At 38.2% G+C, this 72,089-nt stretch overlaps 2 protein-coding genes across 2 annotated transcripts; both read right to left on the minus strand.

Moving 5' to 3' along the window:
- Window positions 1-15,458: 15,458 nt before the first annotated feature.
- LOC127095000 (uncharacterized) lies at window positions 15,459-15,977 on the minus strand. Its single transcript, XM_051033753.1, has one exon. The coding sequence runs from the start codon at window positions 15,975-15,977 to the stop codon at window positions 15,459-15,461; it is 519 nt and encodes a 172-aa protein (XP_050889710.1).
- An 11,556-nt stretch (window positions 15,978-27,533) lies between these two features.
- On the minus strand, window positions 27,534-40,623 carry LOC127091030 (protein CHROMATIN REMODELING 19). Its single transcript, XM_051029531.1, has 12 exons — window positions 39,912-40,623; window positions 39,699-39,816; window positions 39,281-39,321; window positions 38,943-39,193; window positions 38,681-38,861; window positions 35,538-35,723; window positions 34,987-35,160; window positions 34,719-34,877; window positions 31,700-31,777; window positions 31,462-31,598; window positions 28,184-28,402; window positions 27,534-28,015 (listed from the first exon to the last, which is right to left on the minus strand). Exons 1-12 carry the CDS (start codon window positions 40,434-40,436, stop codon window positions 27,853-27,855), a joined length of 2,232 nt encoding a protein of 743 aa, XP_050885488.1. The 5' UTR covers window positions 40,437-40,623; the 3' UTR covers window positions 27,534-27,852.
- Between the last annotated feature and the right edge of the window lie 31,466 nt (window positions 40,624-72,089).

Below are 72,089 nucleotides of genomic sequence, written 5' to 3' on the forward strand. Positions count from 1 at the left end.
TATCATGCATCATCCATCATCTGCCTACATGTTTGATGTTTCATCTGATTCAAACATTGCCTAGGCCTTTGATTTAAGTCTTTTGGTATTGACATAAGCACTGATCCATATGTCCTGATTCATTATGGATTAAACAGTAGTATGTGTTTCATGTGAATCATGCCTTGCTTACAATCCTGTGAAACCTTAATTCATGCCTCACAATTGACTTTGGTCAAATATTGACTTTTTGGTTAACCAGTTGACCAAAGTCAACCATTCCAATTATGGTCTTTCTAAACCTAACTTGTCTTGTTTACATGTCATTTCCATATCATTTTAGAAGTGTGATGAATGATATCTTAGCTCTTCTGGTAGGTGAGGATTGGATTGAACTGGTGGATGAGATTCGTCGGGAAATGACTATGTACCTCTCTGAGAATTTTAAGGAACTAGAGTTAGATAGATCTCTTTTGGATGGGGTGCATTTTTGGTATAGGTCCCAAGTTAATGTTAAGATATTATCTTCTTTTTCCTTTAATCAGAAATCGATATGGAGATCTCTTTGTGTGATGGGAATGAGAGCTCAGATTCTTATGGTATAAATTTTTATTTCCTAGGGAGATTCCGGTATCTTATGAGAGAGTATACGGGTATCTTATTTTCCCAGTTTCATAGTCAGTCTTCTCTTCCCCTATGTTTTTCCTCTTACTTTGTGACTGATTCAAAAAATGGATTCAATACAATAATGTTTGGTAATACACAAGGACAAAAACCATTTGTAATAAGAGAAAAGCAAGGGTAAATTTAAATTACATAGGGCTTCCCGACAACCACGGGGCCTCTGGTAAATTACTTCTTGGTAACATCTATCGGCAGCCGCAAAATCCCATGATGTTACCCACAGATAAACTATGAAGAATTTATGAGTAATTGTTAGTTTAACAAGTTTTTGGTGTTATGTTACCCACGACTAAGTCGTCGGTAACTTCACTAAGGTTTAAGCATTCGATAGGATTTGTGATTTTTTATATAATGTTACTAATGGTTAAGTTGTCAACAATCTGCAATATATAATTTTTTTAAAGAGATGTACCAATTAATTACTATAGACTTGATATATGATATTTTTCATATTTTGGATAAACTAATAGAAATGAGTTTTGAACACTCCTGGTGTATGAATGGTTATATAACTAATATAAATTGTTATATAAGTATGTTTATGATAAAAATAACTTCAGAGTTTTGATGATGAAGGCGTCGGTCACCCTTGATGGAAGCAAAACTATCAGATAATTCCCTTAAGTGTCTCTCTAAATCTTGTGTGTTTATTTGTCTTGTGACATTTCTCTCGTGCATCTTGAGCATCATCCTCTACAAATTTTTCTCTCTCTTCAATTGTTTCCAATTGTGTAACAATCTCAGCTGAAACTTGACTACTATATGGAGATACATGTCACGGTTGGGTTAAAGAGGGGACATATGGCATGTAATGCTTGAACATATCCCCGTGACTATAAAAAAAGTTCCTAGTTTTTCCCTTAATAGAATCAACCCAAAAATTTAGTCGAGTTGCGGAATCAACTTCCTTGGGGCCATTATCAAATCCCCCCTACTTGAGAGCATGTTTTAGCTTCTCTTGAAATGTTTCCTGCTCAAAAAAGTAGTGTAAAACTTATATACATTACAATATTTGCACATCAAAATAAAAATTAAGTTATCTAATTTCACTTACATGTGTCTTCTTTGATTTGTCGTCCACCCATGCAAAGTCCTTTTTGTATGAGTCCTTAAGAATGTTAACCAAAAGACTCTAAATACAATAGGGGTGAATTGTGATATTCAAAATTCATGACTAATTTATAAAAAACAAATCTTTTTAAAAAAATTATGTTATTGGTTAAGAATAAGATAGAAGAATGAAGAAGAGGAAGAGAGAAATACAACAGAAATAAAATAATTAACATAAATTAAATAGAGAAGAGTCTAGAGAGAGTGCACTAGAGATTTATATAGGTTTGACCTAACCATTTGGCCTACTCTTGTCCCAAATAGTTTTCTCTTAAGAGTTCCACTAAAATTACACTTGAGTTAGTCATGGGATTTGCTCACGAACCTTCATAACTTTTACATTGACTAATCTCAAGAACCAACACACATAGCTTTTAGACGGTCTTAACTCAGTAACCTTCATATATAGATTTTACACAGGTAAAGCTCAAGAGCCTACAAAGAGGCTTTTACATAGTTTAAGATCAAGAACCTATAAATAGTTTTTTATCAGGTTTAGCTTCCAACCTTTAAGTCTTTTATGATTTGCAATAGAATCACACTCTTGGATACATCAAATAAATCAAAACACTAATTACAAGACAACTTTCACAGGGGTTTTTCAGTCTTTTGTCACTATGGCAATTCTTGTGCAAATTCAATTTTAGGAAAAATATAGTAGAACAAGAAGAAGAAAAGAGATTTCCATTCAGAAATTCGGTGTGTAACAAAATAAGGAGAATCCTTCTTTATGTAACAAAAGTTTTTGCTCAAAAAGCAAATGATCCATGGGCCATTTTAATTATTTAATCGATTGACCCTAACTAGTAATTGATTAAAAGCTTTTAAAATATGGCAACCCTAATCCAACAAGGAAAACCTAAAATGGCTACATAGTTTAATCGCTTAAAAGTTTTTCTAATCAATTAAAAAGGAATTTACATTGCTCTAATTGATTTGACACTCACACTACTACAAAAAATATATATGACAACGGTTGTGAGAGACATATAATAACAGTTGTATGTTTGTTGTTAGGAAGGGTGTGATTGTAAGTGTGTTATTTACAACCATAGTTTATAGTCCTTTGTAGTAAACTGGAAAGTGTGTTAGCTATAAGCACAGTTATATTGTGAAATTGTTTATTTTTTAAAATATATGTTCTTATTTTACAAAACTCTCATTCTTTTAACCTGAATTTTTCTGAATCGTATCAGACCAGAAACATCAGCACGCCTATTTTATGAATCGTATCATACCCAAAATTGTATTACATCAAAGTCAAGATTGCATTAAGAACCAAAAATTGTATATTACATATCAAAACCAAAATGGTATAAAACTACATAAAATTTACACATCATTACATCAAATAATAGTATATTGGTGCCTTGGTGTCTTGACTTTAAACACCTATAATTTCGAATAATAATACTTGTTAGTTTATAACCTTAAAAAATATAACTTACAATAAATTACGAATAAAGAATAAAAAATAATTACTTATTAATTTTCTCATATGTCTTCTTCATGATCGTTACGAATAGCATGCACATCATCTCTTCAACTTCTTCATATGAAGTAGGCATTGGTGTTGCATAAGAAGGAGTGGAAGGAATATCAAATTTTTCATCACTATGAGGAATTTATTTTCCTTGGAGAATAATTGATCATCTCTTGGATAAGTCTGAAGGGTCTGTCACATGAAAAACTTGTTTTTTCTTGAGTAGCCATGATGAATGGTTCAATCATATAAGTTGTCTTGCCAAGGTCAACCTGTGTGAATCCTAACTCATCAATTTGTACACAAGTGTTATTCGGAACCGACTTGCATTTAAATAAAGACACTTTGAAAATAACATCAATCTCCAAAATCTCCTCAATAACACCATAGGATGATTTAGATGCCAATATAGGATTCTCATCTTTCGAACTAGAGAAATACATGGATTCGGCCTCAACCATAACCTCACTATTTTGCATTGTACTACAATCATATTTTACTTTTGTATAAAAGGAAAGATTACTAATGTTGTATATAGTCCAAGTCATCACACTAAATTTTGGCAAGTACCACAACCATTTAATTATCTCGGATGCACTATTATCATTAGAAATTCTTAAATTAAACCAACTTATGAATTTTTTATTATGCTCTGTCAATAACCACTTGTCACTATTAAGGGATATTTTTTCTTCATAGGTCTTTTGTGAGTAGTTATGTAAGGTTGAAGTTCGTCAAGATTATTCAATAAATAGAAATGTGCTTGAAGAAATACATATAGAGCCATTGAAATAACATTTAAACCTTGAGTAACTTTACCTCCATATTTGTCAATATGGTGAGACTTTGGAATTCCTTTCGAGATAATAATTGGACGACACCATTGCATTCTTTCGTGATAATATGGATCAAGATGCTCGGCAACCTGATAGCCCAACCAAAACCAAAGAGCAAGCTATACCCAACGTCGAAACTTCCATAGTCACATAAAATGATCAACCTGCCACTAAAGAACCAGAGCAAGCTCAAGATGATGTCCATGATTCAGTGTCGAACACATCTTTGAGCCAAGAGGAAATCCTTTCTCTCAAAAGAAAAAATCATATTGAAGCTTTCAAGAGACTCCAAAAGCTTCGCAAATTGTCAACAGGTTCTAGGTGAAGTCGTTCTTCTGACGTCTCATTAGCTGATATTAGAAATGACTTAATCAACCTCCTGATCCAACAATTGAAAGCCAATATCTTCAAGGTCGACCTTTTCAACACCATCAAAGGAGATGCTCGACTTAGGGTTGATATCCAACGCTTGGTAGATGAACTCAATAAACAACGGATGTGTGATACCTTGGTTCAATACAATGACAACAAGACCTCACTAGACAACCAAATTGCACAATGTTAAGCCAAGATTCTTGAGCTAAACAGTAAAATTGATAACCTGGAAAAAGAGAAAGTTGAGTTATCCTGGGAGAAATCACTCCCCTCCAGAGAAATGATCGATGAAGAGGCCACGAGAGGCATTGAACATGCTGAAGTCGCTTTTAACTTAGGGCTTGAAGTTAACTCCCTGGAAGAAATCCATGATCGACTGGTTACCAGACTCGACTTCTCCAAGACCAAACTTGAGGAATTTAGATCAAAATTTCTAGCTTAAATCCCATTTCTCATCTTTTTGGCATTTTAACATTTTGTAATGACAATGTCATTTTGGCACCTTTTAATACCATTTTAACGCTATTGCTTTCCTCCTACACATTATTCTTTAGCAATTTTAATTTCTTGTAGCATATGCTTATACCTCTTAAGGTATTTACTATTTACTCTTAAAATTCGTTTACCAACTGCTAATTCTTTGATTCCATAAGCATTATTCGAAAATGCTTGAATAACTTGAAATGGGCCTTCTTAATTAGGAGACCACTTGCCTAAAAATTTACCTCTCCGATCCATAGGCAATATAACCTTCCAAGTGTAATCTCCAACCGAAAACACTTTCAACTTTACTTTCTTATTATAAGTGTTGACCACTCGCTCCTTTTGTCTTATTGAAACATCTAATGTTGCCAACCTTTCTTCATCTAAATCGACCATTTCATCCAACATCATTCTCCAATAATGATCATATGGAATTTCTCCCTGCCTCTGAATTCGAACCGATTATAAATATATTTCGACCGGCAAGACAACTTTGTGTCCATAAGTCAATCTAAATGGAGTTGTATTTGTCACCTCTTTGGGAGAGGTTCGACATGCCCATAAGACTTGATCTAACATTTTATGCCAATTCTTTGGTTTCTCCCCAACATATTTCTTGATCAAACTAATGACAATCTTATTAGCTGCTTCGACTTGACCATTTTCTTAAGCATAATAAGGTGTTGAATTTAATAACTTAATCCCCATTTCAGAAGCAAATTCCTGCATCTTCCGGCCATTGAACACCGACCCTAGATCTGTCATCATGGTCTCAGGAATTCCAAACCTATAGATAATATTTCTTTGGATAAAGTCTGAAATTCTGGTATCAGATATGAGATGTCGAAGGTAATGTCACGACACTAATATCTGAACAATACAAATAGGATAAAAGATAAAGAACAGTAAAGCAAGAGACACAAGCAATTGTTAACCCAGTTCGGTGCAAACTCACCTACGTCTGGGGACTACCAAGCCAGGAAGGAAATCCACTAAATAGAATCAGTTCAAAGACTCTCAGTAAACAACTTCAAGTTACAGTCTTCTCACCTAATCTCTACCCGTGTGACTTCTACCTATGAACTCTTAGATATGAGATCCCACTCACTACCCCTCAATCACACCAGTGATATAAAACAAGAATTATAATGAAAAGAAGACACTCTTCAAAGATACACACTTGATCTTACTTAACAGCTTCAATCAAGTAGACACACACTCTTGCTTAAAAGCTTAGAATGACAAATTACAACTCAAAAATCAGACCAATTCAATCATCTATGGATGAATTGAATGGCTTACAAAACACACGACCACACAAGACTAAAACCCTTATTCTCTCTCAATATTTCGTTCGTTATTTATTGTCTTTCAAATCAGGTTTTCCATGTCCTTTTTATAGAAGCATTTGACTGGGCTTGGACATCATAAAACCCTAAAACTATTTTCCATTCAAATCTTCTCATGACAGCTGATTAGATCTCTTTGGAAAATAAGTAAATCTGGTTGTAATTAATTATTGAATGCGCGTGTAAATCATATCTTCAATCATACATAGATTTGCATTAAAAACGCAATCACATAATACATAACATTCAGACTGAATGTTCTGTATACAGATGTCATGACATCGGGTCTGACATCACAGTAAAATCCTGCATAATCACATTTTAAACATCCAGCAGGTACATGATATCTTATGTCAAGACAGCACATGTGACAACTTGTGAACACTCTAGGTTTTACCAAAATTGCTGCCAACATAAAAACCAACAAACTCCCCCTTTGGCAAATTTTGGCTAAAACATATATCAGTCCATTTGTTCACAAGAGTAAAAGCATATCAGGAGTTAAGCAGCAGCAGAAGTTATAAACACATAATTACTAGCTATAATAGCAACTAGTAATAAACACACATTTTAAGCATATATGTGTTTCTTCTCCCCCTAAGTCTGTTCAACACAGACATCTCCTTCAACAACAGTTGCACATGTAACATTCAGACCCTCCCTCTGACATCTCCTTCAATATCACCTGTACAACACAGAACATTATTCTGTTCAACATCAGTTGTCACCTATTTAGCCTAGCTAGCTACTTCAGCATATATTAACTGCAGCTCTCCACATCTCCACACATTAACTGCAGCTCTCCATATATTAACTTCTCCCCCTTTTTAGTCAAAATAGACCAAAGTGACCATTTAGACAAAATAAATGCCAACCAGTCCAGCAGAGAATGTCACAAAGGATGTTATAACATATAAAATGTTAAAATAAAATGTCAGGTGGTACAGAACCATAATTATAAACAGCTACATTAGCTGAGATAATCAGAAATGCAGAGAACTCATAAAGAGCCCAAAAATGGCATAAAAAAAAAAGACTGCCAAAAAAAATTACAAACATCAAAAAGAAAACATCAAAGCATCCAGAACACACATCATTATAATAGGGGGACCATCATCACCACAACTCAGTCTGAGGAGCTAGCATCTTCTTCACCTTCAGATCCAGAACTGCCACTAGATTTGTCTTGAGAATCAGACCTTTCACTTGAGGTGTGGGCATCTGTTTCCTTGGCTTCACCCACATTATCCATATCTTCTTGCTCCAAGCTACTAATTAGAACCTCTAAAGCCTTTTTCCTAGCCTTATCCACCCTAATCCCAGTTTCCAACTCCTTACAGGTTTCTTTCAATTCAGCAATCAGGCCACCTTGAGAGACTGGCTTCTTCATTGCAGATGTCATGACAATGTCATTGACATGATTGCCTTCAAATAACTTGTAATGAATTGACAATGGAGGCTTCCTTCTACTGGGGATATCACTTGTGCTTAAATACCAGGTTGCTGGCTTAGAATTATCCCACAAATAATTGAGGGAAAGGCAATTGGTAGCTTCACTGCATTTGTGGAAGCATGTCTAACAATTTGTTCAAACATGAACCTTCCATAATCAAAGTTTAGCTTGGTTCCAATAGCATATATTATCCTTCCAAGAACATTAGATATTGTTGAGATGTGGTTTGTTGGTACCCAGTTGGCTGACCCTATCTTATGCAAGATAGCATATTTTACAGTTAATTTGCCAGCAGAGAGATGCTTTTTGCTTGGCCATTCCTTGACTTGTCTAGCAGTGATTGTCCTACGGACTTCATTGTCTGTGGCCTCCAATTCAACAGCACCTTTTGTTCCTCTTCCTAGGAACTTATTGATCACAGTAGGGGAGAACCTTACACACCTTCCTCTAACAAACACTTTGCAAAACTCTTTGTTGTTCTTATCAGCAATATCCTCCGGGATGTTCACCACAAACTCCTTCACAAGACCTTCAAAACATTGGGGTAATGCACTAACTGTTTTCATTAAACCAGCATACTTGATCAACTCCATAACTTCCTTCACTTCCACAGCATCCTTTCCTAGTTCCCTTTCCACAACAACTCTCCTCTGTATTACAAATTTCCACTTGGCTGTACCATCTTCCAGATGGAAGGAAATGTTATCCAAATGCACAGCAGCAACCTTGGTACGGGATTTTCTAACAGTCTACTTTTTGACAGGAGAGATGTCTAGGACATCGTCTTCAACATCATCCTCTGAATCAGAACTTTCTCTAACCTTTCTCTTCTTGACCTCCACTTTACTCCATGACTTTGAAGGACCTACAGCAGTAGCCTTCTTACTAGTTCTGGTTGTCATCATCTCAGCCACCGACCTGCCTTTCCTGGTCTTCATTCTCTTTGCAACCCTTGGGTCCAAGTGATGAAGCAAGGTGTCATCTTCATCATCTGAGCTCTCTTCTTCCAAATCAATCACTTTCTCAGCAGAGTCATGCTTCTTAGACTGAGAAGCATCTACAGGTTTCTTGCTAGGCACGGGTTTCCCTAAAGAACACAGGCCTTCTACAGCAATATCTTTCTCTGACCTAGATGAATCATCATCTTTCTCATTTTGAAGTTCCACCTCAGGTGAGGGGTCCCTTCTAGACAGAGGAGTCGAAACTCCCTTGACTGAGTGTCCTTCATTTAGGATCCTTGTGACCAGATTCCTAATGACACAATCAGTATAATGCATGTCATCCTTAGGATGAGGGTTGTCAGAATTGTTACCTTGAGTGTTTTCTGTAGTGGAAGAAGGACCAGGGGCATCGCCTGGGATGACCGAAAGAGGAATAACTTCTAAAACGTCTTCATCCAGAAAATCCATGGAGGGTGTTCTTGCTTTGTGTGTAGGTTTAGAACTAGAAGATGAAGGATGTTGTGACATTTTGTTGAACTTATGAGAGAATTTGTGTTGCCCTGGCAGAGATGGTCGATAAGTTTGATGAAGATGGAAGTGGTTGTGTTGTGGTTGCGTGTGAAAATGGTATAGATGGTAGTTCCAATACTAGGTAATGATTTACCATAAATGGGGCACTTTCTTTTAAGTGGGCAGACAATATTTTTATTACCTTTTCCACTCCAAATTAATTGCTATAAATTCTCATGAATACAAATCCCTAATTTCCCTCTTAAACATTCAAATTTATTAGCATCCAAAGCCTTTGTAAATATGCCAGCTAATTGCATTTCAGTAGTAACATGCTCCAGGGCTATGATTTTCTCTTCCACTAGTTCTCTAATAAAGTGATGACGAATATCAATGTGCTTTGTCCTGCTATGCTGAATAGGATTCTAAGAAATATTTATAGCACTCAGGTTGTCACAGTACAATGTCATGACATCTTATGTGACATTGTATTCAGTCAACATTTGTTTCATCCAAACCAGTTGAGAACAACTACTCCCAGCTGCTATGTATTCAGCTTCAGCAGTGGATAGGGACACACAATTTTGTTTCTTGCTAAACCATGATATCAAGTTGTTCCCCAAAAAGAAACATCCTCCTGATGTACTTTTCCTATCATCAGCACTTCCAGCCCAATAAGCATCACAGTATCCAGTCAGCCTGGATCCAGAACCATGAGTATATAACATCCCATAGTCACTGGTGGCTGTGACATATCTCAGTATCCTCTTCACTTGGTTTATGTGACTGACTTTTGGTTCAGCTTGATATCTAGCACAAGCACCTACAGCAAAAGCAATATCAGGTCTACTTGTTGTGAGATATAGCAGACTTCTTATCATGCTTCTGTACAGACTTTGATCTACACTAACACCATTTTCATCTTTGGAGACTTTCAAATGTGTAGGAGCAAGTGTCCTTTTATGACTTGCATTTTCCATGCCAAACTTCTTAACAATGTTCTTGGCATATTTGCTTTGACATAGAAAGATAGAATCTTCCATCTGCTTGACTTGTAGCCCAAGAAAATAGGTCAGCTCTCCAACAAGGCTCATCTCAAACTCAGATTGCATTTGTCTAACAAAATGTTCGACCATCTGATCTGACATCCCACCAAACACTATATCATCCACATACATTTGAGCCACCATGAGTTTTCCTCCTTCATTCTTAACAAATAGGGTCTTGTCAATACCTCTCTTCCTATATCCATTGTTAGTGAGGAACACTGTGAGTCTCTCATACCAAGCCCTAGGAGCTTGTTTCAAACCATAGAGGGCTTTCTTCAATTTGTACACATGTTTTGGAAGATTTGGATTTGTGAGTCCTTTAGGTTGTTCAACATATACTTCCTCATTTAAGTAGCCATTCAAGAAGGAACTTTTTACATCCATTTGGAACAGTTTGAACTTCAGAATACATACCACTCCAAGCAAAAGTCTAATGGACTCAAGGTGAGCTACAGGAGCAAATGTTTCATCAAAATCCACTCCTTCAACTTGAGTATATCCTTGTGCTACTAATCTTGCTTTGTTTTTAGTAACCACCCCTTGTTCATCAGATTTATTCTTATACACCCACTTTGTACCTATGACATTTATTCCTTCAGGTCTAGGAACTAGTTCCCATACTTCATTCCTCTTGAATTGACCTAACTCCTCCTGTATGGCATTGATCCAGAACTCATCAGTCAAGGCTTTCTTGACATTCCTAGGCTCAATCTTGGACACAAAGCAGCCATGTGAGATCACTTCCCTTGATCTAGTTGTGACCCCTTTATTTGGGTCTCCTATAATGAGATCTTTGGGATGATCCTTCTGAATCCTTATGGAGGGACCCTTGTTGATTTTGTCATCTTCAGGTTCAGCTTGAGGAGGTTCACTCTCATTATTTTTGTTTGAGAAATCAGCTGGGGGATCATTTGGAGATGTCTCAACATCGTCTGTGACATCACTCTGTTGATCATCAACCACAACATTGATAGATTCCATCATTACTTTTGTTCTGGAATTAAACACTCTATATGCTCTGCTGTTTGTTGAGTAGCCCAGAAATATTGCTTCATCACTTTTGGGATCCATCTTCCTTCTTTGCTCACGATCAGTCAAGATATAGCATTTACTACCAAACACATGGAAGTATTTGACTGTATGTCTTCTCCCTTTCCAGACTTCATATAAGGTAATAGGAGTCCCTTTCTTCAAGGTTACTCTGTTGTGAACATAGCAGGCTGTGTTCATAGCTTCAGCCCAAAACTGGTAGGGCAATTTATTAGCATGAATCATAGCTCTGGCTGATTCTTGAAGGGTTCTATTTTTCCTTTCCACCACACCATTTTGCTGAGGAGTAATGGGAGATGAGAACTCATGATGAATTCCTTCTGAAGAGCATAATTCAGCAAGTTTTCTGTTTTCAAATTCCTTCCCATGATCACTTCTAATTTTGATAACTTGACTTTCCTTTTCTCTTTGAAGTTTTAGACAAAGATCTTTGAAGACTTCAAAAACATCATATTTATCTCTTATAAAATTGATCCAGGTGTATCTGGAGAAGTCATCCACCACTACATACGCATACTTCTTCCCACCAAGGCTTTCCACCTGCATGGGTCCCATCAAATCCATATGGAGGAGTTCCAATACTTTGGAAGTGGTGTCATGTCTGAGCTTCGGGTGTGACATCCTTGTCTTTTTTCCAATCTGACATTCCCTACAGACTTTTCCTTTATCAATCTTCAGGTTGGGAATTCCTCTAACAGCTTCAACAGATATAATCCTCTTCATACCTTTAAGATGCAGATGGCCCAATCTTTGATGCCATATCTTCACTTCTTCTTCTTTGGCTAAAGTACACATTGAAGAATAACTAGTTTCTTGAGAGCTCCACATGTAGCAGTTGTCTTTAGACCTGACTCCTTTCATGATCACTTCATTTTCTTTGTTAGTAATCTGACATTCAGTTTTGGTGAAGTTTACAGTTAGACCTTGGTCACATAGTTGACTGGTGCTTATTAGGTTTGCAGTCAGTCCTTTAACAAGTAGGACATTGTCAAGATTAGGAACTCCAGGGTAGTTGAGCTTACCAATTCCCTTGATTTCACCCTTTTCTCCATCACCAAAGGTTACATAACTGGTGGCATGAGGATGAAGGCCAGTTAGCAGGTTTTTGTTTCCAGTCATGTGTCTGGCGCACCCACTGTCAAAATACCAATCTTCTTTGGCTGAAACTCTGAAGGAAGTGTGAGCTATCAGACTTGTAACATCAGTCCTAGGAACCCATTGTTTTTTGTTGACAGATCTGTGATATTTGGGTTTAGGTTGATGATGAGAGGGACTAGGATAGCCATACAATTTATAGCAGAATGGTTTTATGTGGCCAAATTTTCCACAGTAGTGACATCTCCATCTTTGATTTTTCCCTTTCTGTTGTCTTCCTTTAAGATGTTGTGACATCTTTGGTTTGCTCCTAGTGTGACTGCACTTGGGTTTGAACTTTGGTTTGCTACCAGTGTGGCTGCACTCAGGTTTAGATTCATTGAACCCAATGCCAGACTTGTCTCCTGTTATTTGTCCAGTCTGGAGAATTTTGTCTAAGGTGTCAGATCCATTGTTCAGCATTCTTACATACTTGGTTATCTCATCTAGTTTAGAATTCAAGAATATTGCTTCAGTCTTCAACTTGGAGATGGTTTCCAAATGTTCTGCCTTCTCATTCTCCATCTGTGATATCACTTTCTTCTGGCCTTCAACTTGTTGACACACTTCTGCACTTCTGTGACACAACTCGCTGTAGGTAGTGGCCAACTCTTCAAAGGTTACTTCATCATCACTTGAGTCTTCATCAGAACCCCATCTTCCAGTCAAGGCAGTCACAAGATTTGCAGACTGTTCTGTTTCACTTTCATCAGACCAAGTGGCAGCAAGACTCCTCTTCTGTTTCTTGAGGTAGGTCCCACATTCAGTTCTAATGTGTCCATACCCATCACATTCATGGCACTGAACTCCTTTTCCTTCTTTGGGCTTTTCATCTGACCTTGTTCTTCTTCCAGTATTGTTGGATTTACTGATGTCAGATGCGATGTTCTTGACATTAGCCTTAGATCTTACATCCGTCTTTTTCAGAAGTCTGTTGAACTGTCTTCCCAGCATTGCTACATCATTTTCCAGATCTTCATCAATATCTTGACCACTTTCCTCCTCTTCCTCCTCAGTGTTTGACATGAAGACTATGCTTTTGACTTTCTTTTCAGATCCATCACACATTCTCATCTCAAATGTTTAGAGGGATCCAATTAGCTCATCAACTCTCATATTGGAAATGTCTTGAGACTCTTCTATGGCTGTCACTTTCATGGCAAATCTCTTAGGGAGTGACCTGAGTATTTTCCTCACTAATTTTTCATCTGACATCTTCTCACCTAGGGCTCCTAAGGCATTAGCAATTTCAAGGATATTCATATGAAATTCATGAATATTTTCATCTTCTTTCATCCTTAAATTTTCAAACTTGGTAGTGAGCAGCTGCAGTCTAGAAATCTTCACTCTAGAGGTGCCTTCATGAGTGGTTTTGAGAACGTCCCAAGCATCTTTAGCCACTTCACAGTTGTTTACCAATCTGAAGATATTCTTATCTACTCCATCGAATATAGCATTCAATGCTTTAGAGTTTCCAAGGGCTAACTCATCCTCCTCCTTGGTCCATTGTTCTTCAGCCTTCTTATCAGTAGTAGCTTCTCCATCCTTAGTAATGACTGGATGTTCCCAGCCTGTTAAAACAGCCTTCCAAGCCTTATTCTCCAGAAATTTTAGGAAGGCTACCATTCGAGGTTTCCAGTAGTCATAGTTGGATCCATCCAGAATAGGTGGTCTTTGAACAGATCCTCCATCTCTCTCCATAGTACCATAAAGTAATGTCCCTAGATCTCACCCAGAACCAGAGCAGGATGTCTGCTCTGATACCAATTGAAATTCTGGTATCAAATATGAGATGTCGAAGGTAATGTCATGACATTAATATCTGAATAATACAAATAGGATAAAAGATAAAGAACAGTAAAGCAAGAGAAAGCAATTGTTAACCCAGTTCGGTGTAAACTCACCTACGTCTGGGGGCTACCAAGCCAGGAAGGAAATCCACTAAATAGAATTAGTTCAAAGACTCTCAGTAAACAACTTCAAGTTACAGTCTTCTCACCTAATCTCTACCCGTGTGACTTCTACCTAAGAACTCTTAGATATGAGATCCCACTCACTCCCCCTCAATCACACCAGTGATATAAAACAAGAATTACAATGAAAAGAAGACACTCTTCAAAGACACACACTTGATCTTACTTAACAGTTTCAATCAAGTAAACACACACTCTTGCTTAAAAGCTTAGAGTGACAAATTACAACTCAAAAATTAGACCAATTCAATCATCTATGGATGAATTGAATGGCTTATAAAACACACGACCACACAAGACTAAAACCCTTATTCTCTCTCAATATTTCGTTCGTTATTTCTTGTCTTTCAAATCAGGTTTTCCATGTCCTTTTTATAGAAGCATTTGGCTGGGCTTGGACATCATAAAACCCTAAAACTATTTTCCATTCAAATCTTCTCATGACAGTTGATTAGATCTCTTTGGAAAATAAGTAAATATGGTTGTAACTAATGATTGAATGTGCGTGTAAATAATATCTTCAATCATACATAGATTTACCTTAAAAACGCAATCACATAATACATAACATTCAGACTGAATGTTCTGTATACAGATGTCATGACATCGGGTCTGACATCACAGTAAAATCTTGCATATTCACATTTTAAACATCCAGCAGGTACATGATATCTTATGTCAAGACAACACATGTGACAACTTGTGAACACTCTAGGTTTTACCAAAATTGCTGCCAACACAAGAACCAACAAAGTCTATTATAGCATCTTGATCAGCATTGACTAAAGGAACACGGCTTTACAACAGCAATGCCTACTAAAAGTATTCATGACCTTTAGAGGACGTTGGTCGAATTTCACCAATCAAATTCAAAGCTCGTCTTCTGAACAGACATGGCTTTACAACAGTGTGCAGTTCACTTGCAGGAACGTGTTGAGTACCTGAATGGACCTGGCATTCTTGACAACCCTTAGCAAAGTTGATACAATCTTTAAGCATTGTAGGTCAATAGACACCTTGGCGACACAACAACAATCTCATTGTGTGCCCTACCGATGAGCACCACATGCTCCACTATGAACATTAGACACAGTCAAATATGTCTCACTTTCATCAAGAAATTTAAGTAAAACCCCTTCAGGCATTTTCTTAACCAATTTATTTCTTATGACCATGTAGCTATGAGATCTATATTTAACTTTTCGATCTATTGAACTAACTGGATTTTCTAAGTAACTGACTATTGGCTTTCTCCAATCAATTTCAACCAAATTTTCAATAGCCAGGATCTCAAAGTTCTCTGGATCTACTGACCCTAACTTAATCATTTCCAGATCCGATAGGGGCAGTCTTGTCGCCTTCACTTTCCCTCGAACTTCAATCAAGTCATTTAGTTTCTCTTTAGACACTCTATACCCATAGGAAACTTGTGCCAATTCATTTGCCTCTTGATTTTCAAGTCTATAAACATGTTGGATATCCACAAAATTGAAACACTTGATAAGTCGATTCACTATAACAAAATACATGATTAACTTTTCCTTAATACATTTGTATTCCTTCGTCATCTACTTCACTACCAATTCAGAGTCTCCTCTTATTTTGACCTGCTTTACCCCCAAATCTAACAAGATCTCAAGCCCGACTGTCAAACCCTCGTACTCAGCTTCATTATTTGAGCAAGGGCCCTCAGTTTTATAATTGAACTTAGTCGGAATCTTGTTTGGATAAATAATCAAAATCTCAACACCGGTCCCATTCTTATGACTGGAACCATCGAAGTATAACTTCCAAGGTTCCGTTTCTAAATAGTTCAAAGGCGTCCTGGCTATCCTATGATCCACGATAAAGCCAGTGACCACCTGCTCACTCATGGCCTTTAAAGGTACATATGTAAGGGAGTATTTCATTAGGGCAAGAGCTCATTTCCCAATTCAACTATGTAAGATTGGTTTAGACAACATATGCTTGATAATATCGAAATGAGAAGATACATAGACATCAATTGGCTTTATGTAATGCTTCAATTTCATACAAGAAAAGTACAAACATAGGCACATCTTTTCAATAAGACTATACCTAGTTTTTGTGTCATTTAAGACTCGATTGAGGTAATATATGGCTATTACAACACCAGTATCATCCTCTTGCGCTAACATACTTCCTATAGTCAAGTCTGAGGCAGAAATGTACAACCTCATGCATCTATTTCTAACTAGAGGGGACAAAATTGGAGGGTTTACTAAGTACTTCTTTATTTCATCGAACACCCTTTGATGCTTTGGTTGCCATATAAACTCTTCCTTTTTCAGACGAAGTAGTGGCGAGAATACTCGAACTTTGCCACTAAGGTTTGATATGAACCTCCTCAGAAAGTTAATCTTCCTTAAAGGAGACTGAAGCTCTTTTTTGGTCGAAGGAAGCTTAGTCTCGCTAATCGCCTTTGTCTTATTCTGGTTGATCTTGATTCCCTTTTTATGGACTACGAAACCAAGAAAGTCCCCTGCCTGCAACAAAAAACACACAAGAGGGTTCATTTTCAGCCCATATTTTCTCATCCTTTCGATTGAGCGTCGAAGATGGTCAAGATGACCATTTCCTGACGCAGACTTAATGACTATATCATCAATATATATTTGCATAAATGTTTCAATATAGTCATGAAAGATAGAATTCATCACCCTCTCGTAGGTTGCCCCAATATTCTTTAAGTCAAATGGCATCACTACCCACTCGTAGGTGCCTAAAGCTCTTGGGCATCGAAATGTCGTCTTTGGCACATGTTCATCTGTAATGAAAATTTGATTATAACCAGAATAACCATCCAACATACTTATGTATTCAAAATTCGCTACTGAATCAACCAACATCTCGGCGACAGGCATGGGGTATTCGTCTTCTGGTGTCGCATCATTCAGATCTCTGAAGTCAATGCAAACCTGTAACATTCTAGTTTTCTTAATTACTAGAATGATATTAGAAAGTCATTAAACATACCTTGTCGTTCTTACGAACTTGCTTCTTAAGAGGCTTTTGATCTCCTTTTTATCTTGAACATGATTTCTGGGGAAAACCGTCTAAGTGTCTACTTGACTGGCTTCTTCCCTGTCTTTATTGGTAGTTTTAATTCCACCAAATCCCTGCTCAAACCTGGAATTTCATTATAATCCCAAGAAAAACAATCCTTAAGTTCATGAAGTAACTTAATTACCTATACCCTCAGATCTGAGTCGATGTTGGCACTGATGTAAGTCGGCCTTTTGATAGTTCTATCGCCCAAATCAATTTCTTCAAGTGGATCTTAAGGCTGTATATTTATAGTAGATGCAATTGGATCCTTCGCAAAACCCAAAGATCATCGTCATAGATGGAATCGAGCCTCTAGTCTCTTTGATTGTCATCTTCTAAGTCGGTTGATCGCGGCTCCTCGACTAGTTGAGGTCCAACATTGATCCTTTGACTCACATCAAACACTTCTATCTCATTAGCATCGATAGCCATATGTGGTACTTCGGCTTTCAAAGTCGCTTTTAATTTGTTCTCGGCTACGTAAGCCGAAATTTGCTTCAATGCGTCGAATTCAGACATCTTTATCAAACTTGTTGTCCCATCCAGTTGGTCGGATTGTATTTGAATCATAAAATCTCGCACCCATGATCTTTCTATCCCATGTGAATCCATGAGTTGGGTGGAGCTTCAAATAATAGAGTGCCTCGTCTAGAGGCATGTAAGTTAACCCTGCTGGTGTGCAAGGCGCAATGTTGGCTAAATTCTTATCAAAATTTATTTTTTTACATGGTTCACCTCTGCCATGTAGTATCCTTGGTCGACTTCAACATTCTTGACTATCCCATCAACTCGCCAGATTGTTATCCTTTGATGCAACGAAAAATCCACTTCTCCTACTCCGTGTATCCATTCTCGGCCTAGGTGCAAATTGTAGCTAGCCTTTGATGCTATGATCATAAAAGTTGTGGGCCAGGTTATAGGTCTCATTGTTACATATACTTGACTAACTCCCATGGTTTGACTTGTCTTTTCTTCATAATTTGAAAGCACCATTTTATGGGGCCTCAAGTCTGTATTGAACTTCCCAATTTTTTCCAACAAGAAGTGGGGCATCAAATTCACAGTTGCCCCACCATCCATCAAAATCTTGTTCACCGTCGCCTTTTCCACCTTCACCCATATAAACAGGGGCTTCATATGACTTTTCATCCCCTCATGGGGCCTCTCAAAAAAGGCATTATGTTATTCGATACAACCATTGTTAATTACGAAGTAGCATACTGGCATGTATCTCACCATCTCCTCTTCCTCACAATCTTCAGGCTCAGCAACCATTGTCACACAATCATACTGAAGGAGAATTGCCATCCAAGGCGCAGCGGAATTTAAAAATTTCTCCATTTAGTGATCCTTACGAATGGGCATGATCAGTGATAGAATCGTTACCTTTTGTGGCGATTCAAACCTTTGGTGCAGATCTCTTGTAACGATCAAAACCTTGGATACAAATCCAAGGAGCGATCACGAACGTTGAACGATGACAACGTCTCTACTCAGTCCACACGAACGGGTTCCTTCAATCTCAGTGCTAGCTGGTACGAATGAAGGCTTTGAGTGAGAGAGAGAGGGAAACGAAATTCCAAGTCTTCACTTGAGTTGAGTCTGAGTGACAATGCTTCTACCCAAGGGTTCTATTTATAGAACCACTTGTGTGGGCTTCAAGCTAAAAAGCCCACTTAAGTGTATTTTGGCTCATATCTTATAATATGCCCAAAATCACTTAAGCGTGTGGTACCTTACCATATTTCGTATTCCACTTAAGTGCACTGTACCTTACGGTGTTCCTTAGTTACTCTATTTCTCATCAATTCGTCCTTTGTGTGTGACCCTGTAACTTTCTATATAGTATTCTCATAGCAGGTCAATCCGGTATAAATATTACTCTTAATATTCATACCCATGTTTAAGACTTGATAACTCTTTATCCATGATCCATGAGATGTGATCATCAGTCTACAAACATAATAGTCTTAATGCTTTAATGTTATCCCACTTCACAATAAAGCTCGACTATGGATACTTTAAGAATAGTGTCCTTATGTTTAATGTGATCTCATGATTAAGTCATACTTGATACATTAAACGGACTAGCTATTCTAGGGACTTTATTAATCAAACATAATAAAGAAAAAGCCTTTTATTAATTAATAAATCATTCGATACAAGTACCAAAAGTATTGGCCTCTAGGGGTTACACCAACACGTACTCCCTATGAAGTAAGGAGACCATGTTACACAGCACGTCAAAATCATCTTATAACCCTGAGTCGAAATTTATTGTTACCGATTCGTCTTCCTTCGACGGTATCTCCTCTTTTACCTTTTCCTTCGACTGACTTGTCTTAGGACAAAACAATTTCCTCTCCAATGGTTTCTTCACATGTTCATTTGTTTGACTTTGATGTTGTTTATTGTTGCTTGACTCTGGCATCACTCGACTTTGATGTTGTTTGTTCTTGCTTGATTCTAGTGCCTCCCTCTCAGCTTTCTTCTTTCTCTGGAACCTTCTCCATTGTGACCTTGACATAAGGTTTTTTCCTTTCTAATTACTAGGCCCATATGAGCGCCTATCTGACATCTGAAAGTTCTCTCGATAATTCAACGAGGAACCTCGACCCATCTCAAAGTTTCCCCATTTAGAATTTCCATCTTGCTCCTTGCCAACGGGTTTTGTCCACCTTTGATGGGGAACCTTGGACGGCTGTACATATTGATCGCCACAGGCTCCACATAGTTGGTGTCTCCAACTTGTAATGGGTCAGAGTCGATCTTCATTTGAGTTTTTCCTTTGAAAAACTTCAACCTGCCTTCATTCAGTGCGTTCTGAACAAGATCCCTGAAAAGAAAACACCGTGAGGTTTTATGCCCTAAAAAATCATGATATTTATAAAACCTCATTTCTTCCTTTGTTCTAATGGTGGTACTTTTGTGCCTGGTGGCACTAGTACTTGACCATCTGCAACCAACAAGTCAAAGATTTCTTCGCATTTGGTTATGTCGGAGGTATAAGTCCTCTTAGGGAATTTATCAATTTTCTTAGGCTCAGAAGGGTTCTTCCCATTTGCAGACATAAGCAACTTACACGCATATGGGGACCCTGGTTTTAATTCAGCCATATCAACCTTCATCTCTTTCACATGGTTGTATTCGACATCTGATTCCAAGATGTTGTCTTCCAAATCAACATGAGTTATATGTTCCTTCTTACCCTTGTTCGCTCTGGCTTTCTCAGCCTTCAGTCTTTCGACCTGTCAAACTCTATTTGTCAACTGGTCCATATCTCTAAGATACTGCGTATCCAGCTTCTTCCTAATAGAGTAATATAATCCCCCAATGGCCATCTCGACTAACTCATGTTCAGGAACTTGGGTAAAGCACCTCATTTTCAATAGATGAGATCGATTCAAGTAATTATCGATTGATTCAGTGAACTTTCGCTTCACACTCGACAATTCCTTAAGGCTAATCTTAGATTTCCCCATGTAAAACTGCTCATGGAACAACCTTTCTAATCGAGTCCATTCATTTATTGAATGGGCAGGAAGGGTCGTAAACCATGTAAAGGCATTTTTTGTGAGAGAACTAGGAAAATATATCATCCTTAGATTCTCATTGTTAGTTATATCTCCCGCCCCTGTCAGATGTCGGGCAATATGTTCGACAATATACTCATTAGTGTCGCCAGTAAACTTTGTAAACTTAGGGACTTTCCATCACCTTGGTAGTTTAGTCTGCAACACGTAGCCTAATAGAGGAGATGTGTAATTTGGCCACTGCTTGCCCATGTTTACCCCATTTTGAGCCATTATCCTTTCGACAATAATCTCCATGTTATTCTCTCCTAAGAGATTCCCTTGTCAAACCTGATTAATGATCTGATCAGCGTCTTAGTTTCGATTAACCATCATGACAGATGGACGCTCTACTTCCCTAAGTATCTCTTGTTCGACCACCTAGGGCACCATTTGCTGCCCTTAATTTATGGTATTTTCCTCCAAAATTGGCTCTTCGTTTCGAACCTGTGTAACGATTTGGTTTGTATAATATGTCGAACTTGTGTTGGGGTAGCGCCAAAAAGATCAGCAATTCGATACATTTAAGTTGCCAACTGTTGGTAACTCTGATTCGTATTTTGAATCAATGGGTTGAATACCGTACCCATATGTTGGGTAAGAGTATTTACCATGTCATGGTTACTCTCATTTATCTGTTGTCTCATTGTCATTATGGAATTTATAATGAGTGTTGGCATTGCCTGGGAACCAAATCACGTTTATGTCTGGGGTGGCATGGTTCGACGGTGGTTACTTATGGCCGATCGAGATGCCAAGATTGGTGAATACATATTTGCACCACTATCAGCAAATTTCGTAGGATTAGTTTGTAGGTTTTCCATCATTGATGTTGGTATCCCATAAGGTTGTTTACGTTCTAACATGGGCATTGTGAAACTTTAGGCGAAAGGCTTAGCCTCTACCGCCATAATAAGTCTAGGAGTCACTGGGTGACTATGAGTTATTGGAGACAAAATTGTTCTTTCTGGTAGAGTTGATAGTGAAACTGTCGTTGACGGTATGACTGTTATGCTAGCACTCGAAAGGATTGGTTCAATCGATATTGTAGCGATTGTGCTTGTCTCAGTGCTATTAGAGGGTTGTTCTCCATTGTTATTTCTGGGAATAGCCATCCTCATGGCGTAGCTCCTTATAGAATTCCTAATTTATCTCTTTGTTATTCTACAACTTATTAGTCTCATGCACACTCAGAAATGAGAAATTAATGAAAAGAAATGATATTTTTTCGAAATAAAATCAACAATTCACACAAAAAGGATCCCATTGGGCGTGCCAATTTGTTTACTGATAAATTTGGTAAACAAAACAAGTTTCTATTAATACTTAAGGGACCAAACTCGAAAATCTCCCAGAACATATTTGTGTGAATTTAAACCCTTGAACACCATGTTATGATTGAAATCGAAAACATAGTGTGAAGATAATGATGTGAAATTTTGACAAGACTTGGAATGAAAAATATTTTGAAGACAGAGATAACTGAAATCGAAATGTAAAAATGAAGATAAAATGATAAATGATTGAAATGTAAATGAATGCAGAAAAAGGCTTGAATGTAAAAGTGCTTGGAATTTATAAATATGGAACGCATACGTATATTTTTTTCACTCGTTTCTCAATTACGCAGATACTTTGAGTATGTAGAAATATGAGTACAATTGCGGACCTCTATAATGTAAATAGTCATCCTCTTATATACTAATCTAAAATAACCACCTACAAACGGTCGATTACACAAATCACGACACGTTTTACTTCCATGCAGCGGTTATCTTCGACGAGTCTCCATGTGTCTTCCAGTAACCACGTGTTCTAATCCAATTGTCGCTCTTTCAATCAAACCAAATAACCAACTTAAGCATTTGAAGTTTTCATAAGTCCATAGATGTTACCAACGTTCCTCGACCTTCAGCTTCTTATTCTAGTATTCAATTGGCAAGCCATTGATGGGCTATGATTTCGACGAAGCAAGTAATGATGTCGAAGTCGAAGATATTGTCGATATTCCAGTTGAAGTAGAAGTTGTTGCAGACATACCCGACACAATCAAAGTTGGAAAGGTTATGGCTAGCAGAAGTCAGAGACCTCAAAGAACTAGAGTTCGTCCAACAAGACTTCAAGATTATGAAGTGGTTGGTGATGATGAAGTCACAATAGATGGTAAACTAGTTCATTTTGCTTTACTTGCAGGTGTTGAACCACTCAACTATAGTGAGGCTTTAAAGAATATGAAGTGGAAGTATGTTATGGTCGAAAAGTTATAAGCAATAAAAAGAAACAACACATTGGAGTTGGTCGAATTGTCATCACATACAAAAATTATCGAAGTGAAGTGGGTGTTCAAGTTGAAGCACAATGTTGATGGGTTGATGGAAAGATATTAGGTGATATTGGTAGCTCTAGGATTTCTTCAGCGAGCAAGACTCGACTACTCTGAAGTCTTTGCACCTAAACTTTCTTCTTCTTCCTCGTCTTTCTGTTTATTCCAATCTATATATTTTTCTTCTTTTCAATTCTAAAATGTGATGAACAAGTTTGAGTCATTCAACCCTTGTCTGTGAATCATTTGAGTGAACAGTGGTATAAAGATTAATTAATCAATTGGTTTTGTTTAGGCAATATATACATTATGTGCTCATAAATTTATAGACGGCCGGGGTGATTGTGTATAACTATACATACTTGACATATTTACAAACGTAATAATAAAAGTGCAACATACAAACACCACCTATTAATGACTTATGATGTGATTCTGGAAATAAGTGGGACTAGGAATAACAAAAGGAAACGATAGAGGAAACACATGCAGACATGTGAATTGCTTGTTGTAAGTAACGCAAGTGAGCAGTGATTTGACATTAGAAGGACACATGAAGCTGGGGCCACTCCTGTGGTCCCTCTTCTGTGTGGTTCCTTTTCGGTGGAACCTCAAAATTGAGACATGGTGTGGGCAAAAGTACCCAAACAAACACAATCGTTTTTAAATGGAAAATCTTACACAATAATAACAAATATTCGCATATACGTACACAAAGGGGAAATGGTAACTGGTATTATTAACTACTCCCTCACATTGTGATATCAATAAATAAATTGTGATATCAATAAATAAATAAATTTGTTCTTTATTAATGTTATAAGTTTCGCTTAATAGTTAGACAAAGATATCAAAAACTAGGACCTCAGTTTCAAATCCACAACATTTTAATTATTCACCTTTAAAATTATTGATAACTTCAAATTTAATAGATTGTCTGATATAATTTTTTTTACTAATATATTTGTTAAAATATTATTTTGACATCCACTTGATTAATATAATAGTTATTTCGTGTTTTTGAAAAATTGTCACTAAAAAATTATTAGTTGTGTCATAGATTATGTCACTCTCTTTAAGATGTTTTGATGTTTTGAGATATTATTTAAATTTTTGTGAAGTAGGCACTAAACCACGACGCCTTCAAAATAAAACAAAATAAAACAGTTTAATTTTATATTGTATAATATTATTTGCACGGTAGATAATCGGTTTAGAATTAAACGTTCTGATAGCACTATGACTAGTCAAATATGATATATACATTACTTTTAATATCTGATTTTTATACCAATCGTAGATGGAGCAATGACATCACTCAAAAATAAAAAACAAGAAAAGAAAAATTATAGATGAAGCGGAGACGAGAGAGAGAGAGAGGAGAAAGATTTTGAAATGTGAAAATATGAAGTGAAGAGGAAATTTTGACCATAAAACGTATGGGAGGGGGATGGAGCTGATTCGGCTCAAAATTATCCATTATGGAACTTGGTCAGTAAGGAGACCTGGAAAAGTGGAAGGCAAGGTAAAATCGGTCAACAATTAAGATTAAATTTCAATAACAAAATATAATTGATCATCCAAGCTCAAATCGAGTCAAACTTCTTTTTTTGTTTAGGGTTTAGGATTCATTGGTTCATGATGGTGCATCTTCAATGTTTCACAAATATGTATCCCTTGAGGGAACATATATAAGCCCTATTAAAGTTAGATATCCTTTTAATATGGAACTTTAATGAACTTTTTCTAATTCATCTCTAGACACACTAGCTCATACTTGTGTTTATTTATTGTCAACTTAAAATCAATAATCTTTTCCATTTTTCCACTGATCCTTTGATTTTCAACAATCCTCACTTGAATTTTAAAAAAAAAATTTGATTATGCATAAACAAATATATTTATAACTTAAATTTTTGTGTAATAAATAAGATTCTAATTCAAGAAGAGTAATAAAATTATCTTAAACTGTATCTAAGACATAAAAAACAACACACAATATTTTTTTAAGATGTATTTTAAAATTCTTTGTTTTAGTGGTCCTATTCATGCATTCGGTTTGTTCACGATGGTCTTTGTAGAAGTCTCATGTTCTGTCTTTTGGAAGAAAAAAATGCTTTATTGAATTGAGATATATGAATCTTGTATATAAAGTACTCTTGTTATCGATTCCAAAGCAATGTAAGAATTTTTTCTGCACCGGAACAATATATATTAATCCTAATATGTGTCTAAATAAACACTTGAAAAGTGTGGTTATTACCATTTGAAAATTTCTTGAGTAATGATTTTGTGGTACATTATTATATTTTGTTCAACATGAATTTTTAGTGAATTTTGTCTTCGTTTATGTACTTTTTAAAAACTCTTTAGAAGGTCGATCATTTCAAAAAAAATCCAAGTTAAACACGGTTTAACTGTAAAAATTTGTCTTATGAACTACAAAAAGAATGTGTATTTTTCTGAATACTAGTAAATTTTTATAAATTATTATTTAACCATACATTCGCATATCTTTGATGGCTTTAAGATTTCTCCTTTCCATGAGGATTTGATCCCCTTTATGTCTCTTTTCTATGCGATTTATCTTCACTTTTTTAATTTGCACGCTGCAAGAAACTTATGAAACAATAAATGATAAATTGATCGATTAAATATGTGGGTTATCATTAAAATAAAGTGGGGACTAGAATTTTGAATCTTTTGAATTTTGACAATGACATTTTATTTGAATATATTAAGAAAGATTTTCAATATATGAGAGATTATACATCGATCGACAATCAACGTCATTGAACTCCAATATATTTTTTAAAGATATCACATCATCACAATACTTCTCTAAGATAGATTCAAGTTTACTTTAAAATTATTAAAGAATAAGAGAGTAGAAATTGATTTCAAACCCGTTTAAAACTGAATTGGATCATTTTTTTAGTTAACTAATCTTTATTAAGTGTTTTTTAAATTTTGAATTGAATCACTAATGTGGTTTGATTTATCTCTATTTGATTCATGAACCACAAACACATCTATTATCATCACCTGTAATTTTGAATATTAGTTAAAATATTTTGACCGTACTATAGTACTCTTGTGGAAGAAATAACAAAAGGTTATTTTTGTACGTTGAAGGATCTTTTCACGGTGTAAAGTTGCTACCTTTTTTGTAAAATCGAATATTGTTAAGAAAAAGAGGAAATTACTCGGCTAAATGCCTTTGATTCAACAGCTATATTACATGCAAAAGTGGATAAAGAGTAAGAGAGAATCGATGATGATTTTGTGTAACATCAAATTGACGTAAACTGAAATCTTATCGTACGTAATAACTTTAGAAAGAGTGACGACATAACGAGTAACAGTTTTTGGAATCCTTCCTCTTTCTTTCGTAACTTGTCTCATTACAACTCTTTGTTTCCGCACAACTCTTGTTTTATGAGGAAAGCCTCATGCAAATTGCATTTCTCTACATATATCGACGTGGGGTTTCGTTTACATTGCTTGGACTCATTCCCCAAATCAGCTATAGACAAGTTATACAAATTTAAAAGAGCATATTGGATGCCAACACAGAAAAAGTAGAGAATTTCTTTGTTTGGCACTATCTATCATAAACACTAGCTAATCTAAAAATACATTTTTAATCAAAAAAAACTCGTGTGTGCTATCCTTTTCCTTAAAACTCACTTGTTACATCTGTAGAGAAAAAACACGGATTAGAGTGCTGCCCCATTCCAAAATTATATAGTGAAATATTCAGTCTAAGGAGGTTTGCTGGAAGGGAAAGTATCAAGCCAGAGTGAAATATTGGGTCTATACTATTTTGTGATCTTATTTCGTTTGAGCTAAACGTGATAATTATGTATCAAACGCTTGTATAATGATGTTTCCTTATGCAGACTTAGAAGTGGATTCGACTTATCAATTAAGAATATTTTTATCTATTTCTCCACAAGAGCATTTATTGGTATAGATGTTATCCAACGAATTGGCCTGCGTGAATTTTTTAATCTTTTCATAAAAGCGTATTTAAGTTTGTTTTCCTTTTGATATAATAAAAGCAGGTGAGAAAACTCTCCTCTTCAAAGAATTTTGGAAAAAAATTGTAAAGAAATGTGCCTGCGTTGACTAGAACTAGCAGGTAAAACCAAAGAGGCTAATCAAAAGATTCAACTTGCAAAGTATAATATTCAATACTCTACAATTAATAATAAACAATGCGACATAAGAGCATTGTCCAATGAGGCTTCCAGAGTAATGCTTAATAAATGTGCTATTCTACCTTGATTCTTAATACTCTAATTATCCTATTGATCTATCTACCTAAAGAGATTATTCATGTCATCAAATACATGAATAAAGACTAATGTACAACAATTTGAAAATTTTACTAATTTCTAAGGCGGCAAATTGTCTTTTGTGCCAATTTCAAGGATGGTCAATTTGTCGTAATCGGATGATAAAGTTTTCTTTGGCTCAATATTTTAACAAAATTGCAGACAATATCTCCCCCATTGTCTTCTCAGGCATGTCCCCTTCTTTGATATCTTCCATGGACTCTAGAACAGCAGCATCTAATCCTAGCTTTCTCTTTGCAATCTCATACACATTCTCGTCAACCGTTCCCTTTGTCACCAGTCTAATTGGAAACATCATAAAAAAACGATCAGCCAGATTACTTAAAAAGAACAAATATAGAAGGTTTAGTATCCCTCCTATTCCTTTCAGGAAAAAAAGAAAGAGAAAAATAGCAAGTCGGTACTATTGTGGATGTTAATAGAAGTGAAGGGAGAGAAGGGACAAATACCTATATATGGTTACAGGCTTTGTTTGACCAATTCGATGACAACGATCTTCTGCCTGTCTATCAATCTGTGGATTAAAATCCATGTCATGAATCACAACTGTATCAGCTCCAGTTAAGTTTAAGCCTTGTCCACCAGCTCTTGTGGAAAGTAAGCATGCAAAAATCGAAGTATCATTATTGAATGTGTCAACTATTGTTTGCCTCTCTGCTACCTGTGTGCTGAGAGTCAAATAGTAAATAGTAAGGAAAGCAGCATCTGCTGAACAATACTTGAAAGGGTGCACATTTCAGCCTGGTGCTAAGCAGACTGGACGATAAATATTTGATTTTGAAAATCATGATAGACACTTCAATATAAATTAGTTGAAATTATTTGAGTTTACCTTTTCAAATAATTTCATCTAAAAAAACCTAGAGGTGTGCATATTAGTTTTTCAACATTTCCTATTTTTAATAGATAATGATCAGTTCCAGTTTAGTAAACCAGTTATTTCATGAAGTAGCAACTTCCAATCCCTACCTCTTGTTTGCATTGTCATGTAGTCACTTATGAAGTTTGGAAGGATTAAGAGGAAGGAGAGCGAAACACACTGGTAGTTGTTGGCAATTCCACCTTCATTGTGGTCCGTCCCTAGCCCGCCTAATTGCGGCATTTGGCTTGCCTTCAATGCAGCCTCCAACACCATAGTGTTTTAGTGTTTTTGGTGTGAAGGGATGGATTTAGTCCCACGTTGCTTAGAGATGTGGTTTGTGTTGCATTTATAAGTGAGGACAATTTTAACCTTACAAGCCAGTTTTGTAAAGATAAGTTAGACCCGACCCAAATTCTACTATGATATTAGAGCCTATAGATCGGGCCACGGACCACCCACCCACCGTTGATAACCACACACTAGTGTTGGGCGTGAGGTGTGTATTAGGAAAATTTCAAGGCCCGCATTGGTTACAGATAGAGCCGAGAAAGAGTTTACATAGATTGGCACCCCTCACCTTACAAGTTGGTTTTGTAGATATGAGTTCGGTCAAACTCTAATTCTAATTCTATGATGACATCAGATCAGAGCCTATCCTACTATCCTAGATTTATATTGGGCTTCCCACACCATCCATCACTTCGAGCTCATTGAGGCCCAAGCGTGAGGGGGTGTTGAAAATTCCGCCTTCATTGTGGTGTCTGCCCCTGGCTCGCCTAAATTGTGGCATTTGACTTGCCTTCATTGCAGCCCTTAACACCTTCATTGTGTTGGATGTCAAAGGGTGGATTTAGTCTCGTGTTGCTTAGAGATATGGCGTGCATTGTTTTAATTAAGTGGAGGCAATCCTCACATTATAAGTTGGTTTTGTAGAGATGAGTTAGGTCCAACCCAAATACTAAGAGTAGTAAACAATTTAAACATTCAACGAACAAAATGACCTCCCTTTTAGTGTGGCATTGGGTTCAGGACTTGATTCTGTAGTTCATGGAATGCTGTGGCATTGGGTTTTGGAACTGAAAAATGTTCCCATCTGTTAAGAATGTGTGATTGGGCCTAACTCAACCCTACAAAACCGGTTGGTAGAGTGAGGGTTGCTCCCACTTATAAAGTCATGTTCAGGCCATATATTGTCCGATGTGGGACTCTTAACACACACCCTCACGCTCTGATACCATGTTAAGAATGTGCGATTGGACCTAACTCAACCCTACAAAACCGGTTGGTAGAGTGAGGGTTGCTCCCACTTATAAAGTCATGTTCAGGCCAAATATTGTCCGATGTGGGACTCTTAACACCATCCAAAACCCATTCCCAAGCAGAACATTTTACAATCAATTCTAGATCAGTGATCCAAGAGGACAAGAATATTGTCAAGGTTGTCAAACTCAAGAATTAACACTAACTTGTAGACAGGTAAGAACATTAAAACATCTATAATTGTATCCAAACACAATTCAACAAACAGACTAGATCTGACCATATAATATCACAAGATAATTTCATAACTCAACACACAAAAGTTGCAAACAAATTCAAAATCAATTTACAAACTGATAAACCACAAGACTCAAATTACTAACAGTGTTATCAGTGGCAGATATAATAAGTGTTTCGTCCTATGAGGAAGCTAAGAAAAAATACACCAAACCATACTCCATATTGGAATTTTGACAACATTGGTTACTTAAGAGTGAAAGGTGATACGACTAGGCTCCCATCGCTGGAGCTGGATTGAGCTGGGTTTTGGCTCATCAAAGTTGGGTTCATTCTATTAGGGATAAAGGTTGGACCTCCCTTGTAATGAGCCAAGGCCCAATTGTCTTCCCTAATTCATAACTGAATTCTGTTATGAGTTGGTTACTACCTATGAAGCATGGACACCCCGAATACGACTCCGACACGGAGACACGGGTAATAATTTGAAAAAATGAATAAATTAAAAGTAATCACAAGTAGTGGTGCAGATGACCGACACAGACACGCCTTTTTTTAGAGGTGTCGGTGCTACATAGGTTTTGATTGTAACTGAAATCATCAATGAGTCATTCTTTCAGAATCTCTCTCCCTCTCTCTCCCCCTCCCCCTCTCCCTTTCTCCCTATGAAATCCTGCATGTGTAGCTTGGGAAGAACAAGATCCTCTCCTACATACACGGTTGTTATCCTCAGTTTCAGACTCTCTTCTCTCTCGCTTCGTTCTTCTATGTCACTCATGGCAAGTGCGGGAGGAAATCCATCTGTACTGCCATACACAGGTGAAAACCCGATCTAGACAACTCAGATCTGAGTTGCGATCCCTAACGAAAGGTAACATTACTGAGTTCCTCGCACGCGTTCACGCCGTTGTTGACACTCTCATGTCAATTGAAGATCCAGTTTTACATAGAGATTAAATTGAGCTTATTCTTGAAGCTCTTCCCACCGAGTAATTTTGTAGCTGCTGTTAACGATAGGTCAGAGTTCGTCTCTCTTGATGAATTAGAACCTCTGCATCTCACTCAAGAATCCTGCATTGAAAAGTTTAAGAAAAACACTATAGATATTGTCGCTGCTAACCTAACTCAAGGTATCTCACAATCTCCCAATCCACAGGATAATTTTCCTGATTCTAACAACTCCAATCAATACAATCTGAGTGTAAAACTATATTTTACAATGACAGCGCAAGTCTTATTCTCTCTTGTTCTTATATATGATTTAGTTGTGTCTGAGTTCAGCAGCTGACTATATCAGCCTACATAAAATGCTCCATAAACCATACATATTGAGAGTGAAGAAAGGTTTAATGTCATAAATGGCATTACCTTCCATCAAGCCGTTTGTAGGTCAACCCAATAACATCCAAAGCCCACTCCAATACATCAAGCATTGATGTCCATTGACTAAAGATCAAGACACGATGGCCACTCTTCTTTAGTGATGGAAGAAGTTCTGCTAGAGCCTACATTATCCAGAGTAGCTCAAATCTCAGCATGCCATGCAAATAATCATGCCAAAAACAGCATAGTTGACAATTAGAAAATTGAGCCACAAAATTCATACCCGACATTTTGCAGAAAGCATAACGTACTTATCTGAAAGAATCCCCTTTCTATCATTGATACGATAATGAAGTAAAAGCTGCAAATTAAAAAAAAATGCACCTTCAAATTCAAGCCAACAATATGCAGAAGGCATAAACAACTATCAACAAGTTAGATTAATTATATTATAATACATGAAAGCTTGTATTTGTTAGAGTTCTACATTTTTGAAATTATAATCATGCAAATACACCTAGGGATGTGTAACAGAAAAAGTAACATGTCAAAAAAAACCAATGAGGGAGTTAAATACTGATGAGATGGTTGCCAGCTACATAGCAAATAGAAACTAGAATCAAAAGCATAATACACTTAGTGGCCGCCAGAATTAAAAAATGTGTCAGTTTGTACAACTAATTTGTTCCTAATAATGACTGTTCCTAAAATTTATGTAGCTAATGTTAGCTTAGCCTTACTCTCAGAAATGTTGTACAGCTGTAATTACTGACATAACTGACCTTGTTAGTTAGTTAGTTACACTTGGTAAAAATACTATATCTTTGTATCAGAATCATCGTGACAATAATACAAATCCTTTTCACTCTGACCCACTGACAATAATACAAATCTTTGTACGATTTTACGATATTGCAACTGCCCACCGTGCCAGAGAATGATCAGAATCGGTTTTTGGTAGGCACGGCCAGAATCGTCGTGATATCACGTGAAAACGGTAGAATCGCAGTATCTGTTGAAAAACCCTAAAAAAGTTTTTTTTAAACCTGAAAAGATTCTTTTCTGCCTAATAACTAGGATAAATGATAATAACTAGGAGTAATCAATACTCAGCCACCCAATAATTAAGGATTTATTCAACTTCCCAAAATACATCATGATTAGTGTAACTTCCCAAAATACATCATGATTAGTGTAACTTCCCAAAATACATTTATTCATTCCAATTCATTCATGTTAAACTCTTTCACCTCTCTCACGATAAATTAAGTGAATTTTCATTAAGTTTTTCTTAGAAGTTTTCAATTGTTATTTTCTACTGTTTTGAATGTTGTGTTGTTTTGAATTGTGCAGAATTAGTTTCAATGAATATTATCCTATGGAATTTCAGTTTTTTAAAGCAATTTTACTGTTATTTGAATTTTATTTGTATATTATGTTGTGTCATATGCATATTATTAATCTATATGCAAAATATATATGAATTTTTCAATTTGGTAGGATCTTACGATTCGTGTTACGATCCCCCGATTCACAATCTAATCACCCCAACCCGATCTTGCGTAGGATCTCGAGTCTGACTACCTTGCACTCACACACTCATTATTTTGAAACTCAGAGAAAACTAAGATGGTTTAGACCCCTAGACCATAATGGTCTTTCCCAAAAATCATCATCCTCAATTGCCGGCAGGATCGCCATTAACTCCTCCATTACAAATTTCTACAATAAATAAAAATTCTCCAGCAGCCAGAGATGGATCATGCCTCTATTACAGTTCCTGGTTCAGCTCAAGTAAATTCTCACACCAAGTTACCAACAAACTAGATGATCAGAACTTTCTGCAGCAGCACCAGAAAGTTGAGCCTGTCGTCAAGATCAAGGCTCATCAAAGACTCCATCATTCCAATATTGTACTGAGAACTCATCAATAACTTTTGTAATAATTGGATCGAGACTCGAATCACATTAACCCTTCAAATCATGCTTGGGAACATTAGATGTTCCATAATTTGGCTATATGAATTTGTAGCAGTGCTTTAAGAAGCAAAGAGGGGAAACCATCAGAAGGATATTATAAAGTGGCATTCCTTCTCCTTTTCATTCACTCTCAGTAGTAGCATGTAGTGTGTGCTCTTGTTGTTTAATTTTGACCACTGGAAACAAATTTTTGTTTACCATAGACTTCAAACATCACAATGTAATATAATGCTCTACTGTTAAGATAAATTAGTCTTATACCACATTTGAGGTGTTAGCTCAGTGCTAAAGGCTTAGCCTTGTAATATAAAGATACTGAGTTTGGATCTCGGAGACAATGGTAAAATGGTCATTAGTGCTTCAATTAATATAAGAAAAGGATAAATTATTCTTATACTAGAATGTTTTGTTGTTATAATTTTGAAACTAACAAATAGCTATAAATGTTCAACAATTGCAAACTCGTCTGAACCCGTAAAGCCCTAGTCACAATCAGATTTTGCATCAAGTAAAATGGGGTGAACTGGCAGGAAAACCAGGAGTGAAGGAATGGTTCGCAAACAGAGATTTTGCATTGAGTACACTATTTGTCTACGGAAAAACTAACCCTAAAGTGTTTCTAAAGCGGTAAGATGGAATTTTCTAAATTTTAAAAAAAGCTGGTTCCATAATTGTTTGAGAGGTGGAATCTAAATTTCTAAATTTTAAAAATGCTGGTCACCATTGGTGTAATAGTTTGAGTGGTGGAATCTATAACGAGTCCAACTCATCACGGGACCTCGCTATGGAGGGAGCTCTATAGCACCTAATTGCCCTTTCTAAAGTTGGTTTCATAATAAAAGGAGAGGGGCAATATAAAAACTTCCCATTGGTGTAGTAGTTTGAGTGGTGGAATCCATAACGAGTCCAACTCATCCGGGACCTCGCTATGGAGGGAGCTCTATAGCACCTGATTGCCCTTTCTTAAAAAAGCTGGTTCCATAATAAAAGGAGAGGGGCAATATAAAAGTCCCCCCATTGGTGTAGTAGTTTGAGTGGTGGAATCCATAACGAGTCCAACTCCTCACTGGACCTCGCTATGGAGGGAGCTCAAAAGAACCTGATTGTCCTTAGTTGGTGTAGCTAGCAGCAGCTGACAGCTATGAATTGAACCAACATCTCGTGCTATTGACAAGTAGGGTTAAATAAACCTGGAACTTCATTGCAACAGACAACTTCAAATAGAAAAAGAAAAAAAAATCTAACGAACTACTTGAACTTATTGGTGAAAGGCGTATGGGGGAAAGTCACAGATAAATTGCACTCTCCGAGTAGAAGATTACCCGGTGAATGGAGAAGTCATTGTAACTTTTAAGCTCCTCTATAACTCTGTCCATAGTACATTCAAAGCCAAAAGCACCCAATGGATGTAGCTTCCTAGCAAAGCGATCTACATCCTCGTCAGTATAAATTCGCCTTATCAACAAAGGATGGTTGGCAATCTGGAATAGGCATGAAGAAGATATAAAACAAATGAAATAGAGCTATATGAATCCAAAAAGGAAAGATAGATAGATTTTAAGTAAAAATAATATGTATAGAAGCAAGAACCTTGCGAAACTGAACAAAGTAATTATTTATTTGTCGTCGAGGAAGAAGTTCAAGAACATTTTTTGAGTTCAGATCAGAACATTTTGTTAACCGAGCTTGTGAAACAGTCCGATACTCCTCAATGGCTTCCCTATATGCATGTTCCTGTTGCTTTACCATCATGACATATTCAACCTACAGTAACAGAGAGGCTTAAAAAATACTACAACAGGTCTCAAATACAAGAAGAAGAAAAAACCGAAAAAAACGTCAAAACCGATGTACTCAATTCTTGCAGTAAATTTTTGAATATTTTTCAATTATACCCTTGTGGAATATTAAGACATTAAATACACTCCCTTATATTAAAAAGAATACTTTAAATGAGGGTAAAGTCATTTAATTAATAAATACACCTAAATAGTTATAGCTTTCCATGAATGAGATCAAAAAATCATCATAAGTTCTCTTATAATTAGAACTGGAGAGAGTATATAACAAGCTTATTAATATGTTGAAGATGAAGAGCATATCGACTCAACGAAATCATTACTAAAAGGTAGCAAACATACCTTCTGTGTTTTTTGAACAAGTTGCTGCATTACATCAGATTTCAGACGCCGCAAAATAAATGGCCCTAAGATAGACTTCATACGACTTATTAAATCTGTATCTTCAGCACTTAGTAACTTTTTTAAATCAACATCTTCAGAAGCAAAAATATCAGGCATCATAAACTCCAACATAGACCATAACTCCTGCAACAAATTCATGGCAAGGCTTACTTCAGGAAATACATTTATATTAATACCAGCAAAACTAACAGATATAACGGACAGACTTTGCTCAAAATGTAAATACATTATTGGCACAGAATAGAAAAGACGAGGTGTTTCTTCCTTTTGTTTTCCCTGGCAACAACTGTTTCTGCACAAGCCTATCACAAACATCCAAAGTTGTTTCTATCAAGTTGTGTATTACCATACAGTTCAAAAGGAATTGTTGTGTGAAAAACCAGAAGTTTTCATCATTTGAAAAAATACATCAACATTGAGATATACGATCTACAACCTAAAGTAATAATCAACAAGCACACTAACAGTTTTGTTATCCTATTATTTAATATATTGATGTAAAACTTTCTAATTTCATAAATATATAATGCTAATAAAGAAATCTGTTAAGCAAGCAATAGTGCCAGGTCTACAGGTAGGCAATAATGTCAAATGATAAACGGAACAAAGTTATAAGCTAGTTTTCTGTTCAAAAACCAAAACAGCACCCAATGGTCAATACAGAAAATAAAAAACAAAATCAACTCGTAAGAAACTTCTCAATAGACTAAAAGGTCCTGTAATCACTAATTATTGGATACAAGGGGCAAATGAAATAGAGGAGTCCCGTGTGAATCAGTGGATACAAGTTAAGGAAACTGAATACCCTCCTACCTAATGGTGATAAGATCGTGGTTTACCGGTGTGGATATCCTGCAATTCAAACACCTGATGCAGATAGGACTGGATGGCTAAAGATTGCAGCAAAATCGCAAAAATCACCATCAACTACCAGGATTGGGAGTTCGTCGCAGATGGGATTTTGAACCTGATTGGGTGTTTGCAGAAAATTCTAGTCTGCTGGCTACTGCCACACAGCCTTGTCCCTCCACCGGCAAATGCAATGTGGCCTCCTTTCTCTCTTCCGTTTATTTGTTTTTGCACCACCGCCCATGGTTGTTAAGCATGTGTTCTAGATGTGAGATTGTGCGATCACACGAGTTTTTCTCCCTAAACCATGCCGGAGCAGTGCAAAAATCATTGGAGAGGCCAGAGCTGTGAAAGTGCAGAGGAAGATAGTGAGTTCGTGGGATCAGTGCCGCTTTGCATACAACATGGTTTCGCTCATTTGACCCAATTGACCCATTTTTTACCAAGAACGTACACGTATTCAACCCGATTTCCCACCTTTTTGACTTAGAACTCTACCTGTTTTTTAATCACTTAGAAAGGGTACACTGAACATACACTCTTTTGAGACTAAGTGGGTTATAATTGATCCATGTAGCCAATCCAACTTTGGAATTTTTCATCCTTTAATGGTTTGAATTGTTCAAGGTATTCCCTTCCATTTCTTCTACAAATTCTTCTGATCTCTCATCTCTGCAACTATACTCATCATCTTCTCATCTTTGAAGAATTGTTCTAGTTGTTTGACTCCTCTTCACCTGATCTACTCTCTTTATCACAGAATCTAGAGGACTTCTCACTACATGTCCAAACCACCTAGGTCTATTTTACACCATCTTTTCTACTATAGGTGTGTGTTATCCCAACACTCTCTAATATTGTCATTTCTAATCTTATCTTGTCTAGTCTTACCACACATCCAAGGCAACATCATTATCTCTGCTACACTTACTTTAACCGCCCAACATTCTATCCCTTACAACATTGCAGGTCTTACCACAGTGCAATAAAATTTTCCCTTCGACTTGAATAGCACCTTTGTGTCACATAAAACCCCTCTATTCATCCTCCATTTCATCCACCCAAGCTTGAATTCAATAGTTTCCACATTCCACCCCAAAAAAAGCCTTTGGATCTAGCGAACATGGCAGACAAGTGGAGAAGCAAAATCAGTGAGAAGAGCATGGCCATCCTAACAAGAAGGTTTAAAACATGCTGAAAGAAACCCTACAAGACGCAGATGCCCAAAGAAGAGAGGCAGAGACAAAACTTCCTAAATCTGCAAGAGAGAAAATCAACAAGTGCGATATGTGAATTGTAATCATAACACCTAAAACCAACTCCCAGACACAAACCTGGAAAAAAATTGCCTCTCTCAAAATCACTCAAAGACAAAACATATATCTCTATTATCTATTATCAAAATGTTTTTTCACCCACAACTTTTGTTCCGCTTAGTCCCATCCTCCCATTGCTTCCAACAAAAAGTAATATAAAGGAACAAGTTGAGCAAGTGTGGGGAAAGAAATATGATAGGCTACGGAGGAGGTAAATCTGAAGTTGAGAGGATCCTATTGTAATTTCTCTGCATCCTAACAAACAGGACACACTGCAGCAGGGGGAGGGCAAGGAATGAGATACAAGAATCTGCAGAAGTGAAGTGAATATGACGCAAGGGATAGGGGTGGGAAGGGCAAGGACTCATTTGGGTGAATGTTTGGGTGGCTGTCTACTGCCACAGGGAAGAGGAGTCCGGCTTCTATGAATTACCTAAATTCAACTTCCATATTTTCTTATTACTTTTCTACTGTGGTGAAAGCTCACTTGAACTTTTAATGTATTTATATGTTACATTCCAGTTCCTATCATAAATTTTTAGCATCAGTCTCTATGGTGATATTTTAACCACTTGAGAATTGGATTTGGAGTGAAACAAGAATACATCCAATTAAAAAAAGGAAATATCAAACAATTCTGAAGCTTGATATGTCAGCTGATAGTCAGTGCCACTGTGTAATGTGAGAGAGATTTAAGATATAGAAGAGTAGAAGATTAGTAGTTGTATCAGGCATCAGCAGTGAATTGAGGTTGCAAAATATGCTTTTAGCACATAACATTGTAATATTGTTCAGCCAAAACATAGATATTTTGGAAGAGAATAAGTTACTCCAGTAATTTGTTCAGTAACTTGAAACAGTTAATGAAAAAAGTCACGCTACAGCAATAACATTTACTACATAAGTTAAACATACATGTAGGTCATTTTGAAGAGGTGTCCCTGTCAGCATCAAGCGTTGGTTTGCATTTCGAGCAACAGACATCAGATTTTTCCACCTAAAGCTATTTTTGTCCTTTAAAGCATGTGCCTCATCCATCAGTACACAGCTCCACTTCCAACGCTTCAAAATTTTACGATCATCCTTCTGCTGTGGACTAGAGCAAATATATATTTTAAAACTATAATTAATGTATGAAAAAAGTCATGTAAATAGCAAAAAGTATAGAGGAAAGAACCTGTGCCGTTCGAAAAGTGAATAACACACAAGAAGAACATTAAATGGGGGAGGCAATCCTGCCTTGGATAAGGAGTTTAACTCCTTGCAGTATGCTGTGCGTGCAGCCCCGTGATATTGAAGAACAGAAATGGATGGGCACCATCTCTTTAGTTCCCTTTCCCAGTTTTCCAAAACAGATGCAGGACAAACTATAAGATGTGGACCAGAATCATTGTGCAAGTGATTCAACAAAGTCAAATATGTGATTGCCTGAAGACAAGAACATGTGACAAATCTTACATCTAAAAAGTCAAGGTTAACAAACAAAATTATAGAAATGAAAGAAGAATAACATACCTGAACCGTTTTGCCAAGCCCCATTTCATCTGCCAATATGGCTGTGCGGCACATGAAATCAAAAGTTAATCACATGATTCATAACAGCCATACTAACCTCTAATTCTAAAGCACAAAACCACAAAGTTATAAAAAAAATCAGTGGCACTTTACACACAATAATGTTCCAATAAACACAAACTCAAAAGCTGCAAACATCAAACACACAGCAAGCATGTCATTCCATAACAAGGAATGCAGTGATGCATCACCATCACATGAAACAGTCACAAGATTTGAGAAAACCGTAATGAAATATCGAAATATCTATCCGATCATGTATTCTTTTTTAAAGAACACAATAACAAGTAAGCAAAACAGAAAACATCAGTCCACAAAACTTCTTCATCATACCATAACCAAAAACCCTAAAAATTACCTCCTGCAATACCCTTCCGATACAGCAAAAGCAAGAAATTGACACCAACCAGTTGATACGGCTTTAACAGAGGTTGAAAATCCGAATCCTCAGACCCACACGCAACATCAATATCATCCTATCAAAATCACACAAACACTTCAAAACCATTCAAACTAAACCGCTAAAAGTAGAAACGAAAGCAATAACCATTTTCTTACAAAAAAAACACACCTGAGTAACAATTCTGACTGAACAAGATTCCACCTCCGAATACCTATCACAAGCAACTCCAGAAGAACCAAACAGCTCACCTTTCAACTCAACCGAAATCCTAGCGCACTTTTGCAAAGCCCTACCAACCAAATCATCTTCGTTCTCTTCTTCAACCTCATCCTCCGTCGAATCAATCTCAAATAAATCAACAGCATCTCCATTCCCATCCCCTCCGCCAAACTCATCCTCATCATCATCGATGATAAACCTCCGACGAGTCGTCGTCGCCGCCGCGGGAGCTACTTTACTGTCATCCACATCAGCGTCCTCCAAATCATCGAGGCATTCAGAGGTATTAGCGGTGTTTCGATTGATTTCGACGCAATCGTCTTCGTCGGATGAGGAAAGGGTTTGAGAAGGAGGTTTATAAGCGAAGGAGTCGAGAGGCGGTGGTGGAGAGCGAGGTCGTTTGAGGACACGAGAGGGTTTGAAAGAGTGATTCTCCCATTCGTCGTCGGAGATTTCGTAGAGTTCGGGTTTCATTGTGTGCCCTAGAAAATGTGGTCAAGAAGGTGTTGAAGTTGAAATTGAGGAAAGGCGGGGTCAGAGTCGGAGAGAGAAACGAAAAGGAGAAAAGGAAAGTGTGTGTAATAAAAGTGACGAGCGCGGGGAACGTTTCGGTACCAAGGGGTATACCGTGCACGTGTATTATACTACTCGATCGTCATTAACAATGGATGTTTTCGTAAAAATGTTCAATTTTATGAACAAAATTATTCAAATATGGTCTTTTTGTTAATACTATAAAATGAGTGGTTATGAATTATTTATTCAACAATTTCCTTTCAAGGAAATATTAGAATTGTTTTACATTTTTTCAGTAAAATTTGTCTTCTTTGTGGGGGACAAGAGTCTAATTCTAGTGTGTATTCATATGTCACTCCATCTACATGACTAAAGTTTAACTAAAGATATACTAGTACTAGTAAAGTTCAAAAACTCAATATTACTGTTAGTTCAGTTGCTAGATCAATTCAGAATCTCAATATTAATACTAGTTCTGTCTTTTGTGATTTTTTAAATTGTGTTTTTGTGCTACTTCATTTCATTCATATTTACTAATTTTAAATTAGGGATGGATATCGCTTGGATGCGAATGAAAAATGTTCAATTTGAAGAAACTCATGGATGATAATATGTCATCCATTATCGTCTTTTTGGTCCCATCGATTTTAAATTTGGCGGTTTAACGGTTTATGGAATGGATTTAAGGAGTTTAATCGGTTGAAAATCAATTGAAAAAATAAATAAGTTTAGATCTTTTAATTAGAGCAAGAGAACAGAAGTTTAAAACTTTTTTATAATTTTGATTAAAAAAATAAAATTCAAAATATGTTAAATTATTTAGTGAAATTTTTATCTAAATAATTCATCTTTTCAAATAAATATTCAAACTAACCCATTTTTTTACCTATTTCTCAAAATAACTTACTTTCAAATGAAAAAATATTTTAACATAAAGGAGTCATCAATTCAATTGGCGTCTCTGTACAACACATAAGAAGGAGGTGTCAATCTAATTTGCGATATTGTACAAATATATAGGAGAGAGAGTACATTCTTTCTCATACGTGTTTGTGCACTGTCGCCAATTGGATTGGTGCTTCCTCTTATGTATTGTACACCCGCGCCAATTGAATTGTTGTCTCCTTTGGTTTGAAGAAGATAATTTGCATTGAAGAAGATAACATCATCATGTTCCATATTCCAATGCCATTGATGATGGTAGCAACGTTTATCTGATTACGACTAAGGTATGGTTTCTCACTTGTAACCTACTAAAAATGTGAACTTTTTTGTTGCTCGTCTTCCTTAGTACTTTTGTCATCTTATGTAGGTTGAACAAGTAATGGATAAGATGTTTAAGCATGTTATTCATCATTCAGGTGAGTTTGCTAGGGTGTTTGTTAACTTCATAAAATCATGGTATCAAGGATTAAAGACTATTTAGGATGTTGGTACGGATTATTGGAGTTACTTTGTGTTAGAAAAAGATATTGTGTCTATAATTCATCACTAAAGTTTTGATGATAACAGAGGATGAAACAAATTGGTACCCTAACAAATTTATCTAAGTATGCAGAACTCTAACAGAAAATGGATCAAATATACAACATCTGACATTACGCAAGTCCAGATAGATAACTTAAAATCAATTGAAGCAGTCGCTCTGACTATGAAGAAAAGGAAGCTCACAGAGTCTGACGGTAGAAGACTCGGACACTCTGAATCTGAAAGATTTCTACACAGCTACTCTGACGATTTGTACTCTGAAGAAGGCTCTACAAAAAAACTTATCAAGAACTTTTGAAGAAAGTTTACTCTCATAAACTATCTGAAGAATACATGTTGAACAAGAAGATCTGGATTCCGCGCACTCTAACTCAAGATTAACCACAAGACTTAGCTATGAAGTATTCCACTTTTGGTATGAATCTTTATTTGGAAAAGAATAAACACTCTCCAAAACTGCTATGGAAAGGATAATGAACTTAATGCCAATTAAAGTCCATCATTGCCAAGATATTCATTATTGCCTCAGCTAATGGTCTCATGTTCAAAACACTATATAAAGGCAGGATCATCATCATACCAGACACGAAGTACGCTCACAAGAATACTGAAACCTCAATTCCATATTCTCGTTCATTCTTGTTCAAAACCTGTTCACACGAGTTGTTGATCTAAGTGTGAAATCCTAAAGTTCTCATTGTGTTAATACTGCTTACCTAGAAGCACTAAACACGTCACTGTAATTCTAAAATAGTTGTTGAATATTTCCTCAAGTGACTTGTGAAGTCTGTAAACTTTAGAGTGCTAAGAGATCTTTACTCTCTTAGACACTTTTGTTATGATCTTTCTAGATTACTGGATTAAGTCTATGTTGAAGGCGAAATCACCTTGGTCGGGTGGACTAGAGTAGCTTTGAATTTCAAGCGAATCAGGATAAACTTCTATGTTGATTGCTTTATCTTTCGTGTGTGTTTTATTTGCAAAAGTTTTTATTACCTGTGAAAATAATTCAAACCCCCCTTTCTTGTTTTTTTATATCTTCAATTGGTATCAGAGCTTCGGCTCTATTATTGATTTTCAAATCAAACACTTAACAATGTAGAGAGATCCAACGTGAGAAAAACATTATGGCTAACACCAATGAAAGAGATAGCTACAATGCAAAACCTTCAGTGTTTGATGGAGAAAATTTTGATTATTGGAAAAATAGAATTGAAAGTTTCTTCCTGGGTTATGACGCTGACCTATGGGACATAGTTACAATTGGTTATGTACCACCTATATCTGATGCTGGTATTGTTATTGCCAGAAATAAAATGACTGATGGTCAGAAGCATGATTTCAAAAATCACCACAAAGCAAGAACAATACTACTGAATGCCATATCCTACAATGAATATGAAAAGATCACCAATAGGGAAACTGGTAAAGAAATACTTGACTCCCTAAAGATGACCCACGAAGGCAACTCTCAAGTCAAAGAGACAAAGGCTCTGGCTCTAATTCAAAAATATGAAGCATTCAAGATGGAGGACAATGAAGCTGCAGAGGTAATGTTTTCTAGATTTCAAACTTTAATTGCAGAACTCAAGGTTCTGGACAAGGGCTACACAATTGCAGATCATGTCAAAGAGATTGTCAGAAGTTTGCCAAAGAAGTGGAGACCTATGGTCAATGTCTTAAAACTATCAAAAGATCTGAACAACATAAGCCTATAAGAACTCGTCAACTCCCTCAGGAGTCATGAGATAGAACTAGAGGAAGACGAACCCCAAAAGAAAAGCAAATATGTGTCTCTGAAGTCTAGATTTGAGAGACACAAACCAGAAAGGAACAAAGCTCTCCAAGCTGAAGAAAAAGATAATGATGACTCTGAAAAAGATGATTCTGATGATGAAGAAGAGTTATCCCTCTTAACCAGAAGAGTCAAACAACTGTGGAGAAAAATAAATAATAACTTCAGAAGACTAAGACATAAGGGAGATCGCTCAAAATCAACTTCTAGAAGTAAACCAAACAAAGAGGTAACATGATATGAATGTAAGGAACCAGGACACTATAGAAACGAATGCCCAAAACTCAAGAAAGACGGTTCCAGAAAAGAAGGATTCAAGAAAAATTCCCTTAAAACTAAAAAGGGACTCATGTCCACCTGGGATGACTATGAATCTGATGCCTCAAAATCAGACTCTAAAGAAGAATAGGCAAATGTGGCATTCCTGACTACCACACCTGGAAGCTCATCATAAAGAGAATCTGATCCTGAAGAGGTATTTTCTGATCTTTCTCACTCTGACCTTGAACCTTGCTTATCTGAATATCTAAGATCATATCAGAAACTTCGACAAAAATTCAAGGCTTTAAAGAAAGTCCTTGAAGGAACTGTTGAAGAATGTGATAAGCTTAAGATGGAAGTTTTTGAATTAAAAGGCAACATCTTTGTTCTGGAAAGAGAAAAGGAATTTTCAACTAAAAAATGTTTAAAACTTGAAGAAGCTTTATCTCAAGCCCCGCAAACTTCTAACACAATCATATACAAATATAAAAAAGCATTTCAAAAATTTATGAAAAATGGGCTAGAAAGAAGCAGAATGGCTTCTATGATTTATGGAGTAAGTCAGAATAAGAAAAAAGGAATAGGATATGACTCTGATGAAGATGAGAAAATACCTTCTGCAAATGATAAACTTAAATCTCCTTTTTCTTATCACTACACACATGCACAAACACAAAATTTGACTAATGCCAGAAAATCCAAAGTTTCTAGAAACTCTGAGAGAACTAATCACAAAGGACCCAAAAGATTTGGGTACCAAAGGGTAAAATAGTCTATGTTTCAAATATCCTATGCAGCAGAGTTAAGAAACCAATCATGGTACATGGACTCTGGATGCTCGTGACATATGACGGGAAGAAAGCATATGTTCCAAAGCCTGGAACTTAAAGATGTTACCTTCGTAGGTTTCGGAGGAAATCAGAAAGGAAGAATCAGAGGCTCCGAAAAATTGGTAATGGATCTTTTCCCTCTATCTCTGATGTTCTTTACGTAGAAGGATTAATGCATAACATGTTATCCATAAGTTAATTAAGTGATAACGGTTATGATATAATCTTCAATCAAAAAACATGTAAAGTAATTAATCATAACAATGGAACAGTTCTTTTCACTGGAAAGAGGAAAAACAACATTTACAAAATTAATATTTGAGATCTAAAAGATCAAAATGTAAAATGCTTAATGTATGTAAATGAAGAGCAATGGGTATGGCATAGACGCTTGGGTCACATTAGTATAAGGAGGATTTCTCAGCTAAATAAACTCGAGTTAGTCAGAGGTCTACCTAAACTGGAGTTTTCTTCAGATGCTCTTTATGAGACATGCCAGAAAGGAAAGTTTTCTAAAACTTCTTTCAAAAAGAAAAATGTTGTTTCTACCTCTAAGCCTCTAGAACTCCTTCACATTGACTTGTTTGGACCAGTTAAAACAGCTTCAGTCAATGGTAAGAAGTATGAATTGGTCATTGTTTATGATTATAGTCGCTGGACATGGGTAAAAAATTTAAGACAGAAGAATGAGTCACACTCTGTATTCACTAGTTTCTGTTCAAAAGTGCAAAATGAATTTGACTCTAAAATCATCAGAGTCAGAAGTGATCATGGTGGCGAATTTGAAAATAAACTCTTTGAAGAACTTTTTGATTCAAATGGAATATCCCATGATTTCTCATATCCAAGAACTCCACAACAAAATAGGGTTGTAGAGAGGAAGAATAAGACTCTCCAAGAAATGGTCATAATCATGATCAATGAAACAAATGTGGCTAAGCATTTTTGGGCTGAAGCAGTAAATACAACGTGTTATATTCAGAATAGAATCTCTATAAGACCTATTCTGGAGAAGACTCCTTATGAACTGTGTAAGGGAAGAAAATCCAATATTTCTTATTTTTATCCTTTTGGATGCTCCTGTTTTATCCTTAACACTAAAGAACATTTGAACAAGTTTGATTCAAAAGCACAAAAAGGTATTATGTTGGGATACTTAGAGCGCTCTAAGGGCTATAGAGTATACAATACATAAACTAAAATTGTGGAAGAATCAATACATATCAGATTTGATGATAAGCTTGACTCTGAAAAGTCAAAGCTGGCTGAAAAACTTGCAGATATGGAGATAACACTTGCAGGTTCTGACGAAAAGATTAAAGAATCTAAGGAAGCTGAAAGGAAAAACCCAAAAACAACTAAAATATCAACTATACAAAAAAGATCAAGAAACCGACTAAACGTCTCTAAAGAATTGATTATGGGAAACAAGGATGAACTTGTCAGAACAAGGTCTACATTCAAAGTATCCAAGGAAGCCGCTCTGGGATTAGTGTCTCTGATAGACCCAACATCCTGTGACGAGGTACTTCAAGACAAAGAATGGATGTTGGCAATGGAAGAAGAACTTGATCAATTTGCAAAGAACGATGTTTGGGATCTTGTACCAAAGCCAAAAGGTACACACGTCATTGGAACAAAGTGGGTATACATAAACAAACTAAATGAAAAGGGAGAAGTGGTCAGAAACAAAGCACGACTGGTAGCACAAGGGTATATAGTCAACAAGAAGGCATTGACTACAATGAAACCTTTGCTCCAGTCGCCAGGTTAGAGTCTATTTGTTTACTTGTATCATTCGTTGTTAATCATTCCATCAAACTATATTAGATGGATGTCAAAAGTGCATTTCTGAACGATTATATTTTTGAAGAAGTATATGTTCACCAACCTCCGGGCTTTGAAAACTCAAAATGTCCAGAACACGTTTTTAAACTAAAAAAATCTTTGTATGGTCTAAAACAAGCCCCTCGAGCTTGGTATGAAAGACTAAGCACATTTCTTCTAGAACATGATTTTATTAGAGGCAAAGTTGACTCTACTCTCTTTTGTAAAACTTCATAAATGACCTCATGATCTGTCAGATATATGTTGATGATATAATTTTTGGTTCAGCTAACCCTTTTGTTTGTCAAGAATTCTCTAAGTTAATGTAGGCAGAATTTGAAATGAGTTTGATGCAAGAAATAAAATTCTTTCTAGGAATTCAAATCAACCAAGCTTCGGATGCCACATATGTATATCAAAGCAAATACATAAAAGACATTCTGAAGAAATTTGAGATGTCAAAAAGCAAACCAACAAAGACTCTCATGCATCCTACCTGCATTCTAGAAAAAGAAGAAGTAAGTCAAAAGGTTTGTCAGAAGCTCTATCGTGGTATGATAGGGGCTCTTCTCTATCTGATGGCTACACGGCCAAATATTCTTTTCAGCGTTTGTCTCTGTGCCAGATTTCAATCAAATCTAAGGGAATCTCATCTAACAGCTGTTAAGAGAATCCTAAGGTATCTGAAAGGAACACCTAACCTTGGCCTGATGTATGAGAAAACATTAGAGTATAGGCTCTCTGGATATTGTGATGCAGATTATATCGAAGATAGATTGGAACGAAAAAGCACATTTGGAAACTGTCAATTTCTGGGAAGCAATCTTATATCTTGGGCTAGTAAAAGACATTTAACCATAACACTATCTACTATAGAAGCATCATATATCTCAGCTTCATTATGCATCACTCAAATGCTCTGGATGAAGAATCAACTAGAAGATCTTCAGATATATGAGAGTAACGTTCCTATCTTTTGTGACAATACTACTGCGATATGCTTAAGTAAGAACCCTATTCTGCATTCCAGAGCAAAGCACATAGAAATTAAACATCATTTTATCAGAGATTATGTTCAGAAAGGGATAATTTCATTAAAATTCATAGATATAGACCACCAATGGGCTGATATCTTCACAAAACCCCGTGCTGAAGATATATCTTCATTCATTCTGAAACATTTAAACATGGAAAATTGCCCAGAATGAGTCATATATGTGCTTCTCTAAAATGGCATAATAGGCTTTAACTTAAAACTTTTGGCATCTGAATCTGACTATGATATTTCTATAAGTTAGAAGTTATCTGAATCAGAAATCCTCAAGACCAAATCTCTTGGTATTTCTGAAGATCAGATATATCAACATGTGGCCCATCTTGCGTCTGACCTTGGATCTTATAGACAACTGTTTAGCACAAAACTTAAGAGATAGACTATTGAGATCTCCTCGAGCAGTGTGCAGATTTTTGGGATTGGACATCCATCATAAGCTATAATTAATTTTCCCTCTAGTGTGTCAACTCAATTTCTGTGCTATTAATTGACTGTTGTTTAAAATTCCCATGAAATGATGTCGTTTTGCATGCTAACTTTGTGTACATATACTTGCCACAACTCTCACTTTCACACTTTTCACTCACATACAACAGAAACTCTCCCTCTCAAATCTCTCTCAGTTCTTCAAGTGTTCATCAAGCATTCTTTATCTTCTACATGGATTCTCAACAATAATAAGTATACAACTTTTCTCAACAGATGGAATCAACGGAACTAGATTCAACCTCCTCCCAGCAAACCACCACTATAACTGCTGCCATATCTACTCCTATCTACAAGGAACCTCATATTTTGGATTGCCCATCTCACATTCATCTTGCAACTCCATTCAACAAACTAGAAGTTCTCTGCGAATCCTTGGTAGATTTTGATAATATGAAGAGAAATGAGATGGACCTCACGGAGGAATTGAGAAAGCAAGGTTGGGAAAACTATTTTCAAAGACTCTATGGTCTAATCTACACCTATCTGGTCAAGGAATTATGGAGATTTGTAGATTCAGACGACCACTGCATCGTCTCACACGTTCTGGGGGTGAAAATGGTTATCACTAAGAAATCCATAGCTAAACTTCTGAATATGGAAAAGACAGGGGGAAGAAAAATCTACAACATCAACCCTAGGGCAAAATATATATCCCATGAGATTATCCCTATAATCTTCAAGCAGAACGCAGAAGGAAATTCCTCGAAGAATAAAGAACTTCACCAAAATCTGAGGGTCTGGCTGAAGATCATCCTGGGGACTCTTCATCATCGCCCAACATCTAATTCGTCAGATTACATCAATACTAACCAGAAATGCATCCTCTACTGCCTCCACAAAGGACTCAAGTTGAATCTGCCAGCTCTTTTGTTCAAGTATCTAATGGATTTTGTCAAGGACACCAAAAACAACATGAAGCCCAGAACATACATTCCTCTAGGAAGGCTGATCTCAGACGTTCTGATAGAAAGCGGGTTGGTGGATCATCTAATTTGCCACAATCTGATGGAGGATGTAACAGGTTAACACCGGTAGGCCCCTGAACTTAAGGAATCTGAAGAGCATGTGCATCATCGAGAAAGTTCTGGTCAAGACTTCTTTGGACACCTTCTGGGAAACTCTGAAGGATCAAAGGAAGATAACCAACAGTCTCTACCTGTTGTCTAAGATAGACCCCCCAGAAGTTATCGCCTACTATCTACTGGATCTGGAAAATCTATGATTTTTTTGTGGATTGGCTACCTGAACATCCACCCAATTTCATGAAGAGGATGCAAGATTCATATGAAAGAAAGTCAAAGAAGAAATCTCAAAAGTTAGGGGAAACTTATGTATCCAGACCACTTGTGCCTATGGTCTCCTCCTCCTCTCCAAGTAAGTCTTAACCCTCTGACTCTCCTACTGTTCATTTAAGGCAATTGTCTTCTTCCCTACCTCAACCTTCCCCCATTTACACACACTCTGAACCCACAACCTCCACCACAAATCCCTCTGAAACTCCCTTATCTCCACCTTACTACAACATCTCTTATGACCCTGATCAATCTGACCCTCAATCCCCCATTCTTGCGCAACTCCGGGCTCGCGCCCTCTCCACTCAAAACCCATTTGCGCCAGAAACCAACATTCCTTCACCATCTGAACAACCACCAACACCACCCTCTGAACCTCACATAGAAACTCCCTTCGAAAACTCCATTACCCTAATAATCTAAACCTCTCACTAAAACCATTCACACACCACCAACACTTATACCTCCCACCTCTGAACCTCAACCCACCTTTCCCACACTAGAAGAGGCAGTAGCCTTATTTGCTAAGTCTTCAGTGGAGAATATCAGATCATTATCTGAAAACTCTAGAATCAGTTATGATCCCTCTACATTGAGGATTCACTATAATAGAGTGGTCAGATGGATGGCATGTGAGGCTTTCAAGCTGAAAGGTCTCTCTGAACAAGACTGAAACAACTTCATCAGAGAAGCTAAAGAGAGGCTACATGACCATCTAGCCAGAGAGGAAGAAGTAAAAGCTCACAGAGAAGTTGAGGAAAAGGCTCATATGGAAGAAGAAGAGAGAGTAAGAGAAGCTGCAGAAAAGGCCGCCGCTGCTGCTGTAGCTGAAGCCAAAGCCAAGGCTGGCGCTGAAGAAGCAACACGTATTACTGCAGAAGAAGTTGCCAAGGCTAGGAACGCTTCTCTGACTAAAGGGGAGCAATCTCACTCTGATTTTGCTCCTCTAGTGTTGAAGACTCTGAAAGAACTACAAAAAGAGCAACAAATTGTGAGAGCAAAACGGGATCAACAAGACTCCGTCAACTCCAACATTCAGAACCTGCTGACTCAGTTGCTTCAGAGGATGCCGCCTCCTCCAAACCCTTAGGAACACTTAGGATTTTCTTGCTATTTTCTCTAAGTGCTTATCTTTTATGTTTTCCTCTAAGTGTTTCTCCCTATGTTCTTTTCTGTATTTTTTACCTGTATTTCTCTCTCATCAATGAATTATGCTTTGCCTAATTTACATTGCTAAGTCTTTTTGAGTCTGACAAAATAGGGGGAGAATAACTCCTTTAAATTTTTATGAAGTATCATTGTTTCATCATCAGTCTGAAGGTTTTTGTCATTATCAAAAGGGAGAGATTGTTAGAACAAGATTTTGTGTCTACAATTCATCTATAAAGTTTTGATGATAACAAAGGATGAAATAAATTGGTACCCTAACAAATTTATCTAAGTATGCAGGACTCTAACAAAAAATGGATCAGATAGACAACATTTGACATCATGCAAATCCAGATAGATAACTTAAAATCAATTGAAGCAGTCGCTCTGACTCTGAAGAAAAGGAAGCTCACAGAGTCTGACGGTAGAAGACTCAGACACTCTGAATCTGAAAGATTTCTACATAGCTACTCTGACGATTTATACTCTGAAGAAGGCTCTACAAAAATACATATGAAGAACTTCTGAAGAAAATTTACTCTCAGAAACTATCTGAAGAATACATGCTGAATAAGAAGATCTGGATTTCGTGCACTCTGACTCAAGATTAACCACAAGGCTTAGCTACAAAGTATTCCACTTTTGGTATGAATCTTTATTTGGAAAAGAATAAATACTCTCCAAAACTGCTATGGAGAGGACAACGAACTTAATGCCAATTAAAGTCCATCATTGCCAAGATATTCATTATTGCCTCAACTAACGGTCTCATGTTCAAAACACTATATAAAGGTAGGATCATCATCATACCAGACAGGAAGTACGCTCACAAAAATACTTAAACCTCAAGTCCATATTCTCATTCATTCTTGTTCAAAATCTATTCACACGAGTTATTGCTCTAAGTGTGAAATCCTAAAGTTCTCATTGTGTTAATACTGCTTACCTAGAAGCACTAAACACTTCATTGTAATTCTAAAATAGTTGTTGAATATTTCCTCAAGTGACTTGTGAATTATGTAAACTTAAGAGGGCTAAGAGATCTTTACTCTCTTTGACATTTTTGTTGTAATCTTTTTAGATTATTGGATTAAGTCCTTGTTGAAGGCAAAATCAGCTTGGTCGGGTGGACTCGAGTAACTTTGAATTTCAAGCGAACCAGGATAAACTTCTGTGTTGATTGCTTTATATTTCGTGTGTGTTTTATTTGCAAAAGTTTTTATTACATGTGAAAACAATTCAAACCCCTATTTCTTGTTTTTCTCTACCTTCACTTTGAAATTTTAGGTAAGTTAAAAGATTTAGGTTATCCAACTATAGATAAACTTTGTATTATGATGAAATGAATGCTTATGATATTGTGTTGTTAAAGGATGACAAAGGAACTAAGAGGATGCAAACAATTGCAGTAATAACTAGGGAATACCATTTATATGTTACACATCATGTTTCACAGCCTGACATTATTGATGAACCAATTCTTTTATTAGGATTAGATGATGAAGTTGTTGTGGATGTGAGAGCTGAGTTTGGAGTTAATGAAACTGATGTCGGGACCACTGTGGTGCAAGATAGCACAAATGTGGGAACTAGTTTGGTGTTAATGAAACTGATGTATGGACCACTGAGGTAAGGACCTTTTTGGGAAGAGTGTTGCTGAATTGTGCTTGGTGCCCAACGTGAAGATCTCAATTAAATTCAAAGTGCCTGACTTTGAGAAGTACAAGGGGAATACGTGCCCACTCAGCCATCTTGTGATGTATGCTCCCAAGATGTCAACCCAAACAGATAATGATCAACTGTTGATTCACTACTTTCAGGACAGCCTAACAGGTGTTGCGCTCCGCTGGTATATGGGGTTGGAGAGTGCAAGCATCAACATTTTCAATGATTTAGGAGAGGCCTTTGTGAAGCAATATAAATACAATGTAGGTGTTTAATTGGCTGCATTATATGGTAAAACACTAGTTGGATTCTAATGTCTTGACTGATGTCATGACATGGTGTGTATGTGTGACTGCACTGTAGGTTAGAATATCTAACTGTACTCTGATGTCTTGACTGATGTCATGACACACTTGAGTATTTACTGCAGGATTAGCTAATACAGGATTTATTGAATGTCAAACTGGATGTTGTGACATTCATCCCTGTCAGCAGATACTAAGGAATAGAACAGCTGGTGTTCTGTTAGAACTTAGTATTTATTTCCAGTCTGGTTATCAAGGAAATACCAGACCTGGCATAAGGCCTACTGACTGAATGTCAAACTGGATGTTATGACATTCATCATTGACAGCATATACTGAACAATAGACAGAGTGGTGTTCTGCTATACTTCAGCATGTTTCTTAGTCTGTTCTTCAAGAGGATAACAGAACTGACTTAAGGCCAAATGTGTAAATGTCAAATTGGATACTTTGACATTTATTAATGTAAGCTGTTACTGTAGTATGGTCATTTTGGTCATATACAGGTCAGCAAAATTGTACAGTCTGTTTTCTGGAAAAACAGACTCAGCATATGATCCTTGATGTCAAGCTGAATGTCGTGACATTCATTCCTGACAGCATATGCTATATTGTAGGTTGTTCAGTTTTCTGTTTCAGCTTTTTCTCAGGCTATTCTTCAGGGATTCAACAGCTGAGAGAAAATCCAGGAAATCAACAACCAAGCTACATTTAATGAACCTAACAAATAGCCTATTTGTTAGTAACCTAGATGTGGAATTTAGGGGAACTCGCGTGACCTTAAATTCAGGAGAATACAAGTGCAAAGGCCCAAGTACTGCAATATAAAAAGAAGTCGTTCCTTCATTCAGAACTGGGGATTTTGAGGCGTGAAGATTTAGTGTGTCCATCATACTTCACTGCTGTATTTTTGTGAGTCTTGTATTAGACATATCTTGTAAGCCAAGCCATTATCACGTAGATGATAGCTTTGGCATAGGGTGTTCATTGAGTTGTAAGTGTTATGTCGCTCAAAGCTTTTAAGCGTGAGTGCTGTGTATCTTGATTAAAGATATTAAGCACAATCAAGAGTTGTTTGAAGTGTGACTTCAAAATTGTCTTTAATATTGATTAAAGGTAGTAATCACTGAGGTGATTGAGGGGGAGTGAGTAGGAACTCTGATCTTAGAGTAAGATTGAAATTGCATTGGGTAGGGATTAAGTGAAGAGTTGTAAATGGGTGAGTTTAGCTTTGAATTAATACTACTGATAGTTGATTTCCTCCCTGGCTTGGTAGCCCCCAGATGTAGGTCATGTTGGACTGAACTGGGTAAACAATTACTTGTGTTATTTACTGCACTTACTTTTAAGTTCTGCATAATTCTTGTCTGTGCAGAATTGGATGTCATAACAACCCGTGTGACATCTAAAGTCTGATAACTAGAATTTCATACAATATGGACATGGCTCCAGACAGAGATTAGCTGAGGGAGATGTCCCAGAAAGACAAGGAGACCTTCAAGGAATATGCCTAGAGGTGGCGAGAATTGGCAGCTCAGATAGTGCCACCCTTGAAGGAGAAGGAGATGACAATGATCTTCCTGAAGACTTTGAGCTCTTTCTACTATGAGCATATGATTGATAGTGCTCCCTCAGACTTTACCGAAATGGTAAATATGGGGATGAGACTAGAAGAGGGAGTCCGAGAAGGACGTCTGTCTCTGTCGCATCCGCGAAAAACAACCGGCGGGACTCAAATAAAAACACAACACAGAGCCGCCACTGCGCGTTATTTATCCCAAAATAGGGAAAGGAAACGCTCAGAGAAACCTGGAAAGGAAATGGTCTCGCAACCAAAGAGAAAGGGTAAGGGAGTCGGTTACGCAAGGGGAAGGTATTAGCACCCCTCACGTCCGTCGTACTCGACGGGATCCACGTTCTAAGAAAAGAAAAGGTTGCTAAACATCACACACACACACAGGGAACGCAGGTGGGGTTAAGAGAAGGGAGCTCGATAGGACATCGCATCCTATGCCTACATATCTCGTTTGGAACGAGAATCAGAGCCGCTGTAGTTCGGCTTACGCACGCCAAACAACACAAAACGCACAAACAGATGGCAAACCTGGAGCCCGACAACCACTCGATGGAATTACGTCAGCATCCGAACCAAAACACACACAAAACGGCAAACGGGGAGCCCGACCGCCAATCACTGGACTTACGTCGGCATCCGAACCAAACACACAATCAGATAACAAGTAAACCCACGCAAAAAAGAAAAAGGTTGCCCGGAGTGGTCTCGCACGACCACCTGCCTACATACCTCGTCTGGAACAAGGATCAGGGCGATGTAGTTCCCCCTCAAGGGAAAGAAAAAACTAGCCAGAAACCGAGGGAAGACACACTACCAGGGAGCTGGACTCGAGCCTAGTGTTGTCATGCATCGTTACCCTACGTTCAGGTTTCTACCTACTTGCACAATTGCAAACTAATCCTATCCAGGAAAGAAGCAAGCATACAAGCATACAAACAGAACAACCCAAGCATTTCAAACAAATATTCACATAGCACACACTATAACCAATCAAGTGAGGCTCACACAATGGGTTTGACTGCCGAAGCAAGTCATCTGTACATGGGTATTATTCGCTCTTAACCTTGCCATTACGAGGCTAAGGTGAAGCAGATGAAAAGGTGAAGTGAGGATGAGACCTCACAGCTCTTATCCCTGACCAGGGAGAGCTTTTTAGACAAAGGAGCGTGGGTCCAGAATGGAGGGACCCTTCTACGCTCAAAGACTCTGACTCGATTGTGCAACAGCACAGGATCTTGGGTTTGTGTCCCAATGCATCAACACACAGCCGTGTGAGCAGAAGGACGACTCACAGAATAGTGGGGGATAGATTGCATATCCCTTGGCTTCCACCAATTGCCTCATAGAGGACTTCACCTGCTTGGGCACAATTTTAAACAATCACAAACATCGCCTCTTAAGGAGGACTTCAGACATTTTGCCCGGCCAAGTAACAGGCCGGGTCTTCCAGACTACATGAAGAATAGAAGTCCTACCTCAAGTGGTTTTAAAACCAAGCAGCAGCAAGCAAGTTCTTAAAGAACTGTAAGCAACTAAATGTACCTGAAAACAATCAAGTATCATCAGTACTCATACAGACAACAATAAACAGCAAATGTTAACCAGTCAGACTATACAAACAACACAAGCACATAAATGCAAGCTACAAGCTCAAGCTCAAGCTTCACAACCTACAAAACAAAGTTATGTTAGTTCTCCACATCAAACAAATTCAATTTTATTGACTTGAATCATTCTCCTTAAGCTTTGTGCATTTCATCCTGAAAAGTCAAACCAAATGTGAGAAACTAGACCACTAGGCCAAGCCTAGGGTCCAAAAGGGAGAAAAAATTCTAAACAGCAAACAATTCTCAACCAAAACCAAATTAATGCAAATAGAAAGCAAATGCAATTAATCCCATACTCATATCATTCACCATATTCATTTCATGACCAAAACATCACAAACTAGGTCAAATGCAACATCCAATGTCCAAACAGAATGAATTCCATCAAAAGCATACCAAAACAATTCCAAAAATCCTCAAATAATTCACACCTAAACAGGACATATTCAAAGTATAGCATGTCAATTTTCAGCTCAATTGGACAAAAGGAGCTATGTCAATAAAAATCAAGAAATACAGACACAATTATTCAAACCAAACCATGACATCAACACATGCATTCACTTCAAAAATTCATAAGTCAATGAAAACAATTAAGAAATGAATGGGACCAAAACAGGGATGTCCTACAATGTGTCTACAACCAGCATACCAAATTTCATGTTCATCTAAAACCATATGAGCATTTCACATTAAATTTACAAACATGTGTCATATGAACTTGCATAATTGACCAACAGAGATGAAAAATATCAATCAAATTGAAAATGCCACATAAAAATCCAGAAAAATTCACATAGCATCTCAACATATCCATAATCATTCATGCAAAATTTCACTCCATTTCAACAATCATAGGCCAGGCAAAAATATTCATGAAGTTGACCTAGCTAGGTTTGACACAAATTGTCACACCTAAGTTCAAAAAATCATATCTCACTCCACAGGTATCCAAAAACCACAAACTTTACATGTAAATCACCAGCAACATGTCTAGAATCACCACAAAAAATCTCAAGAATTTCTTTTAAAGCATGATTATTTCACAATGGAAATGGCAAAATGCACACAAGTCAAAGATCCCTAAGCCAGGTCAACTTTTCACCATGCACAACTTATAAAATCATGCTCATAAAATTCTAGAGAAAAAATGGGAACTAACAAAAAAATCCTCACAATTTTCTGATTTTTCATTATTTTTTTATGATTTTTCTAATATGTTAAATGAATTGTTATAATTATTAAGTGTGTTATTTAAATTAATTAGAATTAATGGCAATTTCGTAATTTTTGAGTCCCAGGGTCAAAACGCAACGTTTCAGTTATTCGGTGGAGGCGCGTGATTGGCTAAGGCATGGAGGGAAACACAATTCAAAAATTGCCTTGCGAATTGCAAGATCAAACAGGAAAAATTCCAGAAAATCATCGTTCTTCATCATCGCGTCCAAGCTTCCATGTCCAAACTCGGTTTTGCTTATTTCTCCACCAAAATGCACAAATAGATATCCGTTGGAAAGGTCTAAGTGTGAGGATCACGAATATGTAACCTAATCAACCTAACTCTAACTGTATCATCGGGATCGAGCGATTAAAGGTTCACATTCAAACATTCAAAGCATGATATCTCTCTCTACAGTTAATCAAATCAAAAACCAAGCCTATCATGTTGATCTACACGCAACGATCTATAATAAGCATATAACAATTCAAGAAACCGTGAGTTTCGAAAACTAACCTCAAGTTGAAGACAGTCGAGATTGCACGCGTTCCAGCCTTAGTTCATGTAAAACAGGTGAAGATTACCGTCCAGGAAGGTGATTGGAACAGTCGTGGTAGTTCAACAATGCTTCAATTGCAAAAAAAAATCACAAAACTCCATGAATGCACATGCCTTGGACAGTCACGAATGAGAGGTTTTCTTGCACAAAATTACCAAAACAGTTGAAGTAAGGTGTTAGGGAAGATGAATAGAAGCGTTAGGTTCAGTTGAAGTAGCTCCTAGTGCACGAAAATTCCAAATGCCATTGATGCATCAAGAGTGAACAGTTGCGTTTGGTGATGATTTGGATGATGAATTCACGAAACAGTTGAAGGAGAAGAGGATTGGAGATGGCAGCAAGAAGAATTACACCAATTGATGGAGAATTGAAAGAGATTTTTGGAATTTTGCTTGAAGTGTTCTTGAGAGAATTTGGTGAATTTGGAGGGAAAAGAGATTGTGATCTTGATGATTGTGATTCTGTTAGGAGTTTGTTAGGATTAGGAACTTATACCTCCAATTAATCAAGCCTTAATCACCTAATTAGCCAATTGTGTAAGTGATTAGCAAAATGTCACTTTCAAAGCAAGGGCAAAATGGTCTTTTCATACAAGCCTTGTGACAGCTCATTGCCAGCTCACACATGCTCTAAATATCTGTCATGAGCTGTTGCAACTTGTCTCATCTTCATTGGTTGTGTATTTTGGAATTTCACTATGGCATGGCACTTTTATGCATTTTCAAGTTCATTCCAAAAGTGAATTGTCAAACCATGAGGCCTTGACATGTTATGATGATCCAAACCATTTCCAAATAGCATTTGTGAGGTGTTGCAAAAATCCCCATTCCAAAATTCTCATTATTTCTCAAGTTGGACCATTTTGCCCCTGGATTTTTAACTGTACACTTGAAAATTGACTTTTTGCATTGACCATTTTTGATGAATTCCAATTATACACCATGAAAGTACATGTCAAATGGAGTTTTCACATAAAAAGATCATCCAATTTGGACACTCCATGTGGCAGTTATGCCCCTCTGATTATGGGTCATTTTTGAAATTGAATGGACCATAACTTGCCAACCATACATGGGAATTTCAAGTTCTTGGACTTTTTGGAAAGGTGAGACCAAGATCTACAACTTTCATGTTGAACAAATTTTCATTTGAAGATTCCTTGGACATGTAATTTTGAGGTCAAAAACTTTCCATTTTTGGAAACTTCCATTACAAGTCACTTTCTATTTTTGGCAATTTTTGTCCTGACTTGATTTTCTCCATTCTTAAGCTTTGACATGTCAAATAACACTTGTTCCAACATGAATGAAGTGTATCCAACTCATTTCCACCTCCAAATCCATTAAATCATGCACAGTTGACCACAGTTGACTTTTCAGCTGATAGATGAATTTGGCAATGCATAGATCAAACTGAGCTCCAATCTCTGATGAAATGGCCCAAGGATGAAACCCTAGCCTCCATAAGCATAATATAATCATGTGATGATCCCCATATACATCATAGACCCCATCTCCTAATCATGCCCTGATTGGCCCAATGCAAATGATTAGGGTTGACCAGTGGTCAAAACCCTAATCTCAAGGAATCAACTTCAACACTTGAATCTTCTGATGATAAACCATGATGATGATGTATCCTTTCAAACAAGATGAAAACCAATCTTCTTGAGAATCACAAAACCCTAATTTGGACCTCCACATCCTCAGATGATTAATGACCAGTCCAATGAAACCCTAGCTTGCACATGACCTCTTCTTCTCCTGATCAAGACTTGGGAGGATGATTTGCACAATGTAACCACATGATATGCAATATGCAATGCTTAATGACCTAAAAAATGATATGCAATATGTTAAGCTAGTCCCAAGAGAGGAGGGCAAATTTTGAGGTGTTACAGCTGCCCCTATTCAATCCACTGTGAACCTGTCGATATGAACAGCCTCGGCTTTCAGATGATCAGGATGAAGAGTGATTGAATACCAAGAACAGACGAACAATTTGCACTCTGATGGGATATAATTAACAACGCCTATCAGAATCGGCGAAGAAGCAATCTTGAAGAAAAATCCGTCTGGTACGGAGAAAACTCGGCTTGAACCCCAAAACATAAACGTCGACCTGGATACCAAAATAAATGGTAACACAGGGATAACCATGGCCTGAACACCACTCGCTCGGGATTACTATTCTCTCTCCTTTTTTCATTTTCTTGAACCCCGAAATTTTCTCTTCTTTTTTCATTTTCTTGAACCCCGGAATTTTCTCTTCTTTTTTCATTTTCTTGGCCTGAACACCACTTTGGTCTGAACACCTCTTCGGTCTGGATACCACTTCGGTCTGGATACCGGGAAACTGGCCGGATTGCCGCAAGCTGCATCGATCTAATCATCGTGAGCTTCTTCGATCTGAAAATCGGAACTGGCCGGAGTGCCACAAGTTCTTCGTCCTGACTGTTGAGAACCTCTTCGATCTGGAAATCGGAAACTGGCCGGATTGCCGCAAGTTCTTCGTCCTGACTGTTGAGAACCTCTTCGATCTGGAAATCGGAAACTGGCCGGAGTGCCACAAGTTCTTCGTCCTGATGGTTGAGAACCTCTTCGATCTGGAAATCGGAAACTGGCCAGAATGCCACAAGTTCTTCGTCCTGATGGTTGAGAACCTCTTCGATCTGGAAATCGGAAACTGGCCGGAGTGCCACAAGTTCTTCGTCCTGATTTTTGAGAACCTCTTCGATCTGGAAATCGGAAACTGGCCGGAGTGCCACAAGTTCTTCGTCCTGACTGTTGAGAACCTCTTCGATCTGGAAATCGGAAACTGGCCGGAATGCCGCAAGTTCTTCGTCCTGACTGTTGAGAACCTCTTCGATCTGGAAATCGGAAACTGGCCGGAGTGCCACAACGACCCATGCTGAGGATGACAAGCCCTGAGCCGACTGCTCTCTATTCAACCCTGGCAGACAAACACTTCGCGCTTAGCTGGGGATTATCTTTTTTCTTGTTTTTCTTTTTGGACCCCGAAACTTTCTTGATTAACATTCCCATCTCTGCTCGACAGAAACTTACCCTCCAGTGTCGTACTACTGGGGAATATCCTTGATTAAAACCATGATGCTAGACTCCTCGGAGTAACACCTTCACTGTCTGATAAAACCAATCCTCAAGCGGTAACCACGGCTTGAATCGCGCTGATCGCGTAACGTCCTCTGATTTTATTTCCATCTCTGTCCGACGGAAACATTTCCTCCAATATCGCACTACTGGGGAACATTGCTGATCTGACGTCATGATGCTAAACTCCACAGAGTAACATCTTCGCTTTCTGGCACAACCACCTCTCAAACGGTAACCACGGCTTGAGACTAGCTATATGCTTGCAACAATGATGCATGATCTTTTTCTGCGTAATGCTCCATAATTATGGAAATGCTACGCGATTTATTATTTTTTCTATGCAATATGCTATGCTTACTCTACATGATGAATGCATAAAAAGCATCCCCCTCAAGGGACTCTTCTGAAGAGCTCGAGACACTCTGCTGAGGAACTCGACATTGCTCCAACTCCACCCTGCTGGGGAATAGCACTGCTGTTGGGAAAAGGCCACCCTTGCTGGGGAAACACCTCCTTTGCACCCAATCCGCTCGAGGAAATGCTGGGAATAAGAACCACCAACACTCTGTGGGGATACAACAGTCTTTGACTTGCTGAGGATATAAATCTCGACTCTGCTTCGAGAAACCCTCACAGATACCTGACGATTTCACTGGGGAAATGCTCACAGATACTCCGCTGGGGAAATAGCAACCTCCAAGCCTGTCGACTGGGGAAGCCTCGATCTATCACCTGCTGGGAATAACCATCCAAACCCTGCTAGGGAAAACGAATGCTACTCCGCTGGGGAATCCATCCAATCCATAAGTAGAATCAACTCAGCTGGAGATGCAGATATCAGTCTGCTACGGAAACTCGTCCAATCCACTGGTAGGATAAACACTGCGGGAGATATATTTCATTGAAACCCGCTCCACTCGGGGATAGCAACCTTCAGGCCTGGATGCTGAGGAAACACCGCTTACCTGCCGAGGATAACCATCTTGACTCGGCTAGGGGATCCATAGACCTTCGGATCTGCTAGGGAGTTGGTCCTCTACTTCTGCTTGGGGACCTAGCTCGGAAATGAGAAAAGTAGGTACAGAACACCCATCGACTCATCGAACCATGGTATCCACCTCCCCATCTCGTACCGACTTTCCACTTTTGAGAATTCCCAGACTCGTCTGGACCTTTTCTGCTCCATCATCTTGTACTCCCAATCGCTCCGCGCTCGACGGAAAGCGTACTCCTGGGATTTATACAGATTTTTCAATTTTCCGACTTTGAAGAGTCTTCTTGATTAATTTCAAAGGTCGTCGGACGTCTCGTCGTCTCTCCGTCCTTTCTTCATGCACTCGTCCCTGATCAGACTCTGCGGGGAATTACATACTTTCAAGTCTTCCGACTTTGAAGAGTCTTCTTGATTACCATCAAGGATCGTCGTACGTCTCGACGTCTCTTCGTCATCCCTTCATATTCGTCCCTGAGCGAACTCTCTGGGGATTTGTCAAAGCTTCCACACCACCACCTGCAAGTGAGTGAAAAGATCCAACAGTTCCTGCAAAACAGACCGCCAGATAAAATCGTGTCCCAGGCGTGTCAAGATTTCAACACTTGGGTCACTCAACCTTCCGAATAAGATTTCAAGCTCTCAATCTTATAAACATGCATCGGAAGGGACCTGTATGTCTAAAAATGCAAAATTCTTTATCAAAAATATCTGGATGTTTTTACAATCAAAGCGGTAATGAAAAACAAAAAAACAAAATTATTTGACTGAATATGCATTTTATTGATTAGAAAAGTGTGGCTCAAATGAGCAATACAAAAGGAAGCAATTCCTGAAAAGAGGTAACTGCACACAAAAGGAAAAATCTATCCTAATGGCAATGTGAAACCCGTGATCTCATCGAGTTCCAACTCGGTTACATCCCATATGTCCTCAAACTCTCCGTGCTTTCTGCCTTCTGAACAAGACGATTCCAACTGATCCCTACCGGGTATTATCCATGATGCTTTAACCAAAGCGCAAACGATCATGCTGGACGCAGTTGTTCGTTTCAATCCCTCTTTTGCCTGGACCGCCCTTTCGGGTTTTCAGTCCACCGGGATACCCTTTTTTGCCCAAGTCGCCTTTTCAGGTTTTCGACTTGTCGGGTGTACATTTTTCATTTTTATCCCTAATTTTTGCCCGAACCTTTCTTTCTGTTTTTGGTTCGCCGGGATGCCCTTTTTTGCCTGGACTATTTTATTCTTTTCGTCCAGCGGGTCTCTTTACACGAAGTATTTTTTTTTAACTGCGTCCGCATTCACAGGGGATGGAAAATCTTCACCATCCATGGTCGTTAACAACAAGGCTCCACCAGAGAAAGCCTTCTTGACCACGAATGGACCTTCATAATTGGGTGTCCATTTGCCCCTTCGATCGTTTTGAGGAGGAAGGATCCTTTTTAGCACCATATCACCTACGTGATATACCCGAGGTCGCACCTTCTTGTCAAAAGCGCGCTTCATCCGTTGCTGGTACAACTGCCCATGACAGATGGCTGCTAGCCTCTTTTCCTCTATCAGGCTTAGCTCTTCGTACCGAGTCCTTACCCATTCAGCCTCTTGCAATTTCACGTCCGTCAGGACTCTTAAAGAGGGAATCTGAACCTCAACAGGTAATATAGCCTCCATTCCATATATGAGTGAGAACGGCGTTGCCCCAGTAGGCGCACACCGAGGTTCGATACCCAGGATACCAGCTTCCTACTCAATCACCCTGCTGGTGCCTTCAAGCGTTATCCGGGCAACAAAAGCTTATTCACCTTAACCTCCCCATCAGACATCAGAATCCGTTCGGATTCAGGGTCAAGCCCCTCCTCCGGGATCGGTCACTCTCAATCTTTCGATTAGAGCACCTCGAGATGTCCTCATCAGGGAACTCAAACTTCCTCGGTTGATAATCCTCAATGGGTTGCGGAGCGAGATAATCAGACAATACACTCCCCTTTGATTGCTTTCTGAGATGTATATTGAATATCGTATTCAATCAAAATCATTGGCCCTTTCGCAACCCGTCCGGTCATTGCTGGCTCTTTCAGAAATCTACCTGATCAGATCCATCTCGAAATCCACAAAGTGGTATGAATCAGCATATACTGTCTCGGTCGGCGAGCAGCCTATGCCAAAGTACAGCAAGTTTTCTCGAACAGTGAATGTATTGTTTCACAGTCGGTAAACTTTTTGCTAAGGTAAATTGCATGCTCTTTTCGACAAGACGCGTCATACTGACCCAATACACCTCGTAAACCCCTCGAAGGCCGTCAAGTACAGATTAACAGTCTCTCTCCATAGGGAGGCAACAGAATCGGAGGCTCCTGCAAATATTCTTTTATTTTTTCAAAGGCCGCTTGGCAATCATTTATTTCACCTGACCGTTTGATCTTTTCCTTGAATGGGTTCCCACATAGCTGTTAGATGAGATGTATGACATGTAGTTCAATCTATCTATGAAACCACGAACCTCTTTCTTTACTTTTTCTCGGTTCAGGCATTTTTTTTTTTTTTTTTTTTTAAAGCAGGATCAACCTCGATTCCTCTCTTCCAATGAACCCCAACATCTTACCGGACCGCACTCTGATAGTGCACTCACTTGAATTCAACCTCAGTTTGAATTGTCTCAACCGGTCAAACGACTTGCCCCGGTCTGCCAGATGCCCCTCTCCTGTTTGGGACTTTGTTATCATGTCATAGCATAGCATTCGATTTCATGACGAATCATATCATGAAACAAAGTCACCATGGCTCTCTGATACAGGCACTGGCGTTCTGCTTCTTTAGAGGACAGTCTTCTCTCCATGGTAGCTTGTGCACAACGACATCGGTGTTCAACCCTGGCATATTCTGACATGACCAGGCGAAAGTATCCACATACTCCTTCAACAAGGCTACCATCCTGCTTTCGACTCGCCTCTGAAGCGGCCACAATTTTCACTTCCTTCCTGACCTCGGCGGTGCTTGGAATAACAACCTCAACCCGCTCCTCGCGCGGCTGAATCACCTTCTCCTCTTGTCTTGACAACCTGGCTAATTCCAGCAGATCACAATCTTCTTCGCCTTCTTCTTCAGCAAGATAGATCGGTTTGTCGAAGTCATATGAGGTGTAACCAAATTGTTATCAATGAGATCCGGAGAATTATTTTGTTTCAATATCGGAGCGAGACAAATCAAAAAAGGAGAAAAAATGAAAATAAACATTGCCATTTTTATTTGTTTTTAAACTGCAAAAATAAATGAGAAACAGGGAACACCGCTTTTTGACTGAAAAACATCCATTTATTAATGATGCAGAAATGCAAATTTAAACATGAGGTGGCCCTTACAATGAACCATTACGTGTCGGGCAACACGTATGGCTTTCATGCAAATAAAACTGAAAACAAGAAATTATTACTCTTCAGGATGAGTGACAGTGCTGATCTTTTTAAGCCTTCCAGTTCCCTGCCACGCACGATTTTATCCAACCATCAAACTTGCAGTTACCATCAGTCTCTTCACCTATCCCACAGGCGTGATCTGAATCTTCAGCAATTGCACTCACCATCGCCTGACCATGTGCCGGCATGGGATTGGCATTAACGTTGGGAGATGGAGCAAAGTTGATTGCTTTTGAATCCACCAGGTCTTGGACTACGTGCTTAAAAGCTTTGCAGTCCTCTACATTGTGCCCGGGAGCACCCGAATGGAATTCACATTTGACATTTTCATCAAAATTGGTTGGCCTTTGATCAGGTCCCATAGGTGCCAAAGTCCTCAACTGTACCAGCCCCATATCTTTCAACTTCTTCAATAGGAAAGAATATGTCACAGGCGGCCTGTCAAAATGCCGATCACTCATCCTCCTCCTGACTGGATATCCTACCCTCTGAGACCTTTGCTGAAATGGCTGACGCTGCTGTTGCTGTTGTGCAGGCTGATTGTCAGCAGGAATAGTTACCGCAGCGGTGTGCTGGAAGTAACGATCCCTACTGGGTCCTCTCTGAGCGTAGACCGCACTGGTATTACCCTCATTCTTGCGCTGACCGTTCCCGAATGGCTTCTTCGACCCTGATGACGAAGCATTACCTTGTATCTTCCCCATTTTCAGCCAACTTTCAATTCTCTCCCCTGCCACCACAATGTCAGCAAAGTTGGTTACCGGACAACCAACCATCCTTTCAGCAAAAACCCCTTGCAGGGTACCCATGAAGAGATCAGACATCTCTCTGTCCACTAGAGGAGGTTGCACTCTGGCAGCCAACTCCCTCCATCTTTGGGCATATTCTTTAAACCCCTCGTTATTTTTCTGAGACATACCCTGCAACTGGGTACGGCTCGGAGCCATATCAGCATTGAACTGATATTGTTTAAAGAATGCATCTCCCAGATCCTGCCAGCTCTTGATGTCAGCAAATTTCAACTTGGTGTACCACTCCAAGGATCCTCCAGACAGACTGTCCTGGAAGAAGTACATCCAGAGCTTTTGATCCATCGTGTAGGCAGAGATCTTGCGAACGAAAGCCTGAAGGTGAGTTTCTGGACAGGAACTCCCATTGTATTTGTCAAATGCAGGCGCTTTGAATTTCTGTGGGATCACAATCCCCTCAACCAACCCCATATTCGACATGTTGATCATCCCTGGAGTGGCATAACTTTCCAGCACTTTAATCTTCTCAGCCAGCAGCTGGATCTCCTTGTTCTGAGGCGGGACCCCATATTGACCCAAGGGCTCATTATGCATGGAAAACTGATCTGCTTCCCTATCTTCCTCTCTGTCCTCATCAAACCCGTAGAATGGAGGCAACAGACCGTCCTTCGTATTCTGCCCCAGACCGGGCCCAGGTTGACCACCAGCACCAAAACCAGCAGCATTGTTGTTCACCATACCCACGGTTGCTCTTTTTTCACCGTCTCTGGATCCACCCAGCCCCTGATTGGAGACACCATCCAGATTAACAACACTGTTAGCAGCTGAAGCTCGCTCGAGCTTTTCGACCTTATCAGCCAGAGCTTTCTGACCAACTGCAAAACCCTGCATGATGTTGATCAGCTCAGTCATCTTATCCTTCAGCTCGAGGATATCTGTGTTTGGGAGATCTATGAGTCTGGGAGTATTGCGTCTGGTGAAGTATCTGTGAGGACGGGTTGAGTGCAAAGGTACAACTCTACGAGCGCGAGCAATGATTCCTGCAAAACAGCAAACAGGTTAATATGCATGAATGCAACGTCTATCCATACGAGGAAGATTCTGTCCTTCGATTCTGGTTTCATCGAGACAGATAATATTTCACCAATAACATTTTGACATCCAGATGTCTCTCAACCAGATTCTCAATCCATAATACTCCCCATATGGCTAGACGTAGGTTTAGTGCAGATGAATGCAAAATGAGAATGATGCAGATGTATGAATGCAATGCACTGTGCCATCCTCCAAGTCATCTGATCATCTGTTGCTCTGATTCACAGCCCTGATCTCTGAACCTGATCACAACCATCTGAAGGAAAACATGTAACCACAAATCCAACTCAAGGGTTCCGAAATAAACGGAACTGACAGATACATCATCATCATCATATAATCTCTGAGCAGATACCCACCTGAATCGGCCCGGGGAATCCTGAAATAAACGGATCCCCACTGATAACATCGGCCCGGGGAATCCTGAAATAAACGGATCCCCACTGATAAATATCACGGACAGCACTCCGGCGTCACCGCAATAAATGACCATAAATCCGACTTATAAATAGGACTCTGATCAACTGAACCATTAGTCACCATATGAGTCACCATCTGAACATGCATCTGAAAGAATCACCCTCCCCTCACAGGTAAATTCTAATCAGGTCATCCTAAGGCGGATAATAGTCTCGACAATCGGGCAAAGATACTCAATGGGTTTGCCCTTTCGGGTGTGCCATTGTAGCTCTCCTGAGATCGTCTAAACCAAAGATCCGGGAAATGATCGGTCACCAGAGTCAACAGCTCAGATGAAGTAACTCAACCAAAGTGGGATATTCCACAATGGAAAGCACTATCAGATGAACCTCGTCCGACTTGTGGCATGTCACGTTGCAACAATATGCTGATTTAGCAATTGAGGAACGTGAGACCACACTAATCCTAGGTGTATACTCGGGCCTGGGTTTTAGCCCCACTCAGAACACCCACCCCAAAACAACGGAACCACCTGCACAGAGGACGACAACATGATAGTGTGATGCATGCAAATATTTATGCAAATATATACACAGTTTAGAATAATAAGTGCAATAAATAAAGCAAAACAAGCAACCTAAACTATCCTAGAACGCTAGGAAGGACTCGCTCGGGGAAGATGGACTAGCACAGGTCTACATCCGGTATATCCCCAGCAGAGTCGCCAGCTGTCGCATCCTGCAAAAAAAAACAACCGGCGGGACTCAAATAAAAACACAACACAGAGCCGCCATTGCGCGTTATTTATCCCAAAATAGGGAAAGGAAACGCTCAGAGAAACCTGGAAAGGAAATGGTCTCGCGACCAAAGAGAAAGGGTAAGGGAGTCGGTTACGCAAGGGGAAGGTATTAGCACCCCTCATGTCCGTCGTACTCGACGGGATCCACGTTCTAAGAAAAGAAAAGGTTGCTAAACATCACACACACACACAGGGAACGCAGGTGGGGTTAAGAGAAGGGAGCTCGATAGGACATCGCATCCTATGCCTACATATCTCGTCTGGAACGAGAATCAGAGCCGTTGTAGTTCGGCTTACGCACGCCAAACAACACAAAACGCACAAACAGATGGCAAACCTGGAGCCCGACAACCACTCGATGGAATTACGTCAGCATCCGAACCAAAACACACACAAAACGGCAAACGGGGAGCCCGACCGCCAATCACTGGACTTACGTCGGCATCCGAACCAAACACACAATCAGATAACAAGTAAACCCACGCAAAAAAGAAAAAGGTTGCCCGGAGTGGTCTCGCACGACCACTTGCCTACATACCTCGTCTGGAACAAGGATCAGGGCGATGTAGTTCCCCCTCAAGGGAAAGAAAAAACTAGCCAGAAACCGAGGGAAGACACACTACCAGGGAGCTGGACTCGAGCCTAGTGTTGTCATGCATCGTTACCCTACGTTCAGGTTTCTACCTACTTGCACAATTGCAAACTAATCCTATCCAGGAAAGAAGCAAGCATACAAGCATACAAACAGAACAACCCAAGCATTTCAAACAAATATTCACATAGCACACACTATAACCAATCAAGTGAGGCTCACACAATGGGTTTGACTGCCGAAGCAAGTCATCTGTACATGGGTATTATTCGCTCTTAACCTTGCCATTACGAGGCTAAGGTGAAGCAGATGAAAAGGTGAAGTGAGGATGAGACCTCACAGCTCTTATCCCTGACCAGGGAGAGCTTTTTAGACAAAGGAGCGTGGGTCCAGAATGGAGGGACCCTTCTACGCTCAAAGACTCTGACTCGATTGTGCAACAGCACAGAATCTTGGGTTTGTGTCCCAATGCATCAACACACAGCCGTGTGAGCAGAAGGACGACTCACAGAATAGTGGGGGATAGATTGCATATCCCTTGGCTTCCACCAATTACCTCATAGAGGACTTCACCTGCTTGGGCACAATTTTAAACAATCACAAACATCGCCTCTTAAGGAGGACTTCAGACATTTTGCCCGGCCAAGTAACAGGCCGGGTCTTCCAGACTACATGAAGAATAGAAGTCCTACCTCAAGTGGTTTTAAAACCAAGCAGCAGCAAGCAAGTTCTTAAAGAACTGTAAGCAACTAAATGTACCTGAAAACAATCAAGTATCATCAGTACTCATACAGACAACAATAAACAGCAAATGTTAACCAGTCAGACTATACAAACAACACAAGCACATAAATGCAAGCTACAAGCTCAAGCTCAAGCTTCACAACCTACAAAACAAAGTTATGTTAGTTCTCCACATCAAACAAATTCAATTTTATTGACTTGAATCATTCTCCTTAAGCTTTGTGCATTTCATCCTGAAAAGTCAAACCAAATGTGAGAAACTAGACCACTAGGCCAAGCCTAGGGTCCAAAAGGGAGAAAAAATTCTAAACAGCAAACAATTCTCAACCAAAACCAAATTAATGCAAATAGAAAGCAAATGCAATTAATCCCATACTCATATCATTCACCATATTCATTTCATGACCAAAACATCACAAACTAGGTCAAATGCAACATCCAATGTCCAAACAGAATGAATTCCATCAAAAGCATACCAAAACAATTCCAAAAATCCTCAAATAATTCACACCTAAACAGGACATATTCAAAGTATAGCATGTCAATTTTCAGCTCAATTGGACAAAAGGAGCTATGTCAATAAAAATCAAGAAATACAGACACAATTATTCAAACCAAACCATGACATCAACACATGCATTCACTTCAAAAATTCATAAGTCAATGAAAACAATTAAGAAATGAATGGGACCAAAACAGGGATGTCCTACAATGTGTCTACAACCAGCATACCAAATTTCATGTTCATCTAAAACCATATGAGCATTTCACATTAAATTTACAAACATGTGTCATATGAACTTGCATAATTGACCAACAGAGATGAAAAATATCAATCAAATTGAAAATGCCACATAAAAATCCAGAAAAATTCACATAGCATCTCAACATATCCATAATCATTCATGCAAAATTTCACTCCATTTCAACAATCATAGGCCAGGCAAAAATATTCATGAAGTTGACCTAGCTAGGTGTGACACAAATTGTCACACCTAAGTTCAAAAAATCATATCTCACTCCACAGGTATCCAAAAACCACAAACTTTACATGTAAATCACCAGCAACATGTCTAGAATCACCACAAAAAATCTCAAGAATTTCTTTTAAAGCATGAGTATTTCACAATGGAAATGGCAAAATGCACACAAGTCAAAGATCCCTAAGCCAGGTCAACTTTTCACCATGCACAACTTATAAAATCATGCTCATAAAATTCTAGAGAAAAAATGGGAACTAACAAAAAAATCCTCACAATTTTCTGATTTTTCATTATTTTTTTATGATTTTTCTAATATGTTAAATGAATTGTTATAATTATTAAGTGTGTTATTTAAATTAATTAGAATTAATGGCAATTTCGTAATTTTTGAGTCCCAGGGTCAAAACGCAACGTTTCAGTTATTCGGTGGAGGCGCGTGATTGGCTAAGGCATGGAGGGAAACACAATTCAAAAATTGCCTTGCGAATTGCAAGATCAAACAGGAAAAATTCCAGAAAATCATCGTTCTTCATCATCGCGTCCAAGCTTCCATGTCCAAACTCGGTTTTGCTTATTTCTCCACCAAAATGCACAAATAGATATCCGTTGGAAAGGTCTAAGTGTGAGGATCACGAATATGTAACCTAATCAACCTAACTCTAACTGTATCATCGGGATCGAGCGATTAAAGGTTCACATTCAAACATTCAAAGCATGATATCTCTCTCTACAGTTAATCAAATCAAAAACCAAGCCTATCATGTTGATCTACACGCAACGATCTATAATAAGCATATAACAATTCAAGAAACCGTGAGTTTCGAAAACTAACCTCAAGTTGAAGACAGTCGAGATTGCACGCGTTCCAGCCTTAGTTCATGTAAAACAGGTGAAGATTACCGTCCAGGAAGGTGATTGGAACAGTCGTGGTAGTTCAACAATGCTTCAATTGCAAAAAAAAATCACAAAACTCCATGAATGCACATGCCTTGGACAGTCACGAATGAGAGGTTTTCTTGCACAAAATTACCAAAACAGTTGAAGTAAGGTGTTAGGGAAGATGAATAGAAGCGTTAGGTTCAGTTGAAGTAGCTCCTAGTGCACGAAAATTCCAAATGCCATTGATGCATCAAGAGTGAACAGTTGCGTTTGGTGATGATTTGGATGATGAATTCACGAAACAGTTGAAGGAGAAGAGGATTGGAGATGGCAGCAAGAAGAATTACACCAATTGATGGAGAATTGAAAGAGATTTTTGGAATTTTGCTTGAAGTGTTCTTGAGAGAATTTGGTGAATTTGGAGGGAAAAGAGATTGTGATCTTGATGATTGTGATTCTGTTAGGAGTTTGTTAGGATTAGGAACTTATACCTCCAATTAATCAAGCCTTAATCACCTAATTAGCCAATTGTGTAAGTGATTAGCAAAATGTCACTTTCAAAGCAAGGGCAAAATGGTCTTTTCATACAAGCCTTGTGACAGCTCATTGCCAGCTCACACATGCTCTAAATATCTGTCATGAGCTGTTGCAACTTGTCTCATCTTCATTGGTTGTGTATTTTGGAATTTCACTATGGCATGGCACTTTTATGCATTTT

Source organism: Lathyrus oleraceus, chromosome 6 (assembly GCF_024323335.1).
Source record: "Lathyrus oleraceus cultivar Zhongwan6 chromosome 6, CAAS_Psat_ZW6_1.0, whole genome shotgun sequence".
NCBI lineage: Eukaryota > Viridiplantae > Streptophyta > Magnoliopsida > Fabales > Fabaceae > Lathyrus > Lathyrus oleraceus.

What these genes read in the sequence shown, in the direction of transcription:
- LOC127095000 (XM_051033753.1), bottom strand. Translation starts at nt 15,977, where the DNA reads ATGACGAAGGAATACAAATGTATTAAGGAAAAGTTAATCATGTATTTT.
- LOC127091030 (XM_051029531.1), bottom strand. Translation starts at nt 40,436, where the DNA reads ATGAAACCCGAACTCTACGAAATCTCCGACGACGAATGGGAGAATCAC. An exon ending in TCGGAAGGGTATTGCAGGAG is followed by an intron (nt 39,322 to 39,698) that starts GTAATTTTTAGG and finishes TGTGCCGCACAG; the next exon opens with CCATATTGGCAGATGAAATG. An exon ending in ACTTTGTTCAGTTTCGCAAG is followed by an intron (nt 34,878 to 34,986) that starts GTTCTTGCTTCT and finishes TGCCTATTCCAG; the next exon opens with ATTGCCAACCATCCTTTGTT.